This window comes from Amblyomma mixtum, chromosome 6 (assembly GCF_055824585.1).
Source record: "Amblyomma mixtum isolate Tamu chromosome 6, ASM5582458v1, whole genome shotgun sequence".
Lineage (NCBI taxonomy): Eukaryota > Metazoa > Arthropoda > Arachnida > Ixodida > Ixodidae > Amblyomma > Amblyomma mixtum.
In genome coordinates this window covers 10,345,296-10,416,960 of record NC_143017.1, presented here as the reverse complement: position 1 = coordinate 10,416,960, position 71,665 = coordinate 10,345,296, and the positions used below count along the sequence as shown (strand labels likewise).

The 71,665-nt window shown below is 48.7% G+C and overlaps 1 protein-coding gene and 1 pseudogene across 3 annotated transcripts; one reads left to right on the top strand and one right to left on the bottom strand.

The window, feature by feature from the left end:
* Positions 1–13,571: 13,571 nt before the first annotated feature.
* Positions 13,572–15,505, bottom strand: LOC149338201 (uncharacterized; annotated as a pseudogene).
* Positions 15,506–27,936: 12,431 nt separating this feature from the next.
* On the top strand, positions 27,937–47,014 carry LOC149338200 (uncharacterized). 3 transcript variants are annotated; one of them, XM_089547547.1, is made up of 6 exons: positions 27,937–29,002; positions 29,895–29,976; positions 30,548–30,622; positions 34,870–35,000; positions 42,953–43,061; positions 46,947–47,014. In XM_089547547.1, the coding sequence occupies exons 1-6, from the start codon at positions 28,987–28,989 to the stop codon at positions 46,990–46,992; spliced, it is 459 nt and encodes a 152-aa protein (XP_089403673.1). In that variant the 5' UTR covers positions 27,937–28,986; the 3' UTR covers positions 46,993–47,014. The 3 variants fall into 3 exon arrangements, with proteins under 3 accessions (XP_089403673.1, XP_089403674.1, XP_089403675.1); XM_089547548.1 differs by having other exon boundaries at positions 28,435–29,002; positions 29,898–29,976; XM_089547549.1 differs by having other exon boundaries at positions 28,436–29,002; positions 46,942–47,014.
* Positions 47,015–71,665: the final 24,651 nt, after the last annotated feature.

Here is a 71,665-nt window from a genome sequence, read left to right as displayed (position 1 = left end):
TGTTCTTGCCAGTGGGTGCATCTGTTGCGCATAAGCGTTTCGTGTCTGGCAAGATACCACTTCTGAAGTATCTACACTTGTGAAATATGTACAGGGTGTGCGCTGCATTTGCAATGGATCTGTTTAAGAACACTTTGCAGGGATTCTAGCATGGTCTGTACCGTGCACTCAGGGGCCACACCACTGCGCTTGCTCGAACCACAGCTGTTGCTGCGAAGAACAACGCCACCGAGGAATAGCCCACAGGCAACACCGCTTATTAGGATCCCCCAAGCTCGGAAAGCCTCCCTCGGTCGAGCGCAAGCAGCAGCGCCGCAGCAGGCAGGTATGAGAAACAACTTGGAGGCGGTACTACTGAGACAGCTCCAGACCGGATCGCTACCGAGCCCGGGACTGATGCATCGCATGTACCCCGAGACCTACCCGACCGATACGTGTAGAGTCTGCCGGAGGGAGCCGGCGTCTCACACGCACATCTTGTGGGACTGCATAAAAAATCCAAAGGAAGCAAGATCAAGAACATACCGCCGCGGCTGGAGGCAGCCGCGAAGAGCAACGACCATGCCCTTTTACCCTTTTATTGGTCCTCTCAAAAAAAGAGGTAAAAAAACATAAAAGAAAGAGAGAGGATGCCTGGACCAGCAATGCTTTGCCAGGCTTAACGCCAATTCAAAATAAATGAAAAATAACTAAATATTTCAAAGAAGAAAAAAAAAATTAAGCGAAAAACAGAGCATAAAAAAAACTCATAAGAAAAGAAAACAAAAGCCTCGTCATAGTAAGTTAGACGCAGGCAGATAGCCAAAGCAAAGCGTGCAGTCCGCGAAATAAATAAAAATAATAATAAAAAAGAAAACCCAAGTCACTGCAAAGTCATTGTCACCGTAACAGTCAAAGAAAGCACTGAGCGCCGGCCACAAAATAAAGATCACAAAAATAAAAACATAATCAAGACAAAAGAAAAAAAACCGAAGTCACAGTCACTCATGCCCAACAACTATGGGCCGTCCAGCAGGTCCTCGGGGCGCTCGAAAGGCAGGGACCCAGCGAGCCGGCAACGGCGAGCAGAGACACGCGCCGAGTAACGGCAGCCTCGTAGACGACGTAGGCCCTCGTCGGGGCGCGCGAGCGCCGAACTGCAGGCACAAATAAAGTTTGTTCCAATCTAATGGGTAACCTGGGCCGCGGAAGTATGGTGGCTTCTGTCCGCTGAGTCCGGCGTCTTGCTTTCAACTCCCTGCTCCCCGCTGCGTGCACGGCGTGTTCGGCCGTCGAGGGCTCGAGGGGTAAAGAAGGGCTCCCCACCTGATGACAGAGGGAGGAGTTTTGTCCGTTCGATTACAACACGCGTATGCGACGAAGGTTGAAGCTGTTGCCACGGGTCCCTGTACAAGCGATGTAATGACTGTAAAAATATGCAAACCCAGGAGATGCGATTTCGAAGCGAGTGGAACGTGTCCCGCGATAGGGCTGTAGAAATTTCGACGACTGGGCGTTAAAGAGCCCCATGCGGTTAGAGTTTCGGGAGCCCTGCACTGCGGCGACCCCCATAGCCTAAGTCGCTTTGGCACGTTTAACTCCCGTAAACCATAAACCCAAACTTCTCTCTTTATGGAGGGGTAGCAGATGGAGCCATTTGAACGAACTTTCAACAGAAGCGCGTCTCGTCCGGGCTCAAATTTTAGCGGCCCGTAAATACCGGCCCCCACCGCCGGCTCAGCAGCACCTAGAGACAAGGTGGGAGTAAATTTCACAGGTTCCCTATCCTCCTTGCACCAGAGGTGCCCCGCCAGAGATGGTTCGTTCACTTGAAGACTTAAGCGTTCCTTCGCACCAGGGCTGCCCCGTCAGAGACGGTCTTGTGATCAGTTCAGATGCAGGGGTAAGGCGAATACTTGAAGTTTATGTACAGCTATTTACATTGCATATTCAAGTTTAGGCACTCGAGACGGCAAAGACATACACAACAACAAAAAGCTGGAACTGTCTAATACTAGAGGAGGCCCCTACTCGGCGTAGCCGAAGATGCATAGCATCTCACCTTAGCCCAGAACCCCGCTTCCGGCTCCGGGGCCCGGTTTTAAAGCCTTAAAGGCACCGCCCACATTTGGTAGCTTCCAATCATGTTGCACTGCTCACATGATTGGTTTACCGAGAGCATGGCCAGCCCTCAAGCTTCCGCAGGGCAAAACGCCCTTTCCACAAACACAAACGCACGGTCGTGCCAGTACGTGCGGAGTAGAACATTCTCTCCGCCACAAAATAAAATAAAAACAAGCACAAATATACATTCGTGCCAGCACGTGCGTGAATCGGTACCGCGGGGCGGGGGGACACCCGTACTTCCGGGCGCTTTCGCGAGCGGTCGCGTTCCGAAAAAGGAGACGCTTCGCTTTGAGGGAGAAATACTGGTCCCGAAGGCCCCGCGTACACTACCGATTTACATGCCCTTCCCAAGATTATACAAAGGGCTCACATGCCACTTTTAGAATTAAAACAAAGAAGGGATCGGTACGGGTCACAAAACCACCCTGTGGTTGACATGCCGCAGCTACACGTGCACTGGCACCAACAAAACCAAAAACAAAATATGCACACGGGCACCAACACAACATTACGCAAAATGCTTAGGGGCACCAAGAAAACATAAGCAAAATGCAGACTTAAATACACACAGTGGCATGCCTGCCGCGCGCCGTAACACAGCGTCCAAGTTGGTGGGTTGCACCCAGTTCACCACCTCCAAGAACACCCATTCCACACAACACACACAGTTCACTCGCGTAGTCGTCATGTGGAAGTGGCGAGGGGAGTCCCCTCCCGCTCCGCTGCCAGCGGAGCACTGCTGTCCAGAACCCAGCAACCATTACTTACGCGTGACAAGGCGTCAGCGTTGGTGTGTTCCCTACCCTTTCGGTGTTGCATAACCACATTATAACGCCGGAGCGCGAGCACCCAGCGCATCAATTCGCGCCGTGTGGTGTGCTAAGCGTAAGGTACGCAAGAGGACTGTGATCGGAGACGACCGTGACAGGTGCACCGAAGAGCCAGTGATCGAACTTTCTGAGTCCCCAAATCACCGCAAATGCCTCCCTCTCGATGGTAGACCAACGGGTCTGCGCCGGGGAGAACTTGTGGCTCGCAAACACGATCGGCCGTTCCGAGCCGTGCTCCGCTAGTTGTAAAAGGCAGGCTCCCGCGGCAAAGGCAGACGCGTCCGGGTACAACCAGTATGGTCCTTTGGGGTCCGGAGTAGCTAAGGCTACCGCTTCGCAGAGCGCCGTTTTTAGCTGTCGAAATGCATCCTCGGCTTTTTGCGACCATGGAATCTTATTTGGAATTCTCTTCCCGGTGAGTTCTGTCAATGGCCTCGCCACCTCAGCATAGTTCGGTACGTAGCTGCGGTAATACCCGCACAATCCCCGAACACTGCGGAGTTCCCGTTTCGTTGCGGGTGCTTTCAACCCTCTTATCGCTGCCAGTTTCTCTGGGTCAGGAGCGTGCCGCCCCGAACCAACAATGTGCCCTAGGTACCGAATGGACTTTCGTGCTATTTGGCACTTCTCTAACGTTACCTTGAGATTTACCTGTCCAAGCGTCTTGAACACCTCTCTTAGGTGGCGTACATGCTCTTCAAGCGTCTCACTAGACACTGCGATATCGTCGAGGTATGCACAGCTGTACTCAGGGTGCGGGGGCAACAGCTCGTTCATGACGCTCTGGAATGTCTGCGCGGCGTTTTTGAGCCCAAACGGCATGACCTTCCACGCAAACTGCCACCGGTGACACACGAAAGCGGTAACAAGCTGAGGTGATGGAGCTAGCGGCACCTGCCAATACCCCCTCCGAAGGTCCAGCAGGGTTATATATTTCGCTCTGCCTACTTTCATGATCAGCTCCTGTTGTAGTGCCATCGGGTAGGCGTCAGCTACAGTCCCGGCGTTCAACCTGCGCAAATCTACGCACATGCTGAGAGTACCGTCTTTCTTAGGCACGCAGACCAGCGGGAGTGCATACGGGCTCTCGCAAGGAAAGATTAAACCCCATTTCAGGAGCTCGTCCACCTGTTTGCCCACCTCGGCTGTTAGGCTCGCAGGTACGCGGTAAGGATAGGGACCCTTTGGCGTGAACCCCTCCTGAAGCACAATTTCGTGTTCTTTCACCGATGCCACCCCCGGCCGTTCACTGAAAAGCTCCTCGTGCTCCTCGAACGCTGCCAGAAGTTCGTCTCGCTCATGCTGTGACAAATGGGCAAACGCGTCTCGTGGTACCTCGCCGAACGCGCTGTCTCCCTCGAACATTACGCCCACGTTCATGACCGGCTCACATAGGGACGCATTCTGCTTGCGTGCATTAGTCTCCGGCCGCCGTCCGGCATTTGTACGAAATAAGAGTGCTCTCGGTACTTTTCAACGGCGCTGCCTGGCCCCTTCCACTTAGGAAACATCTTGCCTGGGCGCTGTTCGTCAAATATTAAGACTGCCTCCCCTTTCCCGAAGTCTTTGGCGGTCGCTCGCCGGTTGAATTGCGTGGCGTACGCATGTTGCTGCCTCAAGCTTACTGCCTTCGCGACTTGAACTGCCCGTTCAAGACGCCCTTTCAGGTCTAGCATGTACTGAGCCGGGGAGGGCCCCAACCTTACTGGGAACTCACTCTCTGCTGTCCATGCGTTCTTTAGTATGCTGAGTGGGCCATTCGGCTGCCTTCCATAAAGCATCCCGAAAGGCGCCACCCCAGTCGTATCATGAGATACCTCTCTGTATGCCCACAGCAAAAAGGGTACAAACTTGTACAGTTCCTCCCCTCTTTCTGGATAACAGGGTACAACATGTTTTTGAACGTCTTAATCAAGCGTTCTACAGCTCTATTACTCTCCGGGTGACCCGGTGTAGAAAAATTGGAGGCTTATCAAGGTTAAGCCCAGTGGATGCGCCGCATATTAGCAGCTGCCTCAGTGTGGATGGGGCTAAGTAACGGAGACGTGGTTTTAGGTTAATCGTAGAACATTCCTATTATTAACGTCCTTAGCGTTTGGAGGCATCTTGGCCGCATACACGCCCGGCGCAAAGACGCTGGCGCGGTTGCGGGCACAGAGACTGACGCGACGGCGGGCGCGCGCCGCTTCATCCCTGGCGTGACGTCACATATCACGTGATGCAGCGATGGTGGCGCCGCCGCCGCGTCGCGCGCGACGGCGCGAACCGAAGCGTGGAGGCCTCCGCCGGGCGACGTCCGACGGCGCGATATGAGGCCCCACCTGCAGCCGGTGTGACGTCATCACGTGACGTCACATCATGTGATCTCACTTCAAGGTCAATGGTGGCCACCGCCGGGAGGCGACCGACGGTGCGATATGAGGCCCCATCTGCAGCCGTTGTGACGTCATCACGTGACGTCATGGCACGTGACCTACTTGAAGGTCAGTGGTGGCCACCGCCGGGAGGCGACCGACGGCGCGATATGAGGCCCCATCTGCAGCCGGTGTGACGTCATCACGTGACGTCATGCCACGTGACCCGTGTCACGTGACCCGTGACGTGGCCACCGCCGGGCGTCGCGCGAAGGCCCGGAACCTACGTTAATATTGATACGTGGCGGCTAGAAGCAGCAGTATAAACAGCAGAAGTAACCTGCTACGCAAGGAACCGACGGCTTGGAGCAGTCTCACAGCACACAAGCGCGCACCTCAGCGTCGTCTTCGTTACAAACCACTTCGTCGTCCTCCCAGCGTCCGTAGCATGACCCCCCTCGCGGCAAAAGCACCGTCCCGGTGCGCACTAGACAGGCCAGGTAGACGGCGAGTTGTAAGGTTTGAGGCGGGACACATGGACGATGTCAGTGCGGGGTGCAGCGGCCGGGGATGGTGGATGTAGCGGGGTGATCTCGTACGTCACCGCGGTCACCGGACGTACGACCCGATAAGGGCCTGTATATCGGGGGAGCAATTTTTCACAAAGGCCCACACGGCGGGAAGGGACCCAGAGTAACACAAGGGAGCCAGGAGAGTAGGGGACTTCCCGACGGCGACAGTCATGACGCCGTTTCTGATTGACTTGGGAGCCCGACAGCCGCTGGCGGGCGACAAGACGGGCAGCGTCGGCGCGAGCGATAGCGTCCCGAGCGTAAGGACTCGTGGAGGCGGTGGCGGGCAGTACACTGTCAAAGGGCAGCAAAGGATCGCGGCCAAAGAGAAGGTAAAAAGGGGAGAAACCGGCTGTATCGTGACGCGTAGAATTGCAGGCGAATGTAACAAATGGGAGGCTAATATCCCAGTCGCGGTGGTGGTCGGAGACGTACATGGAAATCATGTTGGTGAGGGTACGGTTCAGACGTTCAGTGAGGCCATTCGTCTGCGGATGGTAGGCCGTGGCGAATTGATGACGGACGGAGCAGGAGTGGAGCAGTTAGGCGACCACTTTGGAAAGAAAGCAGCGGCCGCGATCTGTGAGCAGTTGACGGGGAGCACCGTGGTGGAGTATGACGTCGTGCAGGAGAAAGTCAGCGACATCAGTTGCGCAGCTGGTTGGGATCGCTCGAGTAATAGCGTAGCGCGTGGAGTAGTCCGTCGCGACCGCGATCCATTTGTTTCCCATAGCAGTCACCGGAAAAGGGCCGAGCAGGTCGAGGCCGACACGGGAAAACGGGTCTACGGGGATGGGGATCGGCTGAAGGTGTCCGGGAGGGAGAATCGAGGGCGTCTTCCGTCGTTGGCACAGCTCGCAAGCGGCCACATAACGGCGGACAGAACGGTATAGACCGGGCCAAAAGAAGCGGCGGCGCACGCTGTCCTAGGTGCGGGAGACTGCAAGATGACCGGCCGTGGGAACGTCATGAAGCTGCTCAACGACGCTGCTGCGCAGGTGTTGAGGGACCACGAGCAAGAGGTCAGCGCCGTCAGGCCGCATATTGCGCCGGTAGAGGACGTTCGCATGGAGCACAAACGGGGCGAGGGAAGCATCACAGCGGTTGGCAGTGAGGCGGTCAATGAGGGAACGTAGCGAAGAATCCAAGCGCTGTTCTTGCGCAATGTTGCGGAAGGCCGAGATGGACAAAACGCAGGCGTCAGCCTCGCATTCGTTGGAGGAAGGCGCATCGACAGGGTAACGGGACAAGCAATCCGCGTCCTGGTGCAAGCGGCCGGACTTGTGGACGACACAAAATGTGTACTCTTGAAGGCGAACTGCCCAGCGCCCCAGCCGGCCAGTAGGGTCTTTGAGCGAAGAAAGCCAGCATAAGGCGTGGTGATCCGTGATAGCAGAGCAAGGGTGCCCAAACAAGTAAGGGCGGAATTTTGCAATAGCCCAAACCAGGGCGAGGCATTCCCGCTCGGTGATAGAATAGTTGCGCTCGGACACAGGAAGGAGACGGCTGGCGTACGCAATAACGCGAAGCTTGTTGCGTTGCCGCTGAGCAAGTAAGGCACCAATGCCATGGCCGCTCGCATCGGTCCGAAGTTCCGTAGGGGCTGAAGGATCAAAGTGCGCCAACACAGGTGGAGCAGTGAGGGCACTGATAAGGGCTCTGAAGGGGTCAGCTTGGGGGGGTCCCCAAGAGAATTGATGTCCTTCTTGAGGAGCGTGGTAAGAGGTCGGGCTATTTCCGCAAAGTTCTGGATGAACCGGCGGAAATAGGAACATAGGCCGAGAAAGCTTCGCACATCACCGGAGGAGCGCGGAGTAGGAAATGAACGCACGGCGCGGACTTTGTCGGGGTCGGGTTGGATCCCAGCAGAATCGACCAAGTGGCCAAGGACCTTGAGCTGACGGCGGCCGAAGGTACATTTCTTCGAGTTCAGCTGAAGACCAGCACGGCGGAAGACGGCAAGGATGGCTGAAAGGCGATGCAGGTGGCTTTGGAATGTGGACGAAAAAACAATCACGTCATCTAAGTAGCAGAGGCACGTCGTCCACTTAAAACCGCGCAGGAGGGAGTCCATCATGCGCTCGAAGGTCGCAGGGGCATTGCACAGGCCGAAAGGCATGACTTTAAGTTGGTACAGGCCGTCCGGGGTGACAAAGGCGGTTTTCTCCCGATCCCGTTCATCGACAGCGATCTGCCAGTACTCTGAGCGAAGATCGATGGAGGAAAAGTAGCTGGCGCCGTGCAAGCAGTCGAGAGCGTCGTCAATTCGGGGCAAAGGGCAGACGTCTTTCTTTGTGACGGCATTCAGATGGCGGCAATCGACGCAGAATCGCCAGGTTTGATCTTTCTTTTTAACAAGCACCGCAGGGGACGCCCAAGGACTACTCGAAGGCTCGATGATATTGCGGGCCAGCATCTTGTCCACCTCTGCCTGAATAACACGGCGCTCTGCGAGGGAGACCCTATAGGGTAGTCTGTGAATAGGGCGGGCGTCGCCGGTGTCAATCTGGTGGGCGACAACAGAGGTTTGGCCCAAGGGACGGTCCCCAAAGTCAAAAATATCACTGTAGGAGGACAAGGGGCTATGAAGAGCTGTAGAATCAGCAGAGGGCAGATCAGCCGCGATCATCCTGGAAATGGAATCCACACGGGAGGGCTGCGATGTAGGGATATTGGAGACGGCAGTCCTTGGGTCAGGAGCCAGGGCAGAAACGGTGCAATCGGTCAATGGGGACAGATCAGCAAGTGAAATGCCGGTCGGAAGTACCTGAGGGGACAGGCTGAAGTTGAGGACAGGGAGGCAGGTGCAGTTGTTGGTGATGTGGACAATGGTGTCACCCACACTTCGCGCACTTTTATGTGGGAAGCTCCCAGACACCCTTAGAGCGTGTGGGGGCAGCGGTCTCGGACTCGAAGGAGATGCCCTCGACTCAGCGTGGCAAACTCAGCGGAGACCAGCTACCAAGTGACAAGAGGTTTTTGGGCGTTCGGTGCCCAGTTTTCGCTGGTCGCAAGCCAGAGAATGGGTCGGAGCCAAAAGTTTACAAAACAAAACAAAGTTTATACAGCAATCGAGACGATACAGAGGGTTTCACAATCACTAGTACAGACACATACCAAGTGATTAATTGAACAATGCAACCCGTGCAAAGTTAAACTCGAGAGAGAATACAATACAGAGGCAATATTGCACCTAAAGTGCACTAACACAAGAGAGAGAGGTAAACAAACAAAACACAATTTGTTCACCGGGCACTGCGGCAGTCCGACGACCAGAGTTCCATGACGATGCCGTCCCGCAGACTGGCGACCATTGCCTCGTTGGTCCGATGCTGGCCGAGTGGTGTTTTCCCGGGAGTCGAACGGGCGCGCTTCCATGAAGCTTAAACGGCGGTCCGGACTGACTTACAGCGGTCAACGTCCTTCTTTTATAAGCTCGCTCTCTCGTCTGTTTGTTCTACGCGCCGAAGTAGGCGCGCACATACACGCAGCATTGGCAGTGCTGCCTCCCTACCGTTCTCTCGCCGGCCGCGCGTCCTCATTGGTTAAAGTCAGGAGTCGTTTCGCGAAGGTTCCAGCGTGTTCTAGCGTGGCGCCGTCGTGGCGGCGTCGCCGACGTCCGAGTGCAGAGGAGGGGGACGTGACTTAGTGCACGCAAGGCTACGCCCTTTTCCTCCGGTCAGCAGAAGAACCGACTCGCATGTTCGAGAATCTTCGGCGTGGATGACTCATTCCTTCGGCGCACGCCGTGGCGATGGAGAGAGAGGCACGCGCTCGGCGGGGGCTTTCCCTCTCTCCCGTTGGGCTCGCGCCGGCGAGACGCCGTGCGCGCGGCGGTTTTTTGTTTCTAAAATGCGCCGAATTTTGTGACACTGCCCCTTCCTTTAAGAATATTGTGTAACAATATTCACAAAACACAAAATTCGCGCGCACATGCATGCGCTCACAAAGTCAGTGGCGAATGCCAAAATACATACATCAATACCTTGATGTTTTCGCATACACAACACAGTACAATGTTCACAATGCACATAAAAACACACCGCGATTGGGCTGTATATTTATACAACATTGCAAACAAGAAGCACTCAAGTATGAGGCATACTTTCGCCTATACTTCCAGGTTTGGCCTACACCGCGGGCTCGGAACAGGATTGTTTCGCTCAAGGTTTCAGTCGCGCTTTTAGTTCTCTTACGCACGCGACTCTGACCTTTCTTTCTGTCGCGAGCTCTGCTCTTCTTTCGCCTCATGCTGAGGCTTTCTCTTCCGAACGCGGTTTTGGCTCCGCTTCCTGCTCGTACTCCTCTCTGGTTCTGCGCCCAGACTTCGAGCCCTTCTTCTTTTCCTGTGGCTAGCGCGTCTGTTGCGAACGAATTTAACGCCAGTTCGCTCATGACGGCTCCGCTCCTCGTGTTCTCCTTTTCGGTGCGCGCTCTTCTGTTTTTGTTTGCGCCTCCAGACGGTGTCGTTGCTGAACGCTGGGCGTGCTCGTCTCAGCTTCTTTTTCACTTTGCTGCGATGTTCGCGCAGCTCCTTTGCCTTCGGCTCGGCTGTCTTCAGGTTCTTCCGTTCCATTTTCTTCCTGAATTTTCTCCAGGGCTTCCGCTTTTCGGTTTCACCTGCTTCTGTGGTGCCCGACTCAATTCTCTTTCTTTTTACTTTCTTCCAAGTTCTTTTTCGGGTCAACCCCGGTTCACCGACAATGGCGTCATCCGACTTGTTCTCTCGTGATGAAGCCACTCGTTCAGCTTTCTCTTGTTCTTCGAGCACTGAGCTTTCTTTTTCCAAGTCCTTTTTCTTTTTCTTCTTTCTGCCTACTCTTCGAGCGCAATGCTCAGAGCTCGGCTCAGGAGTCATTGGAGAATTATTCTCCTCACTGCTATGTTCTCCTTCCTTAGTTCTTTCCGTCAGTTGGTCACTTAGTGTGCAGCCGTAAGCAAACCATTCCCCAGTCTGCTCCTCTCTTCCCACTGCACATTCTCCTTCATCAGTGGCAAACATTTCGTCGCATTCCTCTTGGGTACAATATTCTTCGCCTTCCTCGTAGGCAAAGGCCTCCTCGCAGCTCGAGGGTTCACTCGGAACATTTTCCAGGTTTTCGATGAGTGCGCTCTCCTCAGCCATTACTACATCTGAGCTTTCGCACTCAGTGCCCCTTAACCACTCTTTCTCGTGGTCTGCACTCCAAGACTCAGCCGCGTTGCACTCGGAATTTTCGATGGAGGTCCGAACTGCTTCTTCGTCGTCATGCGGGTGCCCTAGGGTTCCCTCTGACTGAAGCGTCAGGTTGGCCTTTATGTCACTGCGTACTACCTCTGTAGTAGCTACACAATCAATTTCCTGAGGAAGCGACACTCCAGTCTGTTCTTCACTCTCGGTGGTTTCAGCTGCAGGAACAGGCTGTTCCACAACCTCACTCTCACTAGTGGAGCTAGTTACAACCTCTTCCGTGGTTGTCAACAAATTAGACTCGTTAGTCTTCCACCCGGCCTCTCCGGGGTTAAGCTCCACTGGATCTCTGACGCTCCTCGAACGCCGAATTTCGGCAAGCTTCTTCTGAATGATTGCCATCTCTATTTCAAAAGCTCTTTCGGCTGCTTCTTCTCTTCTTTTCCGTTCTCTCTCCTCTTCTTCACGTTTCCTTTGCCTCTCTTTCTCAGCGGCTTCTCTAGCGCGCTGTCTTCCATATTGTTGTTTCTGCCATTCTCTCTCTCGTTCCAAAGAGAGCTTCTCCGCCGCTTCCTGTCTCTTCTGCCATTCTCTTTCTCTTTCTCTCTTTTCTCGAGCCCTCTCTCTTTCTTTCTCAGCTCTGTCTCTTTCCTGGTCCACCCATTCTCGCAGTTCGGCTCCGGTCATCCCCATCTGGAGACCGGCCTCTACTAGCTCCTTTAGCTCCTTGAAGCTCATGTTTGGAGACCGAACTCTACATTCAAGGCAATGAATACCTCTCCACGGTGAACCCCACTAACCGCTTCGGCGCGGCACCTCACAATATCGCTCTGCTGCTAACACTCGTTTACGATTCGTAAACTCCTTCTGACTCTTTCTCCGTTCTCTGTGCTTGCAACACCAAACGTCCTGTCGCGGACGCCAGAATATATTGTTACCCACACTTCGCGCACTTTTATGTGGGAAGCTCCCAGACACCCTTAGAGCGTGTGGGGCAAACTCAGCGTGGCAAACTCAGCGGAGACCAGCTACCAAGTGACAAGAGGTTTTTGGGCGTTCGGTGCCCAGCTTTCGCTGGTCGCAAGCCAGAGAATGGGTCGGAGCCAAAAGTTTACAAAACAAAACAAAGTTTATACAGCAATCGAGACGATACAGAGGGTTTCACAATCACTAGTACAGACACATACCAAGTGATTAATTGAACAATGCAACCCGTGCAAAGTTAAACTCGAGGGAGAATACAATACAGAGGCAATATTGCACCTAAAGTGCACTAACACAAGAGAGAGAGGTAAACAAACAAAACACAATTTGTTCACCGGGCACTGCGGCAGTCCGACGACCAGAGTTCCATGACGATGCCGTCCCGCAGACTGGCGACCGTTGCCTCGTTGGTCCGATGCTGGCCGAGTGGTGTTTTCCCGGGAGCCGAACGGGCGCGCTTCCATGAAGCTTAAACGGCGGTCCGGACTGACTTACAGCGGTCAACGTCCTTCTTTTATAAGCTCGCTCTCTCGTCTGTTTGTTCTACGCGCCGAAGTAGGCGCGCACATACACGCAGCATTGGCAGTGCTGCCTCCCTACCGTTCTCTCGCCGGCCGCGCGTCCTCATTGGTTAAAGTCAGGAGTCGTTTCGTGAAGGTTCCAGCGTGTTCTAGCGTGGCGCCGTCGTGGCGGCGTCGCCGACGTCCGAGTGCAGAGGAGGGGGACGTGACTTAGTGCACGCAAGGCTACGCCCTTTTCCTCCGGTCAGCAGAAGAACTGACTCGCATGTTCGAGAATCTTCGGCGTGGATGACTCATTCCTTCGGCGCACGCCGTGGCGATGGAGAGAGAGGCACGCGCTCGGCGGGGGCTTTCCCTCTCTCCCGTTGGGCTCGCGCCGGCGAGACGCCGTGCGCGCGGCGGTTTTTCTTTGTTTGTTTCTAAAATGCGCCGCAGTTTGTGACAAATGGTGTGGGGAAAAAGGACGTTACGATTCAGAATCACAGCGGTGATAGGGCAGGCGACGTAGTCTCCATCAGGGACGGGAGGAGAAGGCGACATAGGGTTGTAGACAGCAGCTTGTGGCGGGAGTCGAGCAAACTCGGTGGATTGAAGGCGATGTGAGCTGGTGGAGTCGTCATTGCACAGGGGCAGATCCAATCGGAGAAGGCCTGAGGAACAGTCAATGAGAGCTGAATGGGCGGTTAGAAAGTCAAGGCCAAGGATTATGTCCTAAGGGCACCTGGTCAGGACGGTGAACAGAACGGGGATATGACGTCCGGCAATGCTGACTCTCGCAGTGCACATTCCAATCACGGCAGCGGGGCTGCCATCGGCGACGCGAACCGTGGACATGGCGGCAGGCGTTAAAACTTTCTTCAGACGGCGGCGCAAAGAAGAGCTCAGGACAGACACTTGGGCGCCAGTATCAATGAGGGCAAGGACCGGGACGCCATCCACGAGAACATTCAAGAGATTACGGTGGGCAGCGGGGGTCAAGAGAGGATTTTCAGGCCGGGTCAATGATGCAGCGTCCCCTCCGGGGGCTGCATCGGCTAGTTTTCCGAGAAGTGGCGGGAGGTCGAAGGAGAAGGGCTGCGGCGGGTGGTAGGAGAACGCGAGCAGCGGCCTAATGGGGAAGGTGAGCGGCTGGACTAAGGAGCGTTCGGAGCGGGCTCGTCACGGAGCGGATCGGGACGTGGCGTGGAGCGGCGCGGGCCGTAGTCGTTGCGGCGGTCGACGAAGGAGTAGGAGCGAGGTGGCGGGGACCAACGGCTGCGGCAGTGACAGGAGATGTGGCCAACGCGAGAGCAGGTAAAACAGATCGGCCTGTCATCAGAGGTACCCCATTCGGCAGGATTGCGATATCGGTACCGAGGCGAGTAGCTGCAACTGTAAGTGGCAGCTGCGATCACTGGAGGGTCCGGGCTGGCATGAGCATTGTCCACGACGCGAGCAGAAGGAACGGCCATGTTACAACCTCCTGGCGAACGACGGCTTGGATGAGGGCCAAGGTGTTGTCCGGCAGTGGCATGAAAGAAACAGCGGGCGTCATCGCCTCCAGTTCGCGGCGCACGATACGCGTTAAGGTACCCGGGTCGGAAGGCTGCCGCAATGTTGGCAGATCTTCACAGGAGGAGCTAGCAGCAGTGTTCGGCAGCCGGTCAAAACGGTGAGAAATGCGCCGGTGTTTGGCCTGCTCGAAACGCCGGCACACCTCAAGAACAGAAGCGACCGTGGAACAGTCTTTGCACAGAAGCAGATTAAAGGCATTGTCGGCAATTCCTTTCAGTATGTGGCCAACGCGATCTGCCTCGGACATGACTTTATCAACTTTACGGCACAAGGCGAGGACGTCTTGTATGTAGGCTATGTATGGCTCGGAGGATGTTTGGGCGCGTGACGCGAGTGCCTTCTTGGCGGCGAGTTGGCGGCCGATGGGTTTTCCGAAGAGGTCGCGGGGCTTCTGTTTACACATGTCCCATGAGGTCAAGTCCTCTTCGTGGGTTTCGAACCACACTCTCGCGGTGCCGGTCAGGTAAAATATCACATTAGCCAGCATCAGCGTTGGATCCCACCGGTTGTGCGTGCTGACGCGTTCGTAAAGGGCCAGCCAGTCGTCCACATCAAATTCAAATTCAAATTCAAATTTTATTTTGCCACCATGGTACAGATGATGGCGGGGACCCGTAGTAAAAGCTGCCGTTTGACAGCTTGACAAGGCCACGGGCCCCCACTTTGGCAGCAATGCAGTGGCTTTTTTTTCACACACACGAAAGAAAGAAAATACAGGAAATACAGATAACAAAGGAAAAAAATACATATAGCAGAGCTGTTATCAGGTTACAGTAGTCAGCATAAAATCATCAGCACTGTCCTGGCTGGAAAGAAAACTTACAATGATGGTGAAAGAAAGAAGAATTAGGTAAACAAATCACAGAAAAAAAAGGTTAGGTGTAGAGTAAAAAATACTCGAACAGTTTGTGGCGTGTTGTGTTTTGGAGATCAATATCGTTTTGTGCGAGTTTGTTAAGAAGTCGTGGTAGTTTATTTTCTAATGTTTGATTACCATAGAAAGTTCTGTATGTTTTAACGTTCCATTGTGCTATATTTCTTGTGTTGTACATTGCATCTCGTTTTTCTAAACCAGCTAATTTGGATAGAAAAGATATATTCTTCAACACCTCGTTTTTCACACACTTGCTCAGACGATAGTCATAAAGCTTAGTAATTGGAAGTAAGTTATACTTTAAGAAAAGTGCGGCCGTATGGTAGGTATACGCGAAACATTTTCAACAATTCTTAGAAATTTTTTCTGTAACAAGTGTAGTTTCTGAAGATTGCCTGCTGTTGTTGCACCCCAGGTTAAATGGCAATAGCTGAAATCAACGTCGTCTGTACCGCAGAACGTGCCCGGTTCGCGGTGGTGGGCGACGACGACCGCTGGCGGTGTTGACGGAGAGGGAGATGGCTCGGACTCGGTAGACATGGTGGCGAGACGGCGGCCACGGCGGAGAGCCAGCTTGAGGTCGGGGATCGAATTTAGCAACCTCCACCAAATGATACGTGGCGGCTAGAAGCAGCAGTATAAACAGCAGAGGTAACCTGCTACGCAAGGAACCGACGGCTTGGAGCAGTCTCACAGCACACAAGCGCGCACCTCAGCGTCGTCTTCGTTGCAAACCACTTCGTTGTCCTCCCAGCGTCCGTAGCAATATGCTTCGCATAAAACCGAGGGGAGCACCCCAGCTTCTTTAAAAACTCCTGGGTGAGTTCCGCGGTGAAATTGGTTCCGCAGTCTGGCGATATTACCTCGGGGATGCCTGTCCTGCTGAACACCGTGAGGAGGGCGTCGCAGGTGGCTTTAGCACTGATGGAACAAAGACAGACGACCTCCGGCCAGCGCGTGCACAGGTAAATGACGCATAGTGAGTACCTGTGGCCCCTACCCGAGGCTGGTTCCAGCGGCCCGATGATGTCGACGTTTACCCGGTGAAACGGATATCGTAGCCTCACCAACGGCTCTATGGGCACGCTGTCGGCCCGACGCAGATCCGATCTCGTTTGGCAATTATGACAGCTATTACAATACCGCCTGACCTCGTCTTCTAGGCCTGGCCAATAAAAGCTGGCTTTAATTCTGTACTTCGTGTTCCTGAACCCCAGATGCCCTCCCCAATTTGACTCGTGTGCCAACTGCAGTACTTCTCCACGGTGGCATTCCGGCAACACCAATTGCATCACTGCCTGGCCCAGAAGCTTATCTTTGTGATACAGGACCCCATCTACCGTTGCCATGTCCTTCTTTCCTGCCCTGGCGTCTCTCCACGCTCCCTGCAAGGTCGCGTCACTCCGCTGGCTCTGCCGGAATGTTTCCGACGCGCTTCTCTCTCCCACCGCGGGGGCTTCTTTGTCGCTGCTGTCCGAGCTCACGCTCTCGTCACCCTCGCTTTGCATTGCCACCTGGGCGACAGCGGCCTCTTTCTTTCCGTCTGCCACTACGGTTTCTAGCGGGTGTTCCCGACACGCCTCTTTGTAGTTATAACCCTGCTCCTCTTTGTCGGCAACGATCCCCCTGATCTCCCCCTCCTGTGATCTCCCCCTTACGCCTCCAAGGCTTCCGCTGAGAGCAAACAGTTCGTCTGGGACACGAGCTTTTCTGTTAAAGCGCATAAGACCGGCACGGCCTCGCGGATGTCGGCGAAGGCGCCCGCGTTTCGCTTCAACGTAAGGGGTAGGATTGCCAGCTTTTCCTTCGCCTTTTCTCCAAATGCGGAGACCAGATTGATTGTTCCGTGTGGCTTGACCAGTTCAGGCGGCACTACACTCTCCCGAACTACCGTGACGTCAGCTCCGGTGTCTAGAATGGTCTCATTACCCCATCTCGACAAGTTAGCGGTATTAGCTCGCGCTGGTATTGTGCCGCTGAGTCCTCCTGCGTTGCAACACGCTCTGAGAGGCCGTTCCCCTTATCGTTAGGCGCGTTTGCTGCATCCTTTCTTTTCGCGTGCGGGCATTTCGCTCTTTGGTGCCCCGTTTCTCCGCAGGAGAAACAACCTCTAGGGTGTGGCCTTGCCTGTGGTGCCTGTGATCTCCCTGTATCGTATCGATGCGCTTCCTTAGCCGGCTTTTTAGCACCTGCACTTTGAGCGTCCGCTCAAAGGTCTGCAGTAGTGCGGCCAGTTCGGTTGCATTCCGCCACCCGTTTCCTTCTTGCAGCGTAACGTACTTTAGTGCTGCATCTGAGAGGTTATTCTTTAGCTGGGCCGCCACTAACAGCTCCAGCAACTGCTCAAAGGGGCTGACGCTGCGCGCGTCTAAATAGAAGCGTAAGTAGCTCTGGAGACGCGTCGTATACGCTCTCCATCCTTCGGTGCTCCGTTTCCTCGCGCCTTTAAATCTACTGAGGTACTCTTCCACGGAGAGTTTCAGCTCCTCCAGTACCGATTTGTTCACCGCTTCGTAGTCCCTGTGCTGAGATGGCGCTAAGCGGGTCGACAGAAACTGTACTTTATCTGCAACGAGCGGGAAAATAATTTGGCCCCACCGTTCTTTCGGCACTTCATATGCATTTAGTGCGTTCTCCGCCGCCTCGAACCACACTGGCACTTCTGCGTCGCTTGGAAATTTTGGGAGCATTCCCGCAAGGAATTTTGAGTAATGCCTTAGCTCGCTGTGGCTACCATGCCTCTCAACGACCTTGGAGTCCTCTCCAGCGCTTCCTCGCTTTCTCAGCTGAGCAAGCTCAAGTTCTAGCTTTGCCAGCTGACACTTCTTCTCTAACACCAGCAGGTCGTCCTGCGCTTTTCCATTTCTTTCCTCGACCCGTGGCCTATCCGGCGTCTCTCCTTCGCTCGTCTCGTTTCCGACGACCACCGTGTCATCTGCGTCGCCCATCTCCCTTGCTTTCTGCTTATAGGCGTTTAAATGGGCGAAGCGCGTAACCATGCCACCCACCCAAGCTTAACTGGACAGCAATGCTCACGCCAGCACGAAGCAAGTAGAGACTTACCCTTTGATGCCGATGGCGTCACGCCCGTTGCTGTCGTCTCGCTTGTTCCCGGTGGTGGTCCAGTTGCTGCTCTCTTTTCCGGCCGGCTGCCTTGCGTCGCTAGTCCGCTGCCGTGGCCCTCGCCGCTGTCTCTCCGCAGGTCCTTCCTCGAACGCTGCTGTTGCCTGACAGTCGCCTTTCTCCCTGCGTTCAATCTTCTTCCTGCGCCGTCTTCCGATGGCCGCAGGATCCTCGTCGACTGCGCCAGTAAATTTCACAGGTTCCCTATCTTCCTTGCACCAGAGGTGCCCCGCCAGAGACGGTTCGTTCACTTGAAGACTTAAGCGTTCCTTCGCACCAGGGGTGCACCGTCAGAGACGGTCTTGTGATCAGTTGAGATGCAGGGGTAAGGCAAATACTTGAAGTTTATGTACAGCTATTTACATTGCATATACAAGTTTAGGCACTCGAGACGGCAAAGAGATACACAACAACAAAAAGGTGGAACTGGCTAATACTAGAGGAGGCCCCTACTCGGCGTAGCCGAAGATGCATAGCATCTCACCTTAGCCCAGAACCCCGCTTCCGGCTCCGGGGCCCGGTTTTAAAGCCTTAAAGGCCTGGCCCACATTTGGTAGCTTCCAATCATGTTTCACTGCTCACATGATTGGTTTAAAGAGAGCATGGCCAGCCCTCCAGCTTCCTTAGGGCAAAACGCCCTTTCCACAAACACAAACGCACGGTCGTGCCAGCACGTGCGGAGTAGAACATTCTCTCCGCCACAAAATAATCACAAATATACGGGGGGGACACCCGTATTTCCCGACGCTTTCGCGAGCGGTCGCGTTCCGAAAAAGGAGACGCTTCGCTTTGAGGGAGAATTACTGGTCCCGAAGGCCCCGCATACACTACCGATCCCTTACAGTGGGCCTGAAGCCGCGATGCAGCTGTAAGGGGCGAGATCACTCGCACGGCAACTTAATTCACAAGTGAGCTGATGCCGTTCGAAATGTCGGATTGTTCCCGGGATTTCTACTTGTATGGGGTGAGTAGTGCTGGTACAAAACCTATGGAGGTCTGCACGGTACTGCCGCAAATGGCCGCACCTGCTCAGAAACGCTCACGGAGGTCCGTGCACGGCTTCATGGTCGAGGTGCCTATGAGATCCGCTGATCGTCGCAGCAAGAAGCAATGTAGATCTGTGCGCTGCTTTAATTCTGGCCAGCGTGTCGATATAGCCAGAAAGTGCCCCTCTACATAGGGAAACGAGGCAGGCCACCGGCAGCACAGGCGATGGTGTCTACCAACGCTCATAAACCCATCCCCATCATGTCTGCATTCAAAGTTGGAGAACTAACAGGCCTGCACTTTTATGGACCTCGAAGTTGCGGGCATAACCTCTGAGGCGGTGTAAGACACGGGCAAGCATCTCGCTGATAGGAGATTAGGTCTTTTCTCAGCTCCGGCGGGCGTCTGTTCGGTTCCGATTGTGATGGGTGCCACTCCAGTTAGCTAGCGGAGAAGAGCGGTCCTTTCGTGACGTCAGCCTCGTAGCGCACTGGGATCAGCGTGTGCGAAGGAATGCATTTCGTTTACCTGCCCGGTCCTACAGTAACAGGAATTTTAAGTCCAGAGCTCTTGGCGAAAACTGGACTGATCATAGACATGTAGACGTCATGCGTAGTGGTTTGTGGGGAAGTTAATGCGCCCAACTCAGGGCCTTTGTCAACCCACTCACTGGAACATGATTGTTGTCAAAACGCACGGCCAATACCTTCCACGAGCGCACCCCGCCCCGCCAAAGCCTAGATCAGTAAGAGCGGCCCGCATCAATGCTCCCTCTCCACGGTCGGAGAAGAACACGCATACTGAACCAACAGATGTCAGCGAACTGGGAGACAGGAACTTTCCGTCGAATGTCGAAATCAGCAGCGGCGGCCGGAGTACCAGGGTTCGAACCCGGCCGCGGCGGCCGCGTTTCGATGGAGGCGAAACGCAAGAGGCGGCCGTGTGCTGTGCGATCTCAGTGCTCATTAAAAATCCCCAGGTGACCGAAATTATTCCGGACACCTCCACTACGGCACCTCTTTCTCTCTTTCTTCTTTCACTCCTATCTTCCTCCCTTCCTTTGCGGCGCGGTTCAGGTGTGCGCCGAGATATGTGAGACAGATGCTGCGCCATTTCCTTTCCTCAAAAATGAATTCACGAATTTCCCAAATTTACCGATCCGCAGGACTTGTCAGCAGGGTCAGCGCACTGGAAGATGCCGGTGCCATTTCACAGCTCCAACGCGGCCGCCTCTTGTCCTTTTGAGTGACTTTGGCGGGATATTCACGGATCAGCCGGGATGCACTAGTTTGGTACTGATCAAATCGCACTAAAAGGCACAGAAAGAAGAAAACAGAGAGGACGAAGCGCGTTGTTAACAGTTATTTCAATGCGCTTTGTCCGTCTTTGTTTTCGTCTTTCTTTCTATGCCTTTTAGCGTGATTTGATCAGTACGAAGTACCAACTAGCCCCCGCTCTTGCATTGTTACTAGTTTGGTGCAGCACCGCATGGACACAAGGGACGCGCTGCCCTGGAAATGGAACCCACAGCCTCATAGGCTGCCAGACGGTAAGCTATACACGAGGCGTTCCAGGAGTTGCTCTATGATGGTTTGATATTCCGCTCTTTCAGTGCCTGCGGCCCCGAGCGCAATTTCCTTCTCCTTCACGCACCGAGCGCGCGTCCTTATTGGTCAGGCGCAGAAAGCAACTTCGAGGACCTTGTCGATCTTTTTGCGTTGTGCCACTGCCGGCGCACGAATGAAGGGGAGACGCCATCACTTAGCACACTCATGGTTATGCCCTCTTCCTCAGAATTACTTCAACATTCTCGAACAATCGAGGACGCGCGCTGATGTAATGCCATTAGCGCGCGCTGGCGAGCGAGGTGGATAGGGCAGCAACACAGAAAAGGTTAGGCGCTCTACGGGGTTTGTTTCTCTCCTCTCGTAGCGGCGCGCGCTAGGGAGATTGCTTCTGCACGGCGTCCATTTTACGAATATGCGCCGATTTTCGCGCATATTCGCAGACACATATGACATACGTGCGTCCTATCTATGGCTCATATAAGACATCCATTAAACACATATACGGGACGCGTACGTATTACGCGTACATCACAAAATTTTCGATACACAAATTAATTCCGCAAAAGGTTTGATTGCACGTTACACCCCAACGCATTTCGCTCAGTTGTACAGGGGGTTCGGAAACAACCATCCGGTTGCTAGGGTGAATTTACCTCATGAATAGTACATTTTTCTGACAATTAAAAAAGGAGTGCGACACATGACAAGAAAACCATGCGACCACGTTGATGTGTACCGCATTTTAGGTCTCCGAAATTTTCTATTGAAGAAACGCAAACTGCGCAATCACCATGTCCAAGCCAGTGATCGCCGCTAAGTAGTTCGACGGGGAGCACAGTGATACAAATAAAGAAAACACAGGCGTTAATCATCTATGCGACTTCACTGCTTTCCTTTTTTCGTTTTGTCCGTGTGGTGGCTCAATAAAAGCTCCATCGCAAGTGGCTGCCGGTGGCCAGCTTATCACTAATCGCATATTACGGTTCCCACTTTCTACGCTTCCGAAACATGTGCTGACGCACTTTCAAGGCAGTGTTCGCAGTGGCCTTGACCACTTAGAGATGATGAGCACGGATGCTTAATTCGTTCAAAACACGCTTGGTAGTGATGCAATATGGTAGCACAAGAGCGCATTTAGGTGCGTTTGTTTATATTTCGCGGATTTTCTTAAGCGATGAAAAAATGGAACACGTAGGCGATGCTTGCAATAAAACCCAGGACTGATGGTTTTTACATGCTCCTTTGATACAACCCAACAAAATGCACCTGATGCTAAGGTGAATAACAAGAATGTTGCATAGCGAAACCTACCTAATTAATTGGAATTTTTGAAATTTTATGAGGATTATCATACGGCGGAAACCATTTTGCCATTTTTTTCAGCAAGCTGTACCTGACCGCTTTTCGTAATATTTCAATGAAGTTACGCCAGACACACTATACCAATAACTACTGTTGGAAACAGCTGCTAGGTCAATGGCCGAGTGGGCGTCGGCATTGGTTAATAAGGCCGTTCTGACTGCACTGGCACTGCTTCGAATCCTGCCAGAGGTTATGATTGCCTCAGCCAAATGTCGAACCATCTGTTTAAAATGCACGAAAAGCCCCTTGGTGCTTTCGCATCTGGATGTCAAGACACTCCTCGATGACTGGCCGTTTTGTTCTGAGGGTCCGTGCAATTGAAGTGCACCCGATGTCTTCCGTAGAGTCCTCCGCTAGGCTTGTCCATCATTTGATGGTGGTTACTGCGTTGAGGTGCTAAAATAAATCGTACCCATAGCACGAGTGTCGCTTTCACTACACTTCCTGTTGGAACCTTGTTCTTCAACTCTTGCTCTCGTAGCACACATAGGTTTCAATATTAAAATGCTAGCTGGTGCAATTTTATTGTTTCAGCAGGGGTGCAGGAGAGCTTCCATGTTGACCACACTTTTATTGATGTTTAGAGAGCAACAAATCACGCACTTCCTTCTACTTGTGTATAAAGAATAAACGACTAAATCGGATAGCACTGGTAGAGGCTATCACTTGTGAAATCAGGATTTACTTCTGACTTACTTTGTCGATAGCACTACACTGAGAAAGCCCATGTAGGCAATAAAATTTAATAGAGTATAAAGCTCCTAACCTGTTAAACCGTAATATTACTTCTTAAGCCTGCGCATCATCTTCAGGTCCAGTGCTGAGCCCAACTCACGAGGACCTGATGCGTGCACACCAGGATTACCTTTGCACATGGAACCACATCTCTACAGTGCTGCATTGTTGTGGGACAGGTGAGTGGCTGGTATGGAACGTTCCCATTACTAATCAGTTCATAGTGCCCCTCTTATCTACGAAACGAGCGTAAGGAACTTGGATGTGTGTTTTTGTTCTTTAGATTGGTGGATGTGTTTGGGATTTCGGGTAAATTGTGTTACTCTCAGAGTAAGCCCCCCTGAAAACACATGTGTCCACATGTTTGCTAATGAGGGTGCTATTTATGCAGACCTTGGCTTTGCGGCAGTGTGCCTGGAGAGCTGGTGCATTTGAAGATGTGTGGTTGCTGGTCATGTGATCCTGTTTTGCCCTAGAAGTGTTTCCGTGAAAAATGAGCTCCAGTATTGCCACTTTTCTTCCAAAGAACTGCAAAGCCGAGGTACTTAACATACTCTGGCGCTGGAATATTATAATTTATATAATACATTTAAGTTGAACCCTCACACTACCTTTCCACCAGTTATGCTCAAAGGCATGACATGTCACATGGTGAGTTGTAGTTCGCAGTTGAGTTGAGGGCGTTGGCTCTTTTGAAGAGTTGGGCTGCTACTGCCTCGAAAACTAAGTTGCTATTGCGAAGTTACAAAACATTACAGTGTAAAATGTGCCATGCCAGGACTCTCCCAGTGCAGGAATGCAATACACGCTGCGCTGTGTTTTGCTGCTATGCACAGTAAACACACATTTAGTCGCTTGGACTGCTGGCCGAAATTGCGCGGTGTCCTACTTTTTGTCTTTTGTTGTGTTCTGCTTCCTCTTCCCCAATTTGCAATGCTGCAAACTTTTTTTAGAGTTCTTGTTAATCAACTATCCTCTCAACACTTTTGTCTCGCTCTCGTGACCGACTTCTTTTTTTTTAATTTTTATTCTGTTCTAAGCAGCAGACAGACGCTTCGGTGGCAGCAACGCAAAAAATCTCTCTATTCGAGGCAGCAGCGTCCTTTTATAGGTAACGCTGCATGCCGGTCAGGCACACCCCGATCAAAACGCACGACAGAATTTTTTGTCGCGTATCTGTCGCGCGACAAAATTTTGTGTCGCGCGACAAGCTCTCTTGTAGTGCATTGTGTCGTGCGACAGGGGCTCGTGTCGTGGGTTCTTTCTCGCGACAAAAGTGTTTGTAGTGGGTTCTGTCGCACGACAGTCATCATTCCTGTATTTTGTAGTGTGCAGAAGGTGCCTGTCGCAGGATTTGTCGCGCGACAGGTTTCTGTCGTAGGTGCTGTCGTGCTTCAGGGAGGGTCGTGCCGCGCGACAGGGCCTGCGTGCCTCGACAGAGTTGCCTGTCGCGGGTTCAGTCGCGCGACACTACAGCCTGTCGAGGTATCTGTCTTGCGACAGATACCTGTCGTGGGTCTGTCTTGCGACAGATACCTGTCGTGGGTTCTGTCTTGGGACAAATATCTGTCGTGGGTTCTGTCTTGGGACAAATATCTGTGGAGGCAAGTGTCGCGTTAGAGGTTGCAGTCGATGGTAATTGTGGTTTTCTACAGAAATCTCGAATTTCTGTAGCGCCATCGTGGGATAGTGATAGGCGGACATTCACCAATTTCGTGTTAAATCGCTTGCACTTTGGCGAGCCACGAAGACGATGCGACTTGCTTTGATCGATTGGCGACGATCATCGAGGGAATTAAATGAAGTGTTAATTCACAAACGCGACTCGAGTTTGCAACTCGCTTCCCTACCTAGCTACCGGCCGCACGAAAATTGGCGGGGATGAGAGGCGCCGCTCGCAATCAATCTTCCCTTCAGTTCGCACATGACAGTGTGAGCGAAAGAAGACCATGCTCAAGAGAAAGCATATGCACCAGCGAGAATGCTAGCGGTGCCTGTGAATGAGGCAGTGCTTGCGCATGCTGCGAGCCACGCGAGCGTCTTCATTCCATCCGGCGCGAGCATGACGAATAGCGCTACTGAAGGTCAGTGTACTCGTGGCTGCTGTGACCTGTGCGTCTCGCAACATACTGTACCCACTACCACATGCGGAGAAAAGGCTAAGGTCACATATACGCGTCGCTTAACGTCACGTAATGAGAGTAACCTGATGGCGAAAAAGCTGGAAGATTACTCGCAGTAATCGTCCTGCTATCACAAAGGCAGCATGTATGTTACGCACGCATGACCTGTTGCCTGTATAAATGATCAAGGCGACTCCCATATCAAGTTTCCACGTTTCAGTTTTTAGCCGCGCATGCTGCAAGATCATCATAAAATATGAAAATATATATATATATTCTTACGTACGACTTCGTTCATTGCTTCCATTGAAAATTTCATGACAGTGACACAACCATCTCGCTAAATATAGAGACAGTGTACGAATCCTAAGGCCTAGTACAGCCATGAGCGTGTTTGAACACGGACGCCTAGAAAGGGCGCGCGCGTGGACCGTTGCGTCGCGCCTGCGCTGTAATTTCCCGGAGGAGCAAGAACCCGAATATTTGCCAGTCGACGTGGCGTTACGCCGCGACGCCAAGGATTGGGTGGCGAGTTCTGCGACATGAAGTCGCGCCGCAAGAATTCGGTCAGTGAGTGACTTCCCCATGAGGATGTATTAGTTCGGGGCTCCCCCTCCGTGACCAAGGGGCTTAATTAACTCGCGCGAACTCTGTGACTCCCTACTGTAAACGTGCGTTTAATGTCCATTCACACTCGCAATAGCAAAGGTCATGCGGCCAGCAGTCGCTTGCGATCGGGCAGCAGCTCCACAACACTTCCTCACACCTACAAGAGTGACCTGCAGCTCGCCTGCTCGTTTGATTCTCACGTGAAATGAGAAGTCTTGGGACTGACGTCAGTCGATCGCGCGCTTTGGTTCAGTCTCCTGCGCCCTCGCGCCTCGTCCTCTAGAGTGTTCTGGTCCCTCACGCTCGGTCCACTAAAGTGTTCTGGTCCCTCGCTATTAACAGTGTGCTACGACAACCTGAGCGAAGAGTAGAATGTCGGGGCGGTTTTGACGTGCGCCACTGCCATGCAAGCGTAAGGGCGCTCTTCTCGGGACCGGCCTGCCAGCCTGGAAGCCGGCGTCAGAAAAATTCACTGGTATTGTTTGTTCACGTCTATTTACTAAGCTCTGGGATAGAGTATCGTTAGCCAATATCGAGTTGTTGGTAGAAGCGGTAACAGCAAAACAAATTTTCTCCCACAGCCGCTTCTGCTGCCCATTGCAGCTCGCCTGGCTTCTGCTAGCTCTGCTCCTGAAGGGGTCGCGGAAACCGAGCTTATTTCACTATGACGCGGGGCTCACAGTAAAATGGTGGCGAGGGTAGCACCTCAGTGCTAGCCAGTTCCGAATCGCACTCAGCTTAGGCGTCGATGTGCAATCGGCTAAGCTTAGCGACGACAAGGGTAGCTAGAGAGCAGCGCGCAGTTCGTCGGCCGGCGCGCCCGCGGGCGGCGTCGTTGCCGAAAGCTCGGCTCGCTCAATGATTGGCTCAGTAGCTCGCGAACTGAGCAGGCAAGGCTGGAAAATCGAGCAGCGAGCGTCTGTCCTGCGACTGAGCGAGACTTTATTCTCACGTTTGCATGCAGCATAGGTGAACAAATTTAGCACACATATATGCATCGAATATCTGCTGCCTTAGAGCGTTTATTAAACTCGTCCTCGACGTCACCGTTAGCGCGGAAACCGCGCATATCTTTATTTCACTACGAGACATGGTTCACAGTACAACGTACAGTGAAGAGAGTAGCACCTCAGCGCTAGCCAGTTCGAAAGCACTCTCAGCTCTGGCATCGATATGAAACCTGCCAGGCTTAGCGACGAATACGACATCCAGGGAGCAGTGCAAACTTGTCGCCCGGCGCGCTCGCGGGCAGTGTCATTTCTGAAAGCTCAGCTCCCGCAATGCTCAGCAGCCAGCGACTTGGGCTCGCAAGGCTGGAAAACTGAGCAGCTAGCGGCTGGACTGCGACTGAGCCCACGTTTGCAGCACAGGTAAACAACTTTTAGCTCACATACAGTAAAAGCTCGTTAATTCGACACTGATGGGACCGCGAAAAATTGTCGAATTATCCGAATGTCGAATGAACAACAAAAAACAATGTTTGCCGCAACAGGACGTATACCTTTATTTGGCAAGGAAATCTGTAATCACCGTCTGCTTTTTCGAGCGAATTTGAGCGACTACGATAGCTCTAACAGCTGCCAGGTGCTCCGCGGCACACGCGCCGTCAGGGATTTGTTCACAGAAGTCCTCCCGCACAGACAAGGCTTCTGCGGCTCCTTTCACCGTGCACTTCGGCATTTGGGACAACTGCTCACAATCGTAAATCGTCGTCGTTGTCAGCGCCTGTCACTTTAATTATTTCATCCTCGGTCAGCTGACAGGACACAAAGGCGAGGCGCGCAGGCCCTGCGCGCTACCCACCCGAAAGCAGCGCGGGGAGGAGGTGGGGAGGAGGTGAAGGGAGCGCGGCTCCCCGCTTATCTGTTTTTTCAGCCAGCGTTCGCGGGGACGGCGTTGTTGCTGGGACGCGCGTCTTATCTTTTCTCTTTATCTTTCCTCTGATCTTTTAACTCTCCTCTATCTGCACATGGCAGCGGTGGTGGCTCGGCTGAGCCAGTAGGCAATCCCTTGCAATTTCCTTTCACCCTTCTCTCAGTCGCAACAAAACAGCAACAACAAGCAGCGCAGTAAACACGCTGACAAAGCGCGCATTTACCAAAAAAGGCGCCGTAAATAACCGCGATCGTAGCGACTGCTGCGACACAACAAAGCACAAAAAAAAGACGCCAGCCGCTTCGGCCGCCGCTAACTCGCTTCCTCGGATGGATGGATGGATGGATGATAATATGACCATACGGATGGCCTATCAGCCGTAGAGTAGCGCCGCTCATGGGAGTTTTTTTTTTCTTTTTGCTCTCGGCAAACCGGCTTGGCGGGCTGCGGAGTGAAGTCGAATTAACCGACGCACGGCAAAATTTGTTCGAATTAACGAGAGTTTCGCCCCATAGACTCCTATGTATAATTGTAGGGACCTCTCGCGCGCGTCGAATTATCCGATTTTCCGAATTAACGGGGGTCGAATTAACGAGCTTTCACTGTATACGCTTGGGAAACCGGCTTCGTTGCGGCCACCTTAAGGTGATTCTTACGCTCGTCATCGAGGCCATCGTCACCGCTCGTGACGCACTGGCTGAGAACTACAATTCGAGTGCGTGCTAAAACAAGCTGCTCGTATTTCGCGGAACAATCTGAACTCGAAAACACAGTTGCTTCTATCGGCTTCCATGTGGGCTCTTGCTCAATTGTGAAAGTACACGCGAGCAAGATGCGGCGAGTGCGAGCCGCTGTTGCATATCAGCTAAAGTGTGACGCAACTATCGGCGTAGTTTCGCAAAGCAGTTGATATCAAAGTTATCCGCTTGTACGGGTCACAGTTAAGCCCTCAGTTTCGTGTAAATCTCCGTCGAGCATGCCCGCGTCAGTCAAAGTAATGCATCGCAGCTGCTCTCAGTCCTACCGCTCACGTCCAACATATCCTTGATATGCACCAGCTTGAGGTACGGTGCATTTCTTTGCTCGTTTTGTCGCAATTAAGAGATTTTAGCTGGCAGCAAACGAAATTTCATTCCGTCAACAGCGTCGTCTGCGCCGTCGTCTGCTCCATCGTCTGCTAGAACATCCGGGGCACCCTGGGTGATGGGATCACAGGATCGCAGCTTCTACAAAAGTATTTAAAAGCGCTTTAGTGTTCGCACTTAATAAAAAAATAAATTTAAAACAATTGAAATATTTTTCTTCTGAACATAATTCAAATATTAGTAGTAAAAAAGCGCATTTGAGTTGCAGTTTTTCAACGACGCAAAAACAAGGGCAAAGCCGCTGACGCCGGCGCCATGTCAGTGCGTGCGTTGCCTCACGTTTTGTGTTATTTGGATTTTCATGGCATTGTTTGAGTGCTTGTGCGGCGGACATGTGTGAAGAACAGAAGTGTGTTTTGGAAGCCAACGACGAGTATTACGCCCAGTCAACATCGGTGAGTTTGGACGGGCAAAGCCGTGAAGAAAGGCAGCGCTACGACGTCTTGTCATCTGGAAAGGCAATGAAGACGACGGCGCGGTTTTACTAAGCCTGGATGAGCTGCATGATTGGTGAGTACCGTCACCGCTTCTCTATTACTGATCTGTATTCACACGCGTTATTAGTGTGCGGCTATATAGGGATGGCAGTGGAGGCAGTCTGCGTGCGGTTGCCTCAGCTATAATGCGTTGCCTGAAAAGAACGGACGTATAGCCTGCGTGACAAGTCTTGCTTCATAGTCTGCGTTTAGTACTCAGGTGCCGTGGTAAATAAAAATGCCACCAGAGATCACAGCAGAGTTATGCGGTCGCTTGCTAGCGCTGCGAAAAACTACAATGTTTACTACATTCAACTGGCATGGATTTGTACTGCGTAGAAGACGACGATCAGTGCCGCGGGTGAGAGCGCTTTTGCGTGGACAGCTGAGAACAGGCGAGGGAACTGACAACGGGTAATTTTGCTCGCGGCTGGTACCCATCGGATGGATTTGTGCTATTTAGAAGATTATTATGAGCGGCAGTGCTGCGCGATGAAGCACTCGCGCTAGGCGAACTGCGAACAGACGACGGATGGTTTTGCTCGGTGTTGGTGCTCATCGGATCAGTGCTTACTTCTTAATATTCGTCATGCAAATTATTTTGAAGACAGTGATCGCATGTGGAAGGCTGGCGCATATGTACTAGTCATTTGTAAACTTTTTATCTGTGCTTCCCCATTGGAACAGAATTTGGCAATATTATGTCAGTTAGGTCGTTCTTGTGTCTTCCCTGAACTGTAGGCGTCCATGCTTCCTCTCCTTCAGGGCACTGAACTGTTGGGGATGCAACTGCACACTTATTAGGAATTTCAAGCTTTTTGCTGTATGCCTCGCTTATGCGGCCCGCTTTGAGGTCGTTCGCAATTGGTGATGGTTTGTTATTCATTTTCACTTTCTCTTATTTATTCTTGGTTGACTGCCGGCAGCAGTTCTCCGCGCTCGGAACTGTTCCCAGGCACGGAACCCTACCCACAGACCTCCCTGCACCTCACTCACCAGTGTTCTTCGGTATTTTTTTTTTGCTCTTGCCCCTACTTGCATTACCACTCGACAAATGTTTTGCTGTTTTTATTTGTGTGGAATTTGTTAAATGCACTACTAATTTTCGTATCATGCTCAGTTGTGACGTGAGATATCGGGCTCCTTGGTATTGAATGCATGTCTTTTGCATTTTCTCTTCTCATTTATGCAAGGTAAACTGGTCGACTGGGTGCTATGTTCAATTTAAGAATACATTAGACGCTGGTGCAAGGCACCCTAATAGTAATTAACTAAAGCCTGCGCATGCTATATTCGAATAGTTGGGCTCTTTTCATCATGCATAAGAATAAAGTGGTATTCCAGCCAGCTCATCTTTCAATGTGGTTATGACAGTCATGTAAATGTACTCAAAGAATGTGTATGGGTGTTTCACATACAATCTCCTTATTTATTTTGTCATGGGCCACCTCATTGCTTTTTGTGTTCCTATATTAATACCTCATTTTAGTTTCTGAAGCAGTCGACAGTTTGTTTTGTCGTCATTCATGACATTGTCACTGGCACTGACAGCTGTTGGTTGGGACGTATTTATCTGCAGTTGCCAGCTGCCAGCATCTGCTGGGCCATGCGTGCTTCCTGCCTTCAGCTGTGCCATCCCTCCAAGCCATTCATGGTAATTATCTTTTTCAGTTACGCATACCTTACCTGCCTGTTTTGAAAAATATTTTCAACATAGGCTCACTGCTGTGTTTAAAAATGCATGCAGAACTCTACATGCACTTTACAGCCGTACCTCAGCTTATTACATGAACTGCAAATTTGTACGAAATATAGCCGCACATGTAGCTCTTGACACTGCGCTGTTATTATAAAGTTGAGCCTGCTTCAGGTGCAGTGACTATTCCACACCTGTTGCCTTTTATGCATGTGTGTCCTCTAAAAGGGCCAAAATGTTCGTTTATCTTTTAAAAACGTTGTGCTGTACAATAATACTTTAATGGTATTTAGTGCTTGTACATTGAAATGTCAGTCAGTAAAGTAACATTGTATGATGACACCAAATCTTGTGTGGCATAGCATCCTTGCAGCATACTTGGCAAGCTCCTGTCAGCGCAGATGTATTGCTGGTTTATTGCTGTGGCATGTGGTTATACTGTACAGTTTGTACCTCTACGTTCTTGACAGTATCCTTGAAAAATTTTAAATTGGTTTTTGAGCCAAGGAAGTGACAGAGTAACTGTCTCACATCTTGATAGGCACCTGAACAATGATGCAAGGGAAGGGATAAAGGAGGGAGTTAAAGAAGAAAAGAGGTGCCGTAGCAGAGGGCTGCAGAATAATTTTGGCCACCTGGGGATCTTTATCCTGCACTGACATCAAACAGCATGCAGTTTAGCCTGTGTTCACTTGGGCCTGCATAAAAAAAAACGAGCAGACCTTCTTAGAACTAACATTTCATTGCACCAGCTACTTTGTAGCTTTGACTGCAGTGACCTGAAATCAACTGTTGTTTACTTTGCACAACCCACATACCCTGAACAAGATGTGATGATGCTAGACGAGGTGACCCTCTCTGCATAGCAGCAGGTTGGTTCAGGAAATGCGAAGACTCATGGAGAACCGCTCAGTTATATTTGATTTCATGTTATTGTAGTATTAATGGTGAGTTGTAGTATAAGTGATGAATTCTTGCAAATGATTGAGGACATCAATACTCAGTGTGAAAATGAGAGCTAAATCAATACTTAATAATCAGGAAAGAGGCCTTTTTATGAAATGCAGTAAGGTACTGGAAGTCGAAACAGAATACACCTCGGCCAGGTCATGCACAGATATAGAGCATTTGAAAGAAATGGTTGGGAGAATAAGAAAGGGGTTTATTGCCTTAGGCATGCACTCAGAAGTTACGAGCAGCACCTTGCAGTATGCTCAAAAAGAAATTTTAAACTGCTTTGCCTTTGCTAAGCTGTCGGGAAAAGTGGGGTACTTTACAAAGGGCTTAAAATTGAGAACAGTGCGGTGAACCACTCAGGAAAATCATAGGGTTAATGATAAGAGATTGGGAGAGAACTGAGTTGGTTGGAAATAAATGCGAATTAAAATCTGAGCGGGAATCATAAATGGACATAGGCAGGACATACATTTTTTAAAGAAGCTGGCTATCCTTTTGGATAGTGGAGCGGTTACTCACAGCAGGAAATTGTGCTGTTCTTGCTTTCATTTTATGGACATATGCTTTGTGTCTTACATCTCTTGGCCTGCCATAGGCAGCATATGCTCATAATAAATTTTTACCTGTCTAATTATGTGGCACAGGGAGAATTGAACTATATAACCTCATCAATGCACACCCTCTCTGAAGTGAACTTTGTCAGCCCCGTCAGTCACCACATTGATGCATGTCACCCCAAATGGGAGCCGTCATGGTGGCTGAGTGGTTATTGTGCTTGGCTGCTGACCCGGAAGAGGCAGGTTCGATTCCAGCCAGTTTTGATTCCAGCTGTACTAGTCTCATTTCAATGGAGACGAAATGCTAGAGGCCCAGGTACCGTGTGATGTCAGCACACCTAAAGAATTTTCCAGTCCTCTACAATAGCGCCCTGTATAGCCTGCGCCGCTTTGTGGCATTAAACCCTTTAAAACCAAGTAAAGTAATGAATACATCATTTCCAAAAATTGTTTAAATTTATTATTTTCTAAACGTTAACAATTTTCTGCACCTGTTTTCCTTCGTCTTTCCCTCTTATTTCCTCCCTCATGCTGAGTAACAGGTCAGTGATTTTAAGTAAATATTTTGTTCATTTCATTAGCAAAGTTTCTCTGTCTCTCTCTATTGCTTTGCTTTTTGTATCTGCAGTATAGTATTATGCAGAAATATGTCAAGATTAGATCCAAGAGATATGGTCTAGATTTTAAGTTCTATAGTCAACCACACATTACTTATTACGCTATCAAGGCTTTTTTTTGGCATGTGCTACCTGGTACAGAACTGATGTGGCCTACAGCGGTAAATATTGTTTGAATGTGCATAAATTGAATAGGAAGGCAAATTTCCCATTTGACTATGTAAATAGATTGGGCAATCGTGCTCACAAAGCTCATAAACTTTTCTGTTTCCAAAACTTTCTGTAAAAGGCACTGACTCACTGAAATACACTACAGTTACTTTTGCCTAATCCTGATATTATTTACTGAAGATTGGTTTGAGGGAAAGTCCACTGAGCTCGAATGAGTGCACGGCAGCTTGTCTTTGTCCAAAGTATTTGGAGAATAATGAATTTTGTTACCTGGCAGAGATAAAGCAAGGATGGCAGTGTTTTGTAATGTCCACAGGGCATTCTTCCAAAGCCCAGTATGCATGTAATTCCTTCATTTTGTGCAACATAAAATGTCTTCCCTTTACACTCATGGTTGAAACAAAATGCTATTTGAATACTTCACCACTCAAAAAATGAAGGCCATTGTGCTGCTCTACAAAATATCAGGCTGCAGCGGTTGTTGCGAGGCAAATTCACCAGGTTGTCATCATCATCAGTCTAACACCCAATGCAGGGCAGAGGCCTCTCCCATGTCTCTCCAATTAACCCTGTCCTTCGCCAGTTGTGGCCACCGTATCCCCACAAACTTCTTAATCTCATCCGCCCGCCTAACTTTCTGCTGCCCCCTGCTACGTTTGCCTTCTCTTGGAATCCACTCTATCACTCTTAAGGACCACTGGTTATCTTGCCTTTGCATTACATCTCCTGCCCAAGCCCATTTCTTCCAAATAACCCACGTTTTTTTCACACCTATTTGTCAGGCTCCGCGTTTTTTTCTCACCTATTCGTCAAGCTGCAAGCCACTTGCACGCTCTACAAACCTATTTAAAGTACATTATCCAGCATTGTTGGCATGGAGTGTGTAGAGCTAAAACAAAAAATAATACAATAGCTGATGATCTGCTAGAGCAACAGAATTCCAAGAGTTTGAGAAGGGCAGTGGGAGAACTAGCAAGGCGGGATAGCGAAATTCGACAAGCAGTGGACAGGGATCCTGCAACTTGTAGAGGACAGGCAAATTGGAGACTTGTGGAAGGGGCTGTAGTCTTGAGTGCGCCTAGCCGGCCTTGTGATGCATTGTATAGGGCCCTTTGTTTTTGAGTAAAACTGGTTTCTCCTGATTGTTGCATTCCAGAAAGATTCATCAAGATTGGGTTAAACCCAAGTTTCACGTGCAAATGTGCCTGTAAGAAAGTGTAGATTGATAATGCATGAAGCTAAAGAACCACTGGAGAGTAGTGGATACGTCTCGTATTTCTTCGTAGCTATATTGTTTAAACAGTGCTGGCTATTTTAATTCCTTTTTAATGCTTATTGCTTGTCGAGTTGCATAAAATTTTAGGATAAATTGAAAACTGCAGGTAGGTTTAATTACAATAATTATACCCGTATTTCTGAAGCTCTGTTCGAAGAGAGGTCCACATTTTGTGTGCATGCTTTGAATTTGATTATTTTCACACTGCAAAATGGAGGACAGGTCTGCTGTGAGAGTTTTTTTGCAATGAAGCGAGAGCAAGTGGTGCGGAATGCTTGTTACTGTGTCGCCCTGCCAATATTTCTAGAACCCCTGGGACCACTGAGCTTGTGAGTATCTATGACTCAAAAGGTCGGAGCTGATTGCCCATTCCGTGGTTGTCTGTATTAACCGGTGCAAGGCCAAGGGCTCATAGCTAACAAGCATATGACACCATAGAACTAGATGCAGTCAGGCTGGGACTGTGCAGTATGTCAGTGTTAACGAGGTCGTGATAAACGAGGTTTACTCTGCGAAGCTAGTGTGAAATAATAATTGTTCTTATGGAAAATATCGTTTTTTCTTAGTCATTGCAGCAATACAAGCATATCAAATCTGATATCTCTCACTCATCCCTCTATGTTTCAGTTTCAAGGGACCAAGAGTTGCGTGGAAGTCGTGCAAGCCACAAAGTTGCGTGCGGCTTGAGCCAGCAATCAGGAGCAGGCTGGGAATTTGCGAATTGCCAGTGGTATTCGCTCAGTCAAGCAGGCTTTACTGTAAGTACAGTGTTTTCGCCATAGCATTTCTTTGAAAAGTACGCATTGAGCTTGAATAGGACAAGCTGTCGGTCTAGTTGGTCTGATCCTTTGTGGTTGACAGAGCTTAGAAACACAGACTGGGGTCAGAAAGAAAAAATGTGAGGGCACAGGTGCTGACTACAGATTTATTCCAGAATCACCGAAACACTGCATATATAACCAAAACACAGGCGCCAACAGGTGGCAATTTTATGCACTCGTGGCAACAATAAGTGATATGGCCAATAGTGGGAAAACAACACAAACTAGAAACAGAAACCAAGACTATAGAGCAGGGAAGGATGAAACCATAACAAGGTTAAAGGAATAGTTTTAAGCAAGTCATTTTTAAGACCACCAGCACGTGAAACAGTGGAACGGTTTGACCAAAATTTTCAAGTACTGGTCTGATAACACGGAACTAAAACACTACACGCAAACACAGATCAAGGGCAGTGAAATAAAAGTAAAATGGCAAGAAAAAACATGCCGTGAAAAGAAAATGGTGATTGGGCAAGCAAACAAGAATTGGTCTACAAAGGTGAAGTGAGCTAAAAAACTGAAAGAATAAAAGGGGAATAAATGCACATGAGCAACAAAGGTGAAGCCAAGAATTAACATGGCTACAGGAGGAAGATGAGCTACTGTAAAAACGAGAGATAAAATATCAATAAATGAAATGAAATTTAAGCGCACACGAAAAACGCACACAAGAGGAGATACACACAGGACAGGCGCTAACTTCATCTGATTTATTCGCAGGTAAGAGAGCGAAAATATATACATAAAACGAGGCATGCGCAGTAAAGAAACAGATCGTCATATCACAATGCGTGCTCAAGGTATCTGTATTCTGCCTGCAAAAGATTAACTGATGTATCACTCACACAGTCATGCCCCCTCTTCCTGATGTGAAATGCTTCTAATAATTCACGTGCCGTCTTATCACCGCTCCTGCCAAGAATCTTTATCTCCTTCAGCCGCGGCTCGGCTCTGCAGTTCGCACAATGGTCAGCCAAATGTGTCCCTCCACCCCTTAATGCCCGCAAATGTTCCCCCGCCCGGTCATTGACACACCGCCCAGTCTGGCCTATGTAAGCCCTACCGCAGGTCAAAGGTATCTCGTAAACGACACCGGAACAGCAGTCGACATACTTCTTTGAGTGCTTCTTCCTGCAGCCACTCTTCTTTTTCGTGCATGAAATGCGTGAGCAAAGGTAGGCAAGTTTCTTCGGTGCGGAGAACACCACAGGAACGCCGTGTCGGCTTGCCACCTTCTTCACATGATGGGCAACCTTGTGGATATACGGAACCACTACTGGTTTAAACGAGTTCCTTTCTAGTACGTTCGCTTTGGCGAACATGACCTGCTTGGTTTTTCGAAGAAGGGCCTCGGCCACAGAAACAATGACCGCGCAGGGGAACCCAGCCATAAGTAGCCGGCGTACTTGCTTATTAAAGCTACACTGCATAGCACGCGGGCACGACTTCGAGAGAGCAGACCCCAGGCATAGGCCGGCAATAGACCTCTTAACTGTTTTGGAATGAGCGGAATCAAAAGGTAAACGCTCTTTCTGTGCCCTCGGAGCGTACTCCCAACAAACATGATCAACTCCTATAGTAAAATTGACATCTAAAAACTGCAACGAACCTTGTAAAGGGAGTTCGTGCGTAAATCTCAATCCCCTCCCGTTCTGCTGAAAGCTCTCCAGGATGCTGCCAACTGCTTCGGTGTAAGAAATGTTGTTTAGTTTTTTCAAAACAATAAGAAAATCGTCTACGTACCTAAAAACTTTCAGCACTCCCTTCCCATTAAAGCTTTGCTCAAGGGCGCGGTCAATAAAAGCTAAAAACAGGTTACAAAGCACAGGGGCTACGCAGGACCCAATGCAGATCCCTTGTCTCTGACGATAAAATTTATTCTCAAAAGAGATAAAAGTGACACCTAAATAAAACTCAAGAACGCGCATAAAATTGTCCACTGTAAGACCGCATGAGTTCTGGAACTCCACCTCTCCGCTTTCTTCTATCGCGCTCCTAACATCACCGAACAAAACATCGTGGGGCACAGAATAAAACAGATCTTCCACATCTACCGAGAACATATACCCAACTGCAGAATTACCCTCGAGAAACTGTACAACCTGCAGCGAGTTTTTTACAGTAAAGGGGTCATGGACCTGTAGAGAGCCTAGGTGTTTCTGCAGGTACCTACTGAGGACGTGCCTATGTACCTATGTCGGCGCGGTCATTGTTTCTGTGGCCGAGGCCCTTCTTCGAAAAACCAAGCAGGTCATGTTCGCCAAAGCGAACGTACTAGAAAGGAACTCGTTTAAACCAGTAGTGGTTCCGTATATCCACAAGGTTGCCCATCATGTGAAGAAGGTGGCAAGCCGACACGGCGTTCCTGTGGTGTTCTCCGCACCGAAGAAACTTGCCCACCTTTGCTCACGCATTTCGTGCACGGAAAAGAAGAGTGGCTGCAGGAAGAAGCACTCAAAGAAGTATGTCGACTGCTGTTCCGGTGTCGTTTACGAGATACCTTTGACCTGCGGTAGGGCTTACATAGGCCAGACTGGGCGGTGTGTCAATGACTGGGCGGGGGAACATTTGCGGGCATTAAGGGGTGGAGGGACACATTTGGCTGACCATTGCGCGAACTGCAGAGCCGAGCCGCAGCTGAAGGAGATAAAGATTCTTGGCAGGAGCGGTGATAAGACGGCACGTGAATTATTAGAAGCATTTCACATCAGGAAGAGGGGGCATGACTGTGTGAGTGATACATCAGTTAATCTTTTGCAGGCAGAATACAGATACCTTGAGCACGCATTGTGATATGACGATCTGTTTCTTTACTGCGCATGCCTCGTTTTATGTATATATTTTCGCTCTCTTACCTGCGAATAAATCAGATGAAGTTAGCGCCTGTCCTGTGTGTATCTCCTCTTGTGTGCGTTTTTCGTGTGCGCTTAAATTTCATTTCATTTATAGCTATGCACCATCTAGCCCAAACAGAAGTTTTGTTAAATTATAAAATATCAAAATGTGAAATTCAATTAGTATTAAAGATAAAAGCAAACAAAAACGCGAAAATAGAGGAGTTGGCAGAAAAGTCAAGGCATGCAAGATGTTTTTAAAACCAGGGCTAGGTCAAACATCCTGAAGAAAGGCAATCTTTTTTTCTGAGGGTGTTCTTGCCCATTAATCCTCGAGCCTCAGAATCCCGGCGGCTCCCACCAGTTCATGTCGGCTTATTCTGGTGCTTTTTTAACACAATGGCACTTTTTCGAACATGGGTGGCATGGCTTTTTTCGGTCACAGTTTTGGCAATGGACTTGCAGATTTAGGACGTGCTTGTAGGCCAGTTGGTTGGAAATCGTTAGAAAAACCGCAAAACAGAATGGGACAAAGGCAGGCAAAACACAAGGCGGTACGACAACTGAACATTTATTGAAGAAATGAGTGCTCATATGGATCAGTTGCGCATGTAATCTGCAAACAATCATTGCAAAAACAACCTAGGGAGGGAAACAAATTCCAATTCTTTCTGAAAAATGGACACAGAAGGCGTGCTATCCCACCTATCTGGCTTCGACCTCAGGATGGCAACAGCCTTGAGAATTTCTTTCCAACTGGCCCTTTATTCATCCAATAATAGTGTGCAGTTCAGTTTAGGTTAAGTCTTTACAACTGGGACAGTGGACAGGCAGGCAAGGTCGTCCGGGCCTACCCAAGGAATGCTAATACTCTTGCAAGAGAGTGTTTCACCATCTACCAATTTGGCCGGTATAAAATCGACCACAGCTGAGAGGAATCGTGTACACCACCCCCGTTGCACATGGCATGAGGCATTCAAAAAGTACCGCCAACGGGCATGTTGTACGAGATTCCCCTCACCTGTGGCCAGTTTTATATCGTCCAAAGTGGTAGATGTTTACACATTTGTTTGCAAGAGTATGCGTGTTCCTTGAGTAGACCCGGAGGCATTTGCCGTCCCACTCACTGTCTCATTGTAGACTGCTATCCCAAACTGAACTGCACACAGATTATTGGATGAAGAAAGAAGCAGTTGGAAAGAGAAATTGTCGAGGCTGTTGCCATCTTGAGGTCAGAGCCAGATAAGTGTGTCAGCACGCCTACTGTGTTCATTTTTCAGGAAAATTAGCGTTTCTGTCTGTGTTTCCCCCGGTTGTTTTTGTTTCGTTTTTGAGCAGGTGATTGTCATATTTGCTCAGCTCTATGGTTGCCATTGAATTTTTTTGCCTCTTTACGATTGTTTGCAGATTACACACGTGACTTGTCTATATAAGCACTGCTGTTCAATAAATTTTCAGTTGTCAGTACGGCCTTGTGTTGTCACCTGCCTCTGTGTGATAGTTTTGTGGTTTTGCTCTTTCCGACTGGCAGATTCCCGAGAAATGTACCCGATAAATCAATCTTATGCTCCCTTATCCTTTCATTGATGCCAATGTATACCTTGCCGCAAGACAAAAGGATTGATTAAATGCCCTCCGCGCATGGCGCTAAGGGTTTTCTGTGCTGCGTGGTGCAGCGTCTTTTTTTTTCATTTAGGATTCCGCAACTGCAATAGGTGCTAGGGGGTCAGAAAAGGCAATGTCTACTCCTGCTTTCTCTCCGATTTTCTTAAGGTTCTGTGAAATTTACCTTTAGAAAATTCGAGAGATAGAGTAGATGCTTTTTTTGCTGCCGCCCCCCCCCCCCCCCATCACCTATCACACCTCTCTAGGATCGTCAATGAAAAAGAAAAAAGAAACAGGCTGCACTGCATTGCACAGAAACCCTTAGTGGCATGCACAAGAAGTGCTTTCTCAATCCCTTTTTCTTGCTGCAAGGTATACATTGGCATCAATGGAAGGCTAAGAGAGCATTACACTGATTTATCGGGTACATCTCTTAGGTACCTGCAAGTCCACTGCTGATAATGGGACGCAAAAAAGCCATGCTGCCCAAAGTTCGAGAAAGCCACTGTGTTAATAGAGCCCCGTAATAAGCTGACGCAATGCAATAGTGGAAGCCGCAGAGATTTTCAGGCTCCGGGGTGAATGTAAAGAACACGCTTGGTTTCACTCGGAGGATTGCCTTTCTTTGTGGACGTACTTGATCTAGCCCTGGTTCTACATGTGTGTTACATGCCTTGCCTCTTCTGCCAACTTCCCTCTTTTGGTGTTTTTCCTTGATTTTTGCCTTCATACTGGTTATTGAATTTCACTTTTTTATATTTTATCTCTCGGCTTCACTGTACGTCATCTTCCACTTTTAACCATCTTAATTGTTGGCTTCGCCTTTGTGGCTCATGCGCGTTTTTATTCCCCTTTTATCCTTTTAATTTTTAGCACACTTCACCTTCGCTTGTTGCTTAATTCTCGTTTGCTTACCCAATCGCCATTTTCCTTCTATTGCGTGTTTTTTCTTGCCATTTCTCCTTCATTTTTTTTTTCACTGGGCTTGGTCTGTGTTTGTGTATAAGGTTTTTTAGTTCCATTTTATCAGACCAGTTCTTAAATATTCTTTCGGTCAAACCTATCCACTGTTGGCAGTCTTTTAAAAATGACTTGCTTATAAATTTTTCTCTCACCTTGTTCTGGTTTTATCCTGTGCTGTGTCCTCTGGTTTTTGCTTCTAGCTTTTGTTGTTTTTCCACTACTTCTCATACCACTTCTTGTTACCACGAGTGCATAAATCGCTGCGTGTTGGTGCCTGTGGTGTGGGTATTTATGCAGTATGTCGGCAGTTCTGGGAAAAGTTTTAAGTTCAGTGCCTGTGCCATCATCTTTTTTGTTTCTGTCCCTTGTCTGTATGTCTGAGTGCTGTCAACCACAATCGGTGCATTGAGCTGACTGCTCTGCAGCTACCCATGTGTATGCAATGAAGTGGCTTCAAGAATAATGTACACAAAAAAATTGATTCCTTAAAATTTCTGGCATGTTTTTTAGGAAAACATTTGGCATTTAAAGGGCTAAGAGTGCTCTGAAAATCTAAAAATTATGTGCTTCTTGGGGCCTTTCCTCAAATTTCACATCACCTTGTAGCGTGATGCAAGACGTTCAAGTTGTTACCCACAGTTTACTTTTTTGTTGCCCACTTATTGGCTGCCACCTTCTTTGGGAGGCAGTGTCATGGGGTTTGGGAGACAATCTGATTCCTGTGTGTTGGCTGAAGCTGTCTAAGCTTTTGGATGTGGGGAGCAGGTTCACGGTGCCAACTTTTGGCTGTAACTACAGTTTGGCCATGACTGTTAGTCCTTTTCTGTGATGCAGTGTCATTTATGTAATGCATAATTTGATGATGAAGCAGTCTCAGGGGTTGCGGTGCTCAGCTGTTGACTTCAAAGACACAGGATCGATCCTGGCCGCGGCAGTCGCATTCTGATGGAGACAAAATGCTGGAAGCTTGTGTACTGTGCGATGTCAGTGCACGTGAAAGAACCCCATGTGGATGAAATTATCAGAGCCCTTCACTATGGCATCCCTCATAGCCTGAGTCACTTGGGACATTAAACCCCATAAATCCAAACCCATTTTGGTACTTCTCAGCTTCGCCGCTGGCCTGCAGCCTCCCACAAGTTGACGAACGGCAGTTTTTACACCATTCGTAAATGCCTACATAGACGCTACATCATTGGTGGCAAAGGTTGCCAGATGTGCAAGCGTTTCCGGTAGTTTTTCTCTGTTGCTTTCGTCAGGCAGCTTGCAAAAGATGTTTTACTAGGCTAATAAACGGTGAGGTTCTTTGTGTTCTTAAGGTGGTGCAGCGTGATAAAACAGACACATAATAGCCATGCCATGCTTTTTTGTAGCCAAAGGCAATTTTTCGCCTTATTCTCATCATCATTTGCCTTTCATGCTTCCTCGAGGGACGGCAGTTGGAAGAAGGTCTCTAGAGCAGCTCCTTGTCTGAAGAAATGCCGAGTGGCATTCTTCAATCCTAACTGCCCATCAAATGGAAGAGCAGTTGTTTTCTCCACTCCACAGAGTGGAGACGGAGTATCGAGTTGAGGCGCACTTCTGAATTCGGCGGTTAGCCTTTCATAGGCAGCAGATATGCGCAATAAACTTTATTTGCTGTTAATCTTCCAGTTAAACACCAAATCCTCCTCATTCCTCATCAGTGCACACACTGTGTAAGGAACTTTGTCACTCCATTTGTCACCACTTTGATGTATGCCATCCCTAATTCAGGGGCTGTATAATTTTTGAAATTTTGTTGAAATTGCTTGAAAACCTTTGCAATTTCCTGCACCTCTCTTTTTCCCCCAAGTCCCAAACCTACGCAGAGTGCAAGTGGGTTTTTAAACTCCAGCTAAATTTTGTTATTCATCAAAGGGCTTTTCTCTCTACTGCTTTGCTGGATGTATCTGAAGTATAATATTATGCACCAGTGTGTGAAGCTTTGCTCCCAGAGCTATTAGCCCGAGGTAGTAATTTTAGAGCATTGCGTTGCGTTCTCAGCCTGGTCGCGTTTTGAGCCTGAGTTGTGCTGATTCCACGGATAGAACCCAAGTTGGCAGCCTCCAATGCAGCAGTGTATCCCAGTAGTTGCCATGGGAGCCGAGGTGGTTAGATAATGGAATAAAATAATAGCAGGTGGCAGTGTGATGCTCGAGCACCACAGCTCGAAACTAAACTATATCGATCAGTATATGTATATCTGTCTGGCAGGCATTAAAGTCTGGCTGCTTAGTCACGACATTCCTGTAAAATTAGTGGGTGAACCGTTTGGCATGAATGTACGAGATGGTGTCATACGATTCAGCCTGTCGTGCAGCATAAACTTACTAGTTAAGTTAGAGCCTTTCTTGCAGCACGGATTCGAACTGACAACCTATGTTAGGTGTATTAATGCTCATTATTCGATCTGCTCATTTTTTATATTCAACCACACTAACATTACTTATTACCCCATCTGTGCAGATTCCTTCTGGCACTATTTGAAGTTGAAGGGTTGCTCGGCTGAGGATCTCCAAAAGTACCACAAGAAGGTGACGCGCTACCTGGCACAGAAGTGCTGTGGCCTGCGGCGGTAAATATCTGTTCAAGCCAATAGTCTCTTGTTATATGCATGAATAGATTGGGTAAGCTCATGTGCTTACAAAACTCGTAACTTGACTGTATTTCCTAACTGTCTGTATGGTACACTTAGGCACTGGAATAACCTGCAAATCGCACTGGAATTTGCCTACTATAGTGAGATACTGCTTTACCCAAGTTCTGCTTAAGGATAGTCTGCTACTGAGATGACGCACAGAAGATTATATTTATGAACCAGACTGTTAACAGCACTTATGGACCACATTAGCAGACTGTTCTGAGACCGCACACAGCCAGGCTTTTCAGCGTGGAAGAGGCGGCTTTAGACAAGGCAGGCGAGCGCTCTGTTGCTGCACATTAAGTAGCTGTCGGATGAATCTCGAAAAAATATGAACGACGCGCCAGGAATATGACTACTACAACCCTTCGGAGATGTGCAGTGCACAGTATACGGCCATGCCAGCGACATGTCTTTCTGTTCAAACTTTCTCTAAAACCGCTGTCACTACGCAGAAGCAGGTTGCAGTATCTGTACTAAGAATCTCTTAGTGAAGCAGCGCAACGGCACAAGGCCAAGGGAAGAAGGGGACAAAAACAGCGCTGAACTGACAACAAATGTTTATTCCGGATGCTAACAGCATATATATACTCTTTTGCACCTTAGAAAAAACAAAGAAACAGAGAGCAGCAGAAAGTATCAATCCCAGTCATTATGCGCATGCAGCTGTATCGCGTGTACATCGATCATTTGAAATCGGGAAGTTGTGCTCTTTCACCGAGATGGCAACGGAAGGAGTGCTGATACAATTCGCACCCAGCTTCATGATCTCAGATGCCTCAATAATCTCTCGTGTAAGCTTATCCTTGTGTTTGGTAACAACTTGGCTGTTTTTGAATTCTGGGTAACATGAACAGTCACGACAGTGAGTACCTATGTGGCGGGCCGCGTTCTTGACATTGTTTGCGTGCTCTTCAAGTTTTTCATTAAGACACCGGCCAGTTTGGCCGATGTATGACCCACCACACTTCAACGGGACTGAGTACACCACGTTGTCTTGGCATGGCACATACTTCATCCTGTGGTTTTTCTTGCAATTATGACCAGATTCCGATCTTTTATCCGGGCGATTAACTCTCGCACACAAGCCACTCAGTCTGACAGGAGCCGAAAAAACAACATCTACTCCTGCCTTTTGCCTATTCTCTTCAAATTGTGGGACACAACATGAACATAAGGTATTACTGCCAGATTTTTTTGCTTGGAATGGGGGACAGCTTTGCCCTCCTTCAGCTTTTTCAATATCCCTTCTGCTACTGATGCCAGAATATGAAGGGGGTATTTTGCGTCTGTTAGCCTATCAACCTGATTGGAGAAACTAAATTCAAACTTGTGTGGGCAGGATTTTTGCATGGCATTTTGAAAGCATGACGCCACAATGCCTCTTTTAACAAGCTTCGAATGGGCTGAGCTGTATGGAAGTAAGGGCTTTTTACCCCTAGGATCAAATGCCCAGCATACATGGAAATCAGTAAAATATAAGGTCAGATCAAGGAACTTAAAGCGATCATTCACAGCCACTTCATGCGTAATTTCCAGCGGCGAAAGCACTTCACAGAATATCGCGCACAGGTCATTCACTTCCGCAGCGAAGCTAGCCGGGTCACAATCTAGTAAAATTAGGTAATCATCTACATATCGGAACACTCTTGCAACTGTTGAGCTCATGAGTGATTGTTCGAGTGCCCTGTCAAGCTTAGCAAGGAACATGTCACTTAGCAATGGAGCGATGCAAGATCCTATGCAGATCCCATTCTTTTGAATAAAAAAAGTTCAAAAGAATGGGATCTGCATAGGATCTTGCATCGCTCCATTGCTAAGTGACATGTTCCTTGCTAAGCTTGACAGGGCACTCGAACAATCACTCATGAGCTCAACAGTTGCAAGAGTGTTCCGATATTTAGATGATTACCTAATTTTACTAGATTGTGACCCGGCTAGCTTCGCTGCGGAAGTGAATGACCTGTGCGCGATATTCTGTGAAGTGCTTTCGCCGCTGGAAATTACGCATGAAGTGGCTGTGAATGATCGCTTTAAGTTCCTTGATCTGACCTTATATTTTACTGATTTCCATGTATGCTGGGCATTTGATCCTAGGGGTAAAAAGCCCTTACTTCCATACAGCTCAGCCCATTCGAAGCTTGTTAAAAGAGGCATTGTGGCGTCATGCTTTCAAAATGCCATGCAAAAATCCTGCCCACACAAGTTTGAATTTAGTTTCTCCAATCAGGTTGATAGGCTAACAGACGCAAAATACCCCCTTCATATTCTGGCATCAGTAGCAGAAGGGATATTGAAAAAGCTGAAGGAGGGCAAAGCTGTCCCCCATTCCAAGCAAAAAAATCTGGCAGTAATACCTTATGTTCATGTTGTGTCCCACAATTTGAAGAGAATAGGCAAAAGGCAGGAGTAGATGTTGTTTTTTCGGCTCCTGTCAGACTGAGTGGCTTGTGTGCGAGAGTTAATCGCCCGGATAAAAGATCGGAATCTGGTCATAATTGCAAGAAAAACCACAGGATGAAGTATGTGCCATGCCAAGACAACGTGGTGTACTCAGTCCCGTTGAAGTGTGGTGGGTCATACATCGGCCAAACTGGCCGGTGTCTTAATGAAAAACTTGAAGAGCACGCAAACAATGTCAAGAACGCGGCCCGCCACATAGGTACTCACTGTCGTGACTGTTCATGTTACCCAGAATTCAAAAACAGCCAAGTTGTTACCAAACACAAGGATAAGCTTACACGAGAGATTATTGAGGCATCTGAGATCATGAAGCTGGGTGTGAATTGTATCAGCACTCCTTCCGTTGCCATCTCGGTGAAAGAGCAAAACTTCCTGATTTCAAATGATCGATGTACACGCGATACAGCTGCATGCGCACAATGACTGGGATTGATACTTTCTGCTGCTCTCTGTTTCTTTGTTTTTTCTAAGGTGCAAAAGAGTATATATATGCTGTTAGCATCCGGAATAAACATTTGTTGTCAGTTCAGCGCTGTTTGTCCCCTTCTTCCCTTGGCCTTGTGCCGTTGCGCTGCTTCACTAAGATATGTCAGACCAACTCGCCCACCAGTTCATGTTGTACTAAGAATTCGTATCTTAAAGGAAAAAAGAAAGCGCAATGTCCACCTTTGGCACGATTTCTGCAGTGAAGTGCGTTCTGCCGGCTGACAGTACACCGCTTGCTTGGTGTTGTAGGCCTAACATGTGCTTTACTCAAGGTGTAGCGAGAAGCGCTTTTGAACTAGCCACCAGCGATCACAGAAATGTCTACTCTTTTTACCGCCTCTACAATAACTTTATGGTGGTATGAACGTGCAGTTTTTATTCCCGCAACGTCTTCGTAAGTGAAGCGCGCGGAAAAACGGGCCAGGCGGACCGCCTCGCACTGATAGATGCGGGTTGCATGCACGGACTCATTCTGAGCCGTTGGCAGAACAGTCATTACAGGCCATGATGCACTTGGTCACACGTTGCATGCACGTCTGCATCTTGATTTCTATCTGGAAACAGCTTGGTTGACGTCACTTCTGTCAGTAAAGTGCTCTGCATGCCAATGTCTCTCCCATTCCGGACGGTTCCCGCCAGCCATCGTATGAAGCGGCGTGTGCATATTCTTCAGTTGTATAATTGAGGCTTTAATGCATTATTCCTATGGGTTTACGTCGGGCCCGTGCCAATTTGATGTTAAATGTGGATCGTTGCATGAAAGGGGAATGCATAATCAAGATTCCACTGTATGACTTTTGTAACATTTGCATGCATTTGTTGTGTATGCATACTATATATATCACTGTTCTTTTTCTTCACCTAGGACAGTCTGAACAAGAGAGACCTGCTGAAGAAAAATTCTGTATATATGTAAATAAATAGTCGATTTGCTCCAAGTGAGGCGTTTTTATACCTGGCTGTACTGCAGGAATGCATCGAATGTTCAGAGTCAGACTGCTGCTCTGTAGCTGCATATTAATTGACAAATAAAGCGTACTTGGTAATGACTACAGGAATACAACACACTACACAAATGCACTACAGAAGGCAGACTACAGAGATATGACACTACAGAATTACGTCACTACAGAAGACAGACTACAGAAATACTACACTACAGAAAGACTACAGAAATACTACACTACAGAAGACAGACTACAGAAATACTACACTACAGAAGACAGACTACAGAAGTACGACACTACAGACTACAGAGGACAGACTACAGAAATACTACATGCCCAAAATACGACAGACTACAGAAGTTTTCTGTCGTAAATTCCTGTAGTGCGTTTTGACTGGGACGTCATTTCCGGCACAATGTTATAAGACCGACTGGCTAATATAGAACATTCCTTCCTCCTTAATCAAAGGTACACGCGTTTCTTTCCGCGTTCATAACTGGAGGCTTCATAGCGATCAGGAGGGCGTCTTGTGCGATTACTTCTTCGCAAATAGGCCTCTTCGGGTGTAGCCATGGATGATGCGGTGGGACTTGAAGGCTGCGCTGCCGTGTGTCTTGCCTCAGGCTGCGATGCCGGTTCCTCATTTGAAGTGGCGTCATCTAAGCGAACATCCTCAAGCTTGTCCGAAGTGGGACCACTAATCATGGAGCCAGCAGGGGAATCTTTTCCTGAAGGAGCTGATGGCAAGTCCCGCTGAACAGCCGTACTTGGAGTGGACTCAGGATGCGCTTCTTTTGCGACCTCTGGATGGAGTGATGACTTTGCACCCGATATCCAGCTGGGTCTCAAGTGGTCGACATGCACAAAACGAAACAGGTCACCGACTTTGACTACAAACGTAGAGTCGCTTACACGTTGCATTACGACCGCCTCCTCCCATGACAGGGTTTCCCCTCACGTAGTCTTGACGAAAACTGCATCACCGGCTTCCATCTGCGGATCCCATCCGCAGATGGATCATGTTGATGGATCACGTGATGCAGCCTTGCTCTTACGATAGTTCGTTTCGACGGACGTAAAAGGGCTGAAATTTATCAACGTGGTGAGCGGGCCAGCCAGATAAGGTGAACTGCACTACTTTGGACAAGAAGGCGATCCCCTTTAGTCGCAGCAGCAACCTGGCTCGCAGTGAGAGGCGTTGACTCAAATACTGCAAGACATTCTTCAGTGTCGTCTTTATGCTTTACCAGAATTGGAAGCGTTGAAAGAGCGTCGGCAACTTGCACGTTTTCGGCGTTCCTGTAGCGCAGTGTGTACTGATAAGCTGTAAGGTGATAGCCCAACGCTGAATCCTAGCTGCAGCCAGAGAAGGAATTAGTTTATCTGATGCCACGATCCCCAACAGTGGTTGGTGGTCTGTATACAGCATGAATTTGCGCCCGTACAGGTATCTATGAAACCTGCTCAGACCAAAAATTAAAGCTAGGGCTTCTTTCCCGCCTTGCGCATAGTTGCGCTGCGCTGCGCTCAATATTCTGGAGGCAAATGAAATGGGTCTTTCCGAACCATGAGGCATGACGTGAAAAATTACTGCCCCAAGACCGTAGGCCGACGCATCGCAGCTTAAACCGATTGGCTTTTTCACGTCGTAAAAAGTCAGAACGTGAATGTCTACGAGACGCTGCTTGGCTTCCACGAATTATCTTGAACATTCGTCCGTCCACGCCCAACTCATGTCTTTGTTTAGCAGTTCGTACATTGGTGCAGATACTGTGGCTAAATCTTTGATGAATTTGGCGTAGAAATTCAGCAGCCCCAAGAAGGCTCGTAGCTCAGTTACGTTGCTTGGCTGAGGTGCTTTCGTGATGGCTCTTATCCTTGCTGAAGTTGGAAAAATGCCATCAGCTGTCACTCTGTGTCCAAGATAAACGACGCACTGCTTGAAAAATTCACATTTCGGTTCTTTCACAGTGATATTGTGCTTTGCCAGTCGTTGAAGTACCTTTTCCACAATTTCTTGACAGTCGTCTATATTGTCGCCTACGACGACGACGTCGTCGATATAGCAACCCACTTTTGGAATCCCTTTTAAGACTTCGTCCATTAGCGACTGAAAGATAGCGGGTGCGCTAGAGATGCCGAATGGTAGGTGCTGAAACTGGAATAATCCGAGATGAGTGTTTACGGTTAACAGCGCTTTGCTTTCCTCAGCAAGCGGCACTTGCTGATAGGCTTGTGATAGATCCAGGACGCAAAAGATTTTACCCCCTGCGAGCATGGAATACAAATCTTCCGGCAATGGCAAAGGGTAATGGTCAGTTTTTAGAACAGGATTAACTGTGACCTTGTAGTCGCCGCATAACCTTAATCCTGCGCCGCCTTTCTTCGGGACAACCACCAGAGGCGTTGCCCAGTCATTTTTCGTGACCCTCTTTAGTATTCAGTCTTGCTCGAGCTTTTCCAGCTCCTTTGCTACTTCCTCTTGATGGCAAATGGTATTGGCCGTGCTTTTGAGAACACTGATTTCGTTTACAAAGATGCGAGCTTCGAAGTTTTTGACGACTCCCGGGGTGCTCTTGAAAACCTCCGGATACTTTTTCCGTAAGGCTTCTACCTTCTGCTCCAATGACCTATCCGTGGACGGGCTGTATACTGCTTTCCAGTTTATCTGCAGTTTTCCAGCCAGTCTCTTCCCATGAGAGCGGGCATCGGCGTTCCGTTTCCCTTCACTACCACTACAGGCAAAGAGATTTCGCTTGCGTCGTGCTTGACTAAGACGTTTGCTTTTCCAATTACCTTCAGCTTTTCTCCGATCTAAGTCCACAACGACACATTGGATTCCACGCATTTAATATGCGGGAAACACTGCTTACAGAACTGCTCTTAGAAGAACTTGTTGTTGGGCTAGCTGGTAGTTATTCATAATTAAATTCAAAGGCGCCAAACCATACGCACACACACACACAGCTCTGTCTCGTTCTGTCTCGTCTTTCTTTCTTCTCCTGTGTGTGTGTGTGCGTATGGTTTGGCGCCTTTGAATTTAATTATGAATAACTGCTCTGGTACGATCGTGACCGCTGCACCTGTGTCAATTATCATCGAAACAGTCTTCCCTTCAATGTTCAGGTCGACGCCGTAGCCCCTTGAACTTTTGCCCGAGAAGAACAAAGTTTGACAACTCAAGTCTTCGGATTCGTCGTCCGTGGTGTCGACGTATCTGGCAGCTTTTGCTTTGGCTCGGCTTTTGCAGACGGCTTGGAAATGCCCTTTTTTATTATTATTTCTGCAGGTGCGGTTGCGATACCAACATTTTTCTCCCGCATGACGCTTTCCGCAACGCTTGCAAGCACTTCGCCGCTCTTCCTCACGTTTATCTTTTGGCCATGCAACCGTCCTCGATTTCTTTTCCTTATCACGGCGACGTTCGCCCTGAATGACTTTGACGCTGCACGGTTTTGTGTCAAACTCATGCATTTGCTTCGCCTGTTGTGCCGTTAGCTCTTTATCTAGCGCCGTCTGGCACGCCAGCTCGAACGTCAAGTCAGGCTGTGCAAAAAGAGCCCGTTGCGTTTCCTCGCCACCCACACCGGCTACAAGCCTGTCCCTTAAGGCATCGTTTAAAAACGTGCCGAAATTGCAATCTCTTGCAAGATGCTTCAGTTGAGTGATGAAATCTTTGACCCTTTAATTTTCTTGCTGCATTCGGCGATTAAATTTACAACGCTCTGCGATAATTGAATGAGCTGGGCTGAAATGAGCTTCCAGAAGCTGTTCAATTTGTTCGCAAGTCTTCTGAGAAGGCAAATGAGGCACAATTATCTTCTTTAGCTCTTCGCATGCTTGCGCACCGAGCACGTTATGAAACTTCAGTTTCTTGTCTGCAGAGACATCATTTATGTCTATGAAGTTCTCGAAGCGTTCAAAATACGAGCGTATGTTTTCTATTTTCGCGTTGAATTCGGGCATTCTGCCGAGCTTCCTGCGCTCCTCCGGCGTTCCTGCGCTACTCCGGCGTTCCTGCGCTACTCCGGCGTTCCTGCGCTACTCCGGCGTTCCTGCGCTACTCCGGCGTTCCTGCGCTACTCCGGCGTTCCTGCGCTACTCCGGCGTTCCTGCGCTACTCCGGCGTTCCTGCGCTACTCCGGCGTTCCTGCGCTACTCCGGCGTTCCTGCGCTCCTCCGGCGTTCCTGCGCTACTCCGGCGTTCCTGCGCTACTCCGGCGTTCTTGCTTTACTCCTGGCCGCCGATGAAATCGTGGCTGCAAGGGCTGCGTGTCGCCTTCCACCGTAGGCGGTACAGCCTCGTGACTGCTGCTGGCTGGCGGCGGTTTACTTCGCACCTGATACCATCCTCGTCGCCAGATGTTCTGTTCTAAGCAGCAGACAGACGCTTCGGTGGCAGCAACGCAAAAAGCTCTTTATTCGAGGCAGCAGCGTCCTTTTATAGGTAACGCTGCATGCCGGTCAGGCACATGTCATTTCCGGTACAATGTTATCAGACCGACTGGCTGATACGGAACAATTTTCTTGCATATCTATTTCAACCTCTGTTTTCTTCTATTATACAAAGAATGACAACCACCCAAAGAAATGGGATTAAACAGCGCATGAGATAGGCGACATCGTTGACAAACGCCCAAGTGATTTAATGGCACCGGCTTGAAAGCATGAATAAAGCACTTGTTGGAATACTTTGCAAGTTGAGCCAGCCCCCGTCATTGCATTAAACCTACTACGGGCCGTTAAAAATGGTGGTTTCTGAGGAAATACCGCCAAGGTTGCGTTAAAAGATATTCCAGCACGCAAGAGCTTTGGCGAGTGCGAAGACGCTGAGGGAAGCAACCGCTTAATCTGAACAACGTAACTATGGTTCGTTCTTCCTATGCTTGACCAGAACAATAACCGATGATATGCCATCGCATACTGTTTCGCTCTCTAAACCTTTTCCGCCTAGTGTTTTATAGTCTTCTTCGGCATCGCTGTCAACATTCTTTCCAATGATCACGGTGAATGCGCATAGAAAAGAGGAAATTGCTTTTTGGAGGCTGCAGTAGTGCCAAATATGGGTCCATTTGAAATTATTCGGATTTTTCGTAGCACCATCAGTGTCTGTTAAGTTCAGTCTAGCCCGTAAAAAGGTGAGAAGAGTTTCAGACAGCTCCAGATGAGAGATCCATCAATGGACCTTATACACGCTCAATGTATCGCCGATTGTAAACAAGCTGCCGGTTTGTTCGTACAGATCATGTAAATTGTGGAGAGTCGTTTCATGTAAACAGGAAACGAAATTTAACCGCTTCAAGTTAACAGGTCGGCATGTTCGATGGTTTGGATGGCAGATAAAGCGTTAACATGCACACGCCTCATCTCAAGCCTGTGCCGTTTCCGAGTGTCTTCCGCCATTAAACTTGAATTCGTATACGATGCGAGAAAGCCCGAACCTTGCTTTTTTATTGCAAACATTAAAAAATAAATCTCCTAAACGTGTGGGTAGTGCAAGGTAACGACGAGCTGATCAGCGAAGAAAATAATGGGGAAAAATAGCAGAGGAAAAGGCGACTGCGAATCCGTAACAAAACGCTGCGCCGCGAGCACGGTGGCCGTTTAAACAGAACTTCGAAGTACAGTTGAGCCCACTTGTAAAAAACTTGAGTGACGCACGCAGTGGTTTCGTTATCCGAGGTTCACAGTAAGTGGACTTTGATTTTAGAGCCTGCAATACGAAGTGCGATGAAAGTGGCATTTGTTTCTCAGAAAAGCTCATTATGCGTGTCGGCGTCTTGAAACCAGATCCATTAGAGATACCCACCTGGCTCTGTAAAGCGGTCATACGTATAGATTTGTGGCCGAGTCCAAGCAGTACCTGCTGTGCGTACACAATTCAAATAATTGCGGCTAAAACTTCACGGCAACAGGTGCCAAGAAAGCCTAATGGCCACCAGATTCTTGGCAGTCGGGGAGTGCTGTTACTTCGCGTGTGGTGGCTTCGTCAGCGCAACACATTTCAATACCAGCTTCATGATCCCCACCTCATCAGTCATCCGAGATGAAATCACGTCCGGCCATCTGTGCATCAACAATGCATTGTTAAAAGCACACATGCATGTAATAACTTCTATGTTTAATACTGTTTTCAGCCGTTTTGTCGCCAATAAACCGTGGTTTACGGAAGAAATTTCGGACCTGCTCCATTGTCAGTCCAGTCCTCTCGGCTGTGATTATTTCCATAGTTACGAACAAAGATATCTTAGGCGGAACGTCTCCACAATCGCATTCAGAACGTGCTGTACTGCAGCGTCAATGCTTGGATATTTTCAGCGCGTTATTGACGCCCAAGTTCGGCTGTTTAATCTTTCATCGTCCGTTCTGAGGAGGGAAGAACACCATCACCGTGGGCCGAGAAGGCGACAAACGGCGCGTCGCGAAGTTATCAAGCACGAGCTCTTATTTTATTCGTTGTTTCGTTCTTGAACCCAACAAGGAACTCGACAAGAAATTCTTTCAGCGATCTTATGAAACTTGTGTACGCTCATTGAATAAGAACAGAAATTGATGCGTTATACTATTCGACCGGTCGCGTTCGAATGCGCACAAGAAGATGTATCACATTTTGCTAGACCTGGCGATGACAAAGAACTGCCGCTGTTTGCAGGGCTTCATTCTCGCGCACAGAAGCAAGTTAAAGGAAAACTTTGCGGTATCTTCCACCAGAGCAGATGTCGCCTTTCGAGGCATTTCTTCTTGGTACCACCATTTGGTAAAAGTGTGCGGTTTTGCCGGCACTGCGTAGCCTTTCCTAACGCCTAGTTCGATCCCAACATCTTGTCCGAGGACCGGGGTCACAGGGGCTCGGAGGCATGCTTTAAGCTCCGCGATTTCATTTCATATCATTTATTCTACCGTTAAGGTCCGAGGGCATTGAAGAGGGGAGTGGTTGTATACAGTGGTTGAGTACAGGGCGTTTAATTTCTAATTCTACAATGGTAGCTAAGGCGGAACAAAAACGCTGATGGTCGATGATGGAGGCTATACTCACGGGAAGGTGGTTCCAGTCCTTTGCTGTTCGTGGAAGGAAGGACTCAGCTGCGCGTTTTGTTTTCAAGAAAGGAATCCCGATTTTTTTGGCATGATCAACTCGTGATGAAACATATGACGGAGAAAGTATAAGATCGCGGTGCAGTCTGGGGTTATGATACATTATTCTATGAATTAAGCAAAGACGAGCGTGCATTCGACGGCTAGCAAGAGATGGTAACTGTATTGTATTCTACATAGAGGTTGCGCTAGCGGTACGGTTATAGTTCTGAAGGATGAAACGTGGCGTGTTATTCTGAATTATTTCGAGGGAACTGATCAGGTTTTCCGAGAAGGGATCCCAAATGGACGCAGCATATTCCAACTTACTACGAACGAGAGATCTATAGAGGAGAAGTTTCAAGGAAGTGGAGGCAGTGAAAAAGCTACGGCGAATGTAGCCGTATGCACGGTTGGCGTTGTTAATCATTGAATTGATGTGAAAAGACCAAGTTAGATCACTTGTTATGTGAACACCTAAATAGCGGTATGAAGACACTTGTTCTAGTTCGATGTTATCTGGATGATAAGAAGTGGGGCGCGTAGAAATGCGTGACAGACGTAGTACTTTACATTTGGTTTTGTTTAGTTCCATTGACCACGTTTTACACCACTCACGAATTCTATCAATGTCTTTTTGCAAAAGAAGGGTGTCGCTGGAGTCGTTAATATTGTAACAATATGTCGCGCCGTAACAATATGTCACGAAATATTACGCAGCCTTCGGCAAATAAATGAATGCAGGAGGGAGCGGAAATAGGGAGGTCATTAATACTGGCGCGTTCTCATGGGAGCTCGCCGACGATGAAGACGAAGTGTGCGTGTGTCGGTGGACGAAGACGAAATGTGTGTGCGTGGTTTGGACAGCCATCTTGTGAGTTCTCTGCTCTGCGCTGAACTTGGCTGAAACTGTGACCTGTGCGAGTCCTGTTCTCGTTACAATATATATCAGGAACAAAAGGGGCTCAAGGACGGACCCTTGTGGGACCCCAGAATGCACGGAAGTCAATGGAGAAGAAATGTTATTAGCCATCACAAACTGCGTTCTATTATAAGGGAAATATTCTAACCATGTTAAAGCATTTGGGAGAAGATTTAGCTTCCTAAGTTTAAAAAGAAGTAGTTTGTGACTAACCTTCTCGAAAGCCTTGGAGAAGTCTAGAAAGATACAGTCCGTGCATGAACGACAATTCAGAATAGCGTGAAGTTTGTGCGTGAAGGCAAGTAACTACGTCTCGCACGAGAATTATTTGCTAAAGCCGTGTTGAGCGTCAGTGAAGAAGGAGTTAGATTGCAGAAAGGTAACTATGTTAGTGCATAGAATGTGCTCAAAAATTTTGCATGGAATGCTGGTTAGTGATATTGGGCGGTAATTAAGAGCGGAATTAGTACTACCTTACTTGTGCAATGGAACCACCTTCCAGATCATCCAGTCCGCTGGAAGCACTGCCGTCTCAAGTGACTGCTGGAAAATTTTGGAGAGGATGATTGAGGAATAAATTTTGGTACTCTTCAAGAACTTCGCGTTAATTAAATCTGTTCCAGGGCTTCTATAGGTCTTAAGATTTTCTATTAATTTTTCTATTCCTAGGGGCTCGATGGATATTGCATCAATGATTGAGAATTGGCAGTCCTCCAGTGTAGAAAACGTGACTTTGGAAGAAAGAACAAAGTTGCGACAAAATGTTTCATTTATAATTTTAGGACATTCAATATTAGCGATAGTTGAACTGTTTTCATCTAACAATTTAATTGAATGATTTATATTGGGATTAATAGCACGCCAAAATTTTTGGCACCATTTGCGAGCATGTTGGGCAGTGTGTGCTGTAGGAAATGAGCTTTTGCGTTTTTCATTGACGATACATACACGCAATTTGCCGCTTGATAAGCTTCCCATTTAGAAACGGAGTTACATTTTTTTTGCGTTTCGGTAAAAGCGTTTTTTTTTCTGTTACAAAGCCTTCTTATGTGAGCGTTGTACCACAGTGCATTTTTTGAGTTGTAACGGTGCCTAGGTGGATATATTTTTATGTTAGCTCGTTAACCTTAGCAACGAAGATGTTCCAGTTCACCTGTACCTCCCGGCTATCAAAATCTGTTAGAAATGCGTCGAGAAATGAAGATAGTTCTTCGTTGACAGCCTGAAAGTCAGCTCTGCTATAATCACGGATACGCTTGACTTTCTTGTCAGCGTTATTGGAAGGAATGCACAAATTAAACGAGACTAGGAAGTCGTCACTTATGCCGGGCATGCAGGTCCAGTCTGAAACGAGATCATAATGGGGTGTTAACACTAAGTCTAAATGTTAGCAGTGGCGTCTGTAGACGGGTTGGTTGTGATACTAGCTGAGAGAGAGAAAAGAGTGAACAAAGGTTCAAGAACTCATTGTTTTGCGACGATGGGGATGTTTTAGGAGTTATTTCCGAAGACCATGTCAGCTCAGCAAAGTTAAAATCGCCTAACAAAGTAACGGGTGCTGCAGGGTGCTGCGTAACAACAAAGTCAAGCACATCATGCAATTCTGATGTGAACGTGGAAGGATAATTGGGAGGTCGATAACATACACCAAAAACGTATTTTTTATGGTTTAATTCTATGCAGGCCCAAATGTATTCCAGGTTAGTTTGCACAGGAATGTGAGAGGACTCTATTGTTTTCGATATAGAAAGCAAGACACCACCGCCTGGTCGCAGTGTGCGATCGCGTCAGTGAACAGAAAAGCGGGATGAATCGTCAAATATCTCACTATCGTGTACGTTAGGATGAAGCCAGGTTTCTGTTATTGCGATAATATCAGCCTCGCATATGTCGACAGCGGAGTTAAACGATTCACGTTTATAAGGAATGCTTCTTGCATTAGCCAGTAGAACGGATGTGCGAGGAGGTGATGAAGCCAGACCACTTCCCCTCGTTCCATGCTATGGGTTATCTTCTTCGCTTTGCGAAATATTGCTTACTTCAAGGGGAACGGGACGGCTCTGCTGCCTTTTGACAAAAGATTGGACTTGCAGCTCCTCAATGGTATCAGTATCAGCGTTAAAGATGCTGCACTTGCGATTAACAACCGACTTGTTATATCGCAGGCGGTACTTGGGAGATCGCGGTAGTTTTTTCACGAATTCTGTTAGTTTCTTGCGGGCAAGGCGAGTGGCGGGAAAAAATCTTCTCACACGGAAAGTTGTTTGCCACTTAGTTTAGTACGGAGGTCTAATATTCCGTCTTTGAAACAGGAAAATTTGATGATAATAGGGCGACATTTTGAGGGTGAAAAAGTGCCGCGACGGTGAGCATGTTCAATGCTTAGTTGTGTGGAGTCGTCGTCAAGCACTTCCGACAACGCAACAACCGTTTTCTTTTCAGTTTCACTCCATGATTCGCTTTCATCAGGAATGCCATGCAGGATCAGATTATTCCTTCTCGACTCGTCTTCCAGGCTATCGAGACGGGACTGCAGTACCGCTTGGAGCCCTACCATAAGCTTGCCGTCCCGGTTAGCTCAATTGGTAGAGCGACTGCTCCGGTGTGGCGGTGGTTCCGGGTTCGAACCCCGGACCAGGACGAATTTTTCTTTAACTACGAAGTTTCTGAGAAAGCTGTATAGCTTTCCTTTGTAGCCGTATGGCTGCGCTTGGGTGGATGCCAATGAGTAATTACTCCCTTATTAGAAAATTACTCCACCTTGGGGGATTCCCCTAAACATTTGACCAACCGCTTGGAGCGATGTCAGACGTCTAGTAGTGTCCTGAATTGAAATCAGCTCAGGCTGGATAGTATTAAGAATGTTAGTTTTTGATCCAAAAACTTCAAGGCGATTGAATACATCTAGTATTTTGCTTTCTAGTGATGCTTGATTGTCTTTAATGATCTTGACGTCTGCGCAGATTTGGCTTTGACCTTTAGCTAATTCTAAGCGCCGGTCATTGATGCTCGTAAGCATCGCTAATATTGCCACGTATCATTGTAGTGTCCGTTCTTTCGCACAAGGGCGCAGGAAAGGGGTGTTATCATTTTTGCTCGTGACGCGAGAAGCGATCGGACTAATCTCGATTGCTCATAGCCATAACGAGCTGCATCTACGTGTTTCCAGATTACGCTAGACGATCTCGACCTGCTATCTCGAAGTTTTCTTGCCTGCTTTAAATTAAAAGATGCCGCGAGCAGCGGGCATTAGTAGTTCGACGACTGACGAGCACGTTTGTTGCTTACGCCGCCTCCGAGTGATTCAGTTCTTTTTCGGGCGCAAGTGAGCCCAAATAAAGATCTTCATTTGCGAGTCTTGTTGGTGTCTCCCTGACCGCTGGACTGCCGTCAGTACAACGTGACATCTGGTGGAGGTGCTGGGTTGCCTTCTATGTTCCGGGCGCCCCCTACAAGTCGTGACGCCAGCCCCTCTTAGTCATTTACCGCAGGACCTGAGTCCAGTCCACCGCGCAAGCCGACGTCTGCTAGGAGACCCACCCGAGTTCGGGATTCTGCCCGACCCTACCCGAAAGCGAAAGCCAGTAGCAACGTCAGCCATGAGCTTGCTCCAGTCGACGACTCCAATCATTCTACACCAGGAGTGCAAACTGCTGGGCTAGTTGGTTCATATAGTTGGTTCAAATTGCGTCTGTTTTCGCTGGTTCCCTTTCTATGCATTCTTCACCAGCTCCGGGTGCCACCAACCTTCGACGCTTCGCCTGGCGCCGAACACGAAGAATGGCTGGAACAGTTAGACCGTGTGGATGTCTTCAACCACTGGGATGATGCTACGAAACTTAGGTACGCATTCGTCGCCTTGGAGGGACCAGCAAGAATCTGGTGTGAGAATGAGGAAGCTCGCCTCAAGAACAGAGAAATCTTCAAGGAGCAGCTTCTGAATATCTTCACGAACGTCGTGCGAAAGGAGAGAGCCCAGCAGCTGCTACAGTCTCGCATACAACATCCAAACGAGGCCGTTGCAATGTACACTGAGGGGATGAAGCGTTTGTTCCGGCGTGCCAAAGCAGACATGAAAGAAGAAGAAAAAGTAAAGCTCCCTATGTGAGGAGCCAAAGAGCAACTCTTTGCGGGCCTCCCACGGAACCCACCTAAAACCGTCGCGGAATTCGTCGAAGAGGCATACACCATGGAAAAAACTCTTGATGCCAGAGCCCGCCAGCACCACCACCAGCAGGGCTTTTTGTCAGCGAGCAGCATGGACACCGCAAACAACGATAACCTGCGGGAGGTTATACGTGAAATTATGCAAGAGCTCCGACCATTGCTGCCAATGGGAACGCGTCCGCCGCATTCATCGCTGACAGACTTCATCTGGGATGAGGTTCAACAGTCTTTGGGTGTGACGCCGACAACCACGGAGCCTCTGCAGCCCACAGCTATGACTTACGCAGCAGCTGTGCGCCGTCCTGCACCTCGACGACGGGACCCAAGCCCCTGTCGCCCTCAGCCAGCTGCGGGGGACCGCCGCCCACTCGCCCCAACCCGCCCGTCCTACGGGCGTCGCACACAGCCGAGGAAACGCGACGAGTGGTGAACTCCCGACCAGAGCCGCCCACTATGCTTCCACTGTGGCGAAGCCGGTCACGTCCTTTGGCACTGCCCATACAGAAGACTGGGCATCCGAGGGTTCTCTTACGGCGCTCCACGACCCCGACCCGGCAGCGACCAGCCGAAATCGAGGAGTTTTTGCATCGGGAAGGATGCTCATAGCCGAGCCGCCTATCATGTTCCCCATCGCCATCTTCACCGCGCTTTCTATATCATAGCCGAGGTTACGCGATGCGTGGACGCTCCCCCAGCCCCCGAAGGTTAAACTGAATAAAGCAACCTCTGGAGCTGAGGTTGCTTCCGAGCGAAAGATCAAATATCCTCCATCGACGAAAACGCAAGACCGTGCCTCAACTACGACAACACCGACGACGACGACACGGCCAGATTTGAACCTTATACCACCGCCCAGAGAAGTAACGTCGGAGTACGCCCATCGCAGTCTCACTGCCCAACGAAGCCGCGATCGTACACCGAAGACCACGTGTAATACGAAATCGCGAACAAGTGACCTTGAAGTTACGGTCGACGGTCACGCGGGACTGCCTTGGTCGGCACGGGAGCTGACTACTCCGTCATGAGCGGGCCAGTCGCTGTCCGACTCAGGAAAGTTACGACAACTTGCGATGGCCCGCTGATCCGCACCGCAGGTGGTAACCTTATTACGCCGTCAGGACGCTGCACCGCGACAGTTACAGTAAATGGGCGAACCTATGCTACAACCTTCCTGGTCCTACCGAAATGCTCGCGAGACGTTAATTTGGGAATAGACTTCCTGAATGAACATCGGGCGATCATCGACCTTCGATCTAGGTCGATAAAGCTTTCCACGGACAAAGCCACATCTGCCGCGACGACAGCGACTCATCACGTTGCCTTAAACGTCCTCGGCGAAGCATTGAGTTTGCCGCCCCGATGAAGTGTCGTCGTCTGCATAGGTACTGGAGACATCGAAACTGCCGAAGGCCTCATCGAGGGGAACACCCTGTATTGAGGACTGGCTGTCGCAAGGGGAGTCGCCCAAATCCGAAATGGCCAAACCCAGGTGTTGCTAACCAATTTCACCGAAAAATACCGGCATCTAAACAAAGGTACGACGATCGCTTTCCTCGACGAGCTGGCGGACATCAGAAACATATTTGCCCTACCCGACCAACTCGTAGAACCATCTGACCAACGCCATCAACCAACGTTTGATATCAACCAAGCATTACCACGTAGCAGACAAGACGAAATACGCAGTATTTTTCACATATACCGCGATTGCTTCTCATCAGCACCGAACGTACGACGAACCCGGCTTGCCAAGCACCGCATTGTCACAGACGAACACGCTCGACCACTGCGACAGAGCCTCTACCGCGTATCGCCGCTAGAACGCCAAGTTATCCGCAAACAAGTTGAGGAAATGCTTCGTGACGACGTCATCCAGCCATCTAGGAGCCCCTGGGCACCACCAGTCGTCCTAGTGAAAAAGAAAGACGGCACCCTTCGCTTTTGCGTCGATTACCGACGCCTCAACAGCATTACGAAGAAGGATGTCTACCCCCTCCCCGCATCGACGATACATTGGACCGGCTGTGCAACGCTAAGTACTTCTCATCGATGGACCTGAAGAGCGGCTACTGGCAAACTGAAGTCGACGAAAGAGGTAGCCAGAAGACTGTGTTCATCACACCAGACGGACTCTTTGAGTTCAAGGTGATGCCATTCGGCCTCTGCTCTGCCCCAGCGAAGTCACAGCGAGTAATGGATACGGTGATCGCAGGCTTGAAGTGGCAAATTTGTCTAGTCTACATAGATGACGTTGTTGTCCTCTCCACATGCTTTGAAGACAACTTCAGAAGGCTTCGGATAGTTCTGGAAACAATCAAGTCTTCAGGCCTAACACTGAAAAAAGAGAAGTGCCACTTCGCCTTCAAGGAGCTGCTGTTTCTTGGTCACGTTGTAAGCAAGGATAGAGTTCGCCCAGACCCTCAGAAGACGGCTGCGCTCCCAGAGCTTCCACAGCCTAATGACAAGAAAGCTATACGCAGGTTTCTTGGATTGTGCGCTTATTACCGGATATTCGTCAAGAACTTTTCGCGCATCGCTGAGCCTTTGACCCAGCTTACCAAGGCGGACGTGCCTTTTAAATGGGAAATGCCGCAAGAGGAAGCTTTCAAAGAGCTGATGCGCCGCTTACAGTCCCCTCCTGTGCTCGGGCACCTTGATGAAAACGCCTAAACCAAACTCCATACCGATGCAAGCAGTGTGGGCTTAGGAGTGGAGCTCGGTCAGAAAAATGGTGGAGAGGAAAAAGTTATCACGTACGCTAGCCGTTCACTCTCGAAAGCCGAAGCCAACTATTCGACGACCGAGAAAGAATGCCTCGCCATTATTTGGGCCGCGTCGAAATTTCGCCCCTACTTGTACGGACGACCATTCAAGGTGTGAGCGATCACTATGCTCTGTGCTGGCTAGCCAATTTAAAAGATCCCTCCGGCCGCCTTGCTCGTTGGATCCTGCGTCTTCAAGAATTCGAAATAACCGTAGTCTACAAATCTGGCCGCAAGTATTCCGACGCAGACTGCTTGTCGCGAGCCGCCGTCGGCGCAGCATGCGAAGAAGAAGACGGCAATGCTTTTTTAGGACCGGTAAGCGCCAGCAGTTAATTCTGCTTTTCCTCTAAAGCTCCTAATCATTCCAACAGTTCACCGCCTGTGTCCTGGCCACTCCCCCGTAATGGGTATGTGCCATTTTACTCGAGGCCAACCAACCAACCAACCAACCAGTTGCGTGCAGCAGCAGCGCACGGATCCTGAGTTGCAAAGCATAGTTGATTATCTGAAAGGCAAGACCGCATCGCCTCCTCGAGGGTTCATGCGTCAGCTGTCTCCTTTGTCGTTCACAATAATGTCCTCCTGAAGAACTTCGCGTCCAACAGGACCGTACATCTTCGTGTCGTGCCTAAGAATCTTAGGCAAGACAGTATGCAGGCATGTAATGATGAGCCGACTGCGGGGCATCTCGGGATTTCTCGCACGTTGCACCGCATCCAGGAGAAGTACTATTGGCCGCGGCTAGCTGCCGACGTTTCCCGTTATGTGAAAACGTGCCGTGAGTGTCAGCGAAGCAAAACGCCTCCGATTAGACCAGCCTTACTCTTGAACCTCATACCACCTCCAACTAAGCCCTTTCAGCAAACAGGAATGGACCTCCTCGGCCCCTTTCCGACTTCATAATCAGGTAACAGGTGGATCATCGTGGCCACCGACTACATGACCCGATACGCCGAAGCAAAATCTTTGCGTAATGGTACCACAACAGAAGCCGCCAAATTTTTTGTCGAACTAATTCTCCTACGACACGGCGCCCCCGAAGTGCTCATCACAGACAGAAGAACGGCGTTTACTGCGGAGATGACGCAAGCCTTTCTCAACTATAGTCAGACAAGCTATCGGAGGACAACTGCCTATCATCCGCAAACCAACGGACTCACAGAGCGTCTGAAATAAACCATCGCAGTTATGCTCTCAATATACACCGACACCGAACGCAAGACGTGGGACTCCATTCTGCCCTACGTGATCTTCGCCTATAATACTGCCGTCCAAGAGACAAACAGGTTTACCCCATTCCAGCTGGTATACGGCAGGAAGCCGACGACAACACTCGACGCAATGCTCCCGCGCATTTCAGACGAAGACAACCTCGACGTCGCTGCCTACATTTATCGCCCCGAGGAAGCACGAAGACTTGCCCGGCTACGCCTTCAAGACCAGCAGCACACCGACGCCCGACGCTACAATCTGCGCCGACGAAACACGCATTGCAAGCCAGATGATCGTGTTTGGATATGGACTCCAGTTCGCCGCCGTGGATTAATTGAAAAGTCTGCGACGCTACTTTGGCCCGCAGAGGGTTCTCCGTCGCATCGGTGACCTCGACTATGAAGTCATCCCCGAAGGCACGACAGCATCTCAGCGACGCCGCACACGCTCCGAAGTCGTACATGTCGTACGCCTGAAGCCATATTATGAACGCTAAAGGACTGGAAGTTTGCAGTTTCCGTGTTTATTTTCATTTTGAAGCATCGAGACGATGCTTCTTTGGGAGGGGGGTAATGCCACGTATCATTGTAGTGTCCGTTCTTTCACGCAAGGCCGCAGGAAAGGGGTGTTATCATTTTTGTTCGTGATGTGAGAAGCGACCGGACTAATCTCGGTTGATCACAGCCATGACGAGCTCCATCTACGTGTTTCCAGGTTACGCTAGATGATCTCGACCTGTTATCTCAAAGTGTCCTTGCCGGCTTTGAGTTGAACGATGCCGCGAGCAGCGGGCATTCGTAGTTGGACGACTGACGAGCACGTTCGCTGCTTACGCCGCCGCCAAGTGATTCGGTTCTTTTGCGAGCGCAAATCAGCCCAAATAGATCTTCATTTGCAAGACTTGTTGGTGTCTTCCTGGCCGCTGGACTGCCGTCTCTACAACGCGGCAATATAGACGTTCCAGAATCGTCATTTGATTCTAACTTTTAAATGACCGGGCGCGGCTTGGGTGGGCGGGGGGTGGTCTCAATGTCTCCAGAGCAAAGGAGTGCAAGCGATACATCAACACATTCACTGAAGGTTGCGAGCAGCACATGTGGACATGGGAGCAGAAAGAGAAATCGGTTGTCCAATCTTTTGGCAAAAAGCGAATAGCTTCCACAAACCTGCAGAACGTAGAGCAGAGTTGCGTTGGCCATGGTGCCGGGAGGCTGCTCCCATGTCCACTGAAACTGCAGTCGAGATGTTGCCTGCTTAAGTAGTCCGCCAAGCAGGGTTCCGTCCCAGATCTGATCGACACGTGTGGCGAGGCAATAGAAGTGCCGGTGATAGGTAGTCCTTCCAACGATGCGCACGCAGGTGATGGTTTTTCCATTTTTAGTGACCGTGAAACACCGGGGTAAGTCACAAAGAGTGGCGAGGCCAGCATGCAGGACGTTGCCAGGGCCATTATAACCTGCGGAACGTAGAGCAGAATTGCGTTAGCCATGGTGCCGGGAAGGCTACTCCCATGTACACTGAAACTGCAGTCGAGATGTTGCCTGTTTAAGTAGTCCGCCAAGCAGGCTTCCGTCCCAGATCCGATCGACACGTGTGGCGAGGCGATAGAAGTGCCGGTGATAGGTAGTCCTTCCAACGATGCGCACGCAGGTGATGGTTTTTCAATTTTCAGTGACCGTGAAACACCGGGGTAAGTCACAAAGAGTGGCGAGGCCAGCATGCAGGACATTGCCAGGGCCATTATAACCTGCGGAACGTAGAGCAAAGTTGCGCTAGCCATGGTGCCGGGAAGGCTGCTCCCATGTCCACTCCATTACTGGATGCTGTATTTACGGCGCTGAATTTACGGTGGATTTTAATTTGTTCTACGCAGGTCAAGACGTCCTGCTTGTACAAGACACAAAACTGAGCAGGAGGCAAGACAGAGGAGAAAAGTAAACAGGACGAGCTCAGTCCTGTCTGACCTCATCCTGTTTGCTTCTCTCCTGTGCCGTGTCCCATGCTGTGTTTTATGTTTTTTAATCATGTCATACCAACTAGCCCCTGATGGCACACTCTTGGAATTCATGCCTGTACGTTGTATCTGAGACACAACCCTTTGCTCTAACGCTTACTTTTACAGTAGAACCACCCTCCTTTGTAATAAGCGAGCGTTCGTTATAACTGCCACTGTTTTACGTGGGCTCGACTGTAATATTATGACGGAAAACTGGCAGCGGTGCATTCATTCACCACTGAGTTACGCAGCTTTCGTAAATGGCTTGGCGATTGTTGATCATGAAACGTGTATTCAGCCTCAACAACCACTGCTCACACGACAAATCTTCAATAAATGCCGGGAAGTGAAGTGAAGTGAAGTGAAGTATATTTTTCACATCGATTCGTCAGAGGTAACGGGACAAAAGGCAATTCATTTTTTGCCTGACGTGGCCCCGTCACCCGTTACATTGCTCAGGGGGGTGGCAAATTACACAGCAAAGTACACAAAGCAAAACAAGAAAAGTAACAACATCGCATACGTACTACATGAATTATATGTAACGATCAATGAGTTACACATAATTAACACAGATGCAATGGAAAATGAAGGAAACAACAACTCATAGCTAAAATGTCTATAGGACAAAACAAAAAATTGAAATAGCAAACAATGAGATACACAGAATTAACATACAGGCAAGGGGGGAAATAGCACGCAAACCAAAAAGAATGAAAACCCCATCGCATACCTCCTACGTCTTTAGGACAACAAAACCAAAAATAGCGAACCTGGGGATACACCCAGCGAGTAAAAGAAAATAAGCAGAATAATAATTAAAAAAAACTAGAAACTGGACACTTTATGGGGGAGACAGGGACAGAAGGTACATTTTAACATTGTTCTTGAAGTTACGGGGGGAACGAGGCTGCTGCAGAATTTCCATAATACGTGGGTGTTTATTAAGTAAATCAGGAATTAAGTAATCAGTGTGCTGCATACCATAATTCGTTCTCATCAGAGGCATTTTAAAATGACTATACCTGAAATCATAACGTTTCTTTTTAGGGAAGTATAAAGCATAAAAGGAAACCGGGTCACGGGTGACTTCATAATAAATATGATAAGCAAGCTTTAGTTTAAACAGTCCGTTTATCTTGAGTAGATTATGTTTTAGGAATAATGGGTATGTATGTTCTAGCGGACCTACATCTTCTATGCAACGCAGGGCTCGTTTTTGCAATATCTGAAGCCTGCGCAAGTTTGTCTTGGTAGTGGTGCCCCAGATTAACAGACAATAATGTAAATGAGACTGTACTAAAGCAAAATACAACTGACGTTTAATAGAGCTGAGAACCAAACATCTCACTTTATACAAAATGCCTAGAGATCTAGAGATATTTGTGTCAACCTTATTTATATCAGAAGTCCAGCTTAAGTTTTCCTCAAATAGGACACCTAAGAACTTATAAATGGAAACGCGTTCAAGGGCTGAGCCTTGGTACTTGAACTGGATATTAAAATTTCCAGGTTTATTTCGCGGCTTAAACATTGCGTACTTTGTTTTCCGAACCTTCAATTGCATTTGGTTTATCCGGAGCCAGCATGAAAGCTCATGTAGCCAGGTGTTCGCGAAGGTTTCTAGTGTAGATAACTGTTTTCCTGAAAAAAACACTGGTGTCATCTGCATAAAGTATAATATCAGGTGTATTTGGTATGAGGACAATATAATTAATATAAATTTTAAACAGCAAGGATTGCATGCGAGCTTAACACCTAACTTTTTTTTGCCTCTCTCTGCCGGCCTCTCAGCGGAAAGCCACCGGAGGGGCTTCGCGGACCCAGCTGCTCTTTCCTAGCAGCCTCTCGCGACCAGTCATTAATTTAGGATCAATCTGCCACGATGGACAGTCTGCTTACAGTCCGAGGAACAGGTTGCCACCGCCCATGGTTGGCAGGTTGTGGTGACTCCACAAAGTCACGCGATCGAAGTGGCAGCTGGGTCATCTTCGCTTGCCGGTTTTTCGCTCACGCTACCAGAGACGACGACGACACTGGATTTTGCGCTGAACGGCAATCTTAACCCTATCGCTTTAAAACCTCGGATGTCTCTGCGGGGCTCGATGCTCTTGAATGGAAGCTGCACTGAATGCCATTTAAAGGTTATAACGTTAAGTTCAATAAATTTGGTTTGACAGCACTTAAAGCGCCGTGTAGCCGAGATATAAGTTATGCCAAAACAAAACAGGTTCAGTAACCTGACAACTGTCAAAGTTCTCTTACATGCACCGTTGTTTCATCGCCACGCAGATGTACGACATGAAAGCCGATGCTTCTGATATTGGTCTTCAGGCGCCTGTTGAAAGTTAACGCTTTCTTCTCATTATCTTTAAAAAAGATGGCGTGTATACATGGTGTATAAAATTCAATTTTCATAAACGGATTGCCGCTCTTCGGATAGAAGAAGGCTATCATATCTCTATGCAAATATAAAAGGTTTTTATTTATTTATTTATTTATTTATTTATTTACTCAAATACCCTAAGGGCCCACTAGGGGCATTACATAGAGGCCGGGGGACAAATCAGAGCACAATTTTCAAAGGCAAAAAAGCACTTTAGGTGGTTAATACATCATGTTGAGAAAAAAACAAACAACGTAAAAATGCACAAATAACAAAGAAAGAGAATGTACTAGTTGGAAAGTAAGTGATATAAAAGCAAATTTGGTTACTGAACGCGCTGGGATTCCAGATATGTTAGCAATTTTGATTCAAATAAGAAAAACTGGGTTATGTAGCGATACTGGAGGGCAACTGATTCCATTCTTTTATTGACAAGGTTAAAGGCGAATTCTTGTACTTTTAGGTACGAGCGAAGATGGGGTTAACTTTGTAGATATGATCGGTGGGACGTGAAGTATGAAGTGGCGGTAAGATGTGCGACCGGGCAAATGATGTACTGCTGTGAAAGAGAGTGTGAAAAAAATATAATCTGGCAAATTTTCTGCGCATTGCGAGAGGCGGCATGTTGAGCTCTTGCTTCAAAGATGAAACGCTTTGAAATCTCGAGTACGATGATGAGAAGAATCGCGCGGCTTTGTTCTGAACGGCTGCAAGTATATTGGATAGGGTGGTTTGGTAGGGATGCCAAATGATTGACGCATATTCCAGTGAAGGGCGAACAAGAGAATTGAAAGCTTGAAGCCTGTTGTCCCTGTCGGGTAGATATAAGCGCCGCTTCGAAAGCCAAGTTTTCTTTCTGCTTTAGACATAATATTTTCGATGTCGTCTGTCCGTATTAAGCTAGAATTTAGCAGAATGCCGAGGTATTTAGCCGATGAAACCGAGCATACTATGCTGTCATTTATTGGGTAACTGTTTGGTTGCGATTTTTAAACAGAAGTGAATTTCAATTTTTGGTCTTTTCTCTATTTATTTGCATCTGCCATTTGCCGCCCCACTCTGTTAGTTTTTAAGGTCCGATTGCAAAGCTATGACGTCGTGAGGACTATATATACAGGGTCTGTTCTGAAAGTAGTAGAACTGTTTTTTTCCTGGGCGAACGGGCGGACGAGAGGCGGTCTGCGCGTGCAGGATCGTTGAAGTGGGATATTGGGAATGCTGGGGAAAATCGCCAGTCGGCTCTCGGCCGTTGAAGAAAGCAGGTCGCTTGTACTGTGAACCCTTGTCGAAACGTCTCGTCACGCAAAATCATAGAGCGTTTACCGGATCAGCGATACGCGATCAAATTTTGTGTAAATCTTGGTAAAACGGGCAAAGAGACAAACGACATGATTAAGGAGGCCTACGGTGACGCTTCCATGGGTAGACTCCATGGGGCTTCCATGGGTAGATTTTTTGAGTGGTGCAAGCTGCTCCGAGAGGGTAAGGAAAGAGTGGAAGACGACGACCGCTCAGGATGCCCTTCGACCAGCAAGGCCAACGAAAATGTGTAGCGAGTGAAACATTTACTGAACAGTGATTGTAGGATGAGTATCAAAATGATTGCTGATGACTTGCGCAATCCCCAAACCCAAGTTTTTGAGATCCTGACAGAAAACTTAGCCATGAGGAAAGTGTGCGCGAAGTTGGTGCCAGGAGTGTTGTCAGAGGAGCAAAAGGCCAACCGGAAAGCGATCTGCCAGGATCTTCTTCATCATGGGAATGAGGACCCCGATTTTTTGCCCAGCACAAGGCGGCAACGCTGCCTCAGCAGCCCTACAGCCCCGACTTGGTCCTGCCAGACTTTTTTCTATTCCCGAAAATAAAATCTACGCTCAAGAGTAAACATTACGGATTTGTAGAGGCCGTTCAACAGGCCGTGACGAGGGAGCTAAACAGCATTCCGGTCCAGGCGTTCCTGGAGGCGTACAAAAACGGGAAAACTCATTAGCAGCAGCGTGTAGGTGCGGAAGGGTGCTACTTTGAAAAATTTTAATCGTTTTTACTACTCTCATGAATAAACTTTATTTAAAAAAATGAGTCTTACTACTTTCAGAACAGACCCTGTATCTCTGTAAATTACACAGTCGTCGGCAAATAGGCGAACTGTGGAATTGATATTTAGTGCTATATCATTAATATATATTAAAAATAAAAGCGGTCCTATTACTGAGCCGTGAGGGACGCCAGACGTGAAAAGGGTTAGGCTGGAAATATTATCATTTAATTTAACGGCTTGAGAGAGATTTGTCAGAATTTTTTTATGCCATCGAGTTGTGGGTCCGTCGAGTTCGATGCTGCGTATTTTCAGTGTTAGTCGTTTATGAGGTACACGGTCGAAGGCTTTTGAAAAATCAATAAAAATACCATCTACATAACGAGAAAGGTTCAACTAATTATGAAGGTCCGTTACCAACTCATAAAGCTGTGTTTGGCATGAAAGCTTTGGGCGAAAAGTATTTATTTGAATCTCTTGACATTTTATTATGTCGCACACTTTCCATAAAAACATAATGTCCGTGCGCTGCATACTAAATAAAGGAAATCATGTAAGCAGCTTTCATGCAGGAACCTGAGAAGGCTCCTGATCTTATTGTTGTCGGTCAGCTACTTGGAACAATCGCTCTCCCTAGCTGCCGTTGGCACCACTTCGTGCAAAATTCGTGTCCTTCAAGCACTGCTCCCTGCACAAGCCCACAGCAGGTGGAAAACACCCTCCTCTAGAACCGGTGTGGCACATCTCGGGCAAGTGGTGGGTCCTGCGTCTTCTTCAGAGCACCAACGGCACCTGACCGACGGGGTATGGGCCGCCTCAGACCGGACCCCTCTAATGAATACCTCCCCTAATATTGTTAGGTTATGAGGTAAGGCAAAAAAGTGTGCGGAGGAATGAGTGTAAGTGTACTTTTCCTTAGAGATAATGCTAAAATGGGGAGAGTGCAGCAGGCGTCAAAAGGGAACCGGGTGTGGGGTGCATTAGTGTTTGGAACTTTTTGTGTAAGATTGTCTGCTCACCGTTCTCAGCATTGTCTTGTGTCCCGTGTATCTAGATGGGTATCTTTGTTTTCTCAATAAGCGCATGGATCCAGTGCCTTACGCACAGTGTCTTTGTCATTCTTTTCACGTGTTTTATGGGGTCTAACGGGTCTGTATAGACGTGGACTTCTTTTATAGGCTCTATTTTATTTCTGGCCTCTAGCATCACAGGTTGTGCAGTTCTATGACAAGCGGATCCGTATGATCTGATGTGTATTAATGATGCAGGTTTAGCTCTCTCTTTGACGGGCTAGTGGCTGCTCGTCTATCACCAGTTTCTATATTAGACATGTGCTCATGCAATACATGTTCCGGGGCATGCAAGAAACAGAGATGGAGTTCTCAGCTTCTCTCTACGACGAAGTTGAGCCGTCGTGTTTTCATAATAGTCGTGGATTCCTTTGGAAGTGGATGAGCCGTTGTAGGTGTTTCCGCTGTCACCGCGTTGTGCGGGGATGCTTTGGGCATAACTAAATTTCACTTCAGATTTCATGCTGCCTCTCGCTGATTAATTAATTCTGCCAGTGTGTTCAGCTGTAGAATCGGGGTGGGAGATGAGGGAGTCTCGACAAGACCGTGATGGTGCGCATTGTGTTCCTATATATCTCCGCCCATTGTCGCCTCGTCAGTGGTTGGAACTGGGCATGGTAGAGTATCCTAGGCTGAAGCACCGATTTTAAAGGACGCCTTGCCATCTGCATTCGGGCTTCTCTTCCCCTAGACAGAATCCGTTGATCAAGGTCAAGAAAGTCACTGCTGCTTTTTTCATCCCATGGAGCCACAGCGTTCCTCTGCCAGATTTATGTATATCTAGGTGCAGGACTCTGAGCGGATCTGCCTCTTGTAATGACTTATTTCCAATCGCTAGCGTGACTGTTTTAGTTGCCAATTCCATTCTTCTAATCTTGGTTGCAACATGAATGTAGCTGGACTTTTGCTTTCACAGTTCCAAGCCTGCTTCACAGACATGTTCATCTAGTGTATTTAAGGCCTCTTGCAGATAAAAATTTTGTCTCAAGACGCGGAGGCTCAGAGGTTATGGTGC

Coding starts and splice junctions, on each gene's coding strand:
- LOC149338200 (XM_089547547.1), top strand. Junction 29,977..30,547: donor TCACTCACCAGTGTTCTTCG/GTATTTTTTTTT, acceptor ATTTATCTGCAG/TTGCCAGCTGCCAGCATCTG. Junction 30,623..34,869: donor ATCCCTCCAAGCCATTCATG/GTAATTATCTTT, acceptor TCTATGTTTCAG/TTTCAAGGGACCAAGAGTTG.